The sequence below is a fragment of the Camellia sinensis genome, chromosome 10 (assembly GCF_055761805.1).
Source record: "Camellia sinensis isolate YWXY chromosome 10, ASM5576180v1, whole genome shotgun sequence".
Classification (NCBI taxonomy): domain Eukaryota; kingdom Viridiplantae; phylum Streptophyta; class Magnoliopsida; order Ericales; family Theaceae; genus Camellia; species Camellia sinensis.
This window is the reverse complement of record NC_138970.1, coordinates 119,278,654-119,350,742: the sequence shown is the minus strand read 5'-3', so window position 1 is coordinate 119,350,742 and position 72,089 is coordinate 119,278,654. Positions and strand designations below refer to the sequence as shown.

At 37.5% G+C, this 72,089-nt stretch overlaps 1 protein-coding gene across 3 annotated transcripts; it reads left to right on the top strand.

The window, feature by feature from the left end:
• The first annotated feature begins 27,380 nt into the window (after positions 1-27,380).
• On the top strand, positions 27,381-57,321 carry LOC114318743 (aminopeptidase M1-like). Of its 3 annotated transcripts, XM_082892154.1 has the most exons (20): positions 27,381-27,659; positions 27,786-27,907; positions 28,178-28,210; positions 32,948-33,050; positions 33,680-33,866; positions 33,949-34,042; positions 38,372-38,525; positions 38,647-38,751; positions 38,843-38,959; positions 39,064-39,177; positions 45,649-45,831; positions 45,982-46,327; positions 46,410-46,531; positions 46,619-46,716; positions 54,502-54,679; positions 54,751-54,865; positions 54,955-55,022; positions 55,128-55,202; positions 56,683-56,760; positions 56,965-57,321. In XM_082892154.1, exons 1-20 carry the CDS (start codon positions 27,432-27,434, stop codon positions 57,148-57,150), a joined length of 2,706 nt encoding a protein of 901 aa, XP_082748280.1. In that variant the 5' UTR covers positions 27,381-27,431; the 3' UTR covers positions 57,151-57,321. The 3 variants fall into 3 exon arrangements, with proteins under 3 accessions (XP_082748280.1, XP_082748279.1, XP_082748278.1); XM_082892152.1 differs by lacking the exons at positions 27,381-27,659; positions 27,786-27,907; positions 28,178-28,210 and adding an exon at positions 31,000-31,129; XM_082892153.1 differs by lacking the exons at positions 27,381-27,659; positions 27,786-27,907; positions 45,649-45,831 and having other exon boundaries at positions 28,076-28,210.
• The last annotated feature ends 14,768 nt before the right edge of the window (positions 57,322-72,089 follow it).

Below are 72,089 nucleotides of genomic sequence, written 5' to 3'. Positions count from 1 at the left end.
GCTCGCCAAGAAGGAAGTCACGGAGCGGACCTTGCTCGCCTCCCTCGGAGTTCCTTGACCGAGCTGATGTTGCTCGCCAAGAAGCAAGTTGCGGAGCGGACCTTGCTCGCCGACCTTGGAAGTTCCTTGCCGAGCTGATGTTGCTCGCCAAGAAGCAAGTCGTGGAGCGGACCTTGCTCGCCCACCTTGGAAGTTCCTTGCCGAGCTGATGTTGCTCGCCAAGAAGCAAGTCGCGGAGCGGACCTTGCTCACCGAGCTTGGAAGTTCCTTGCCGAGCTGATGTTGCTCGCCAAGAAGGAAGTCGCGGAGCGGACCTTCCTCGCCTTCCTCGGAGTTCCTTGACCGAGCTGATGTTGCTCGCCAAGAAGCAAGTCGCGGAGCGGACCTTGCTCGCCGACCTTGGAAGTTCCTTGCCGAGCTGATGTTGCTCGCCAAGAAAGAAGTCGCGGAGCGGACCTTGCTCGCCTTCTTCGGAGTTCCTTGACCAAGCTGATGTTGCTCGCCAAGAAGCAAGTCGCGGAGCGGACCTTGCTCGCCGACCTTGGAAGTTCCTTGCCGAGCTGAGGTTGCTCGCCAAGAAGGAAGTCGCGGAGCGGACCTTGCTCGCCTTCCTCGGAGTTCCTTGACCGAGCTGATGTTGCTCGCCAAGAAGCAAGTCGCGGAGCGGACCTTGCTCGCCGACCTTGGAAGTTCCTTGCCGAGCTGATGTTGCTCGCCAAGAAGGAAGTCGCGGAGCGGACCTTGCTCGCCTTCCTGGAAGTTCCTTGGCCGAGCTGATGTTGCTCGCCAAGAAACAAGTCGCGGAGCGGACCTTGCTCGCCGACCTTGGAAGTTCCTTGCCAAGCTGATGTTGCTCGCCAAGAAGGAAGTCGCGGAGCGGACCTCGCTCGCCTTCCTCGGAGTTCCTTGACCGAGCTGATGTTGCTCGCCAAGAAGCAAGTCGCGGAGCGGACCTTGCTCGCCGACCTTGGAAGTTCCTTGCCGAGATGATGTTGCTCGCCAAGAAGGAAGTTGCGGAGCGGACCTTGTTCGCCTTCCTCGGAGTTCCTTGACCGAGCTGATGTTGCTCGCCAAGAAGCAAGTCGCGGAGCGGACCTTGCTCGCCGACCTTGGAAGTTCCTTGCCGAGCTGATGTTGCTCGCCAAGAAGGAAGTCGCGGAGCGGACCTTGCTCGCCTTCCTCGGAGTTCCTTGACCGAGCTGATGTTGCTCGCCAAGAAGCAAGTCGCGGAGCGGACCTTGCTCGCCGACCTTGGAAGTTCCTTGCCGAGCTGATGTTGCTCGCCAAGAAGGAAGTCGCGGAGCGAACCTTGCTCGCCTTCCTGGAAGTTCCTTGGCCGAGCTGATGTTGCTCGCCAAGAAACAAGTCGCGGAGCGAACCTTGCTCGCCGACCTTGGAATTTCCTTGCCGAGTTGATGTTGCTCGCCAAGAAGGAAGTCGCGGAGCGGACCTTGCTCGCCTTCCTCGGAGTTCCTTGACCGAGCTGATGTTGCTCGCCAAGAAGCAAGTCGCGGAGCGGACCTTGTTCGCCGACCTTGGAAGTTCCTTGCCGAGCTGATGTTGCTCGCCAAGAAGGAAGTCACGGAGCGGACCTTGCTCGCCTTCCTCGGAGCTCCTTGACCGAGCTGATGTTGCTCGCCAAGAAGCAAGTCGCGGGGCGGACCTTGCTCGCCGACCTTGGAAGTTCCTTGCCGAGCTGATGTTGCTTGCCAAGAAGGAAGTCGCGGGGCGGACCTTGCTCGCCTTCCTCGGGGTTCCTTGACCGAGCTGATGTTTTTTGCCAAGAAACAAGTCGCGGAGCGGACCTTGCTCGCCGACCTTGGAAGTTCCTTGCCGAGCTGATGTTGCTCGCCAAGAAGGAAGTCGCGGAGCGGACCTTGCTCGCCTTCCTCGGAGTTCCTTGACCGAGCTGATGTTACTCGCCAAGAAGCAAGTCGCGGAGCGGACCTTGTTCGCCGACTTTGGAAATTCCTTGCCGAGCTGATGTTGCTTGCCAAGAAGGAAGTCGCGGAGCGGACCTTGCTCGCCTTCCTTGGAGTTCCTTGGCCGTGCTAATGTTGCTCGCCAAGAAGGAAGGCGCGGAGCGGACCTTGCTCCCCTTCCTTGGAGTTCCTTGCCGAGCTGATGTTGCTCGCCAAGAAGGAAGGCGCGGAGCGGACCTTGCTCCCCTTCCTTGGAGTTCCTTGGCCGAGCTGATGTTGCTCGCCAAGAAAGAAGGCGCGGAGCGGACCTTGCTCCCCTTCCTTGGAGTTCCTTGCCGAGTTGATGTTGCTCGCCAAAAAGGAAGGCGCGGAGCGGACCTTGCTCGCCGACTTTGGAAGTTCCTTGCCGAGCTGATGTTGCTCGCCAAGAAGGAAGTCGCGGAGCGGACCTTGCTCGCCTTCCTTGGAGTTCCTTGGCCGAGCTGATATTGCTCGCCAAGAAGGAAGGCGCGGAGCAGACTTTGCTCCCCTTCCTTGGAGTTCCTTGCCGAGCTGATGTTGCTCGCCAAGAAGGAAGGCGCGGAGCGGACCTTGCTCCCCTTCCTTGGAGTTCCTTGCCGAGCTGATGTTGCTCGCCAAGAAGGAAGGCACGGAGCGGACCTTGCTCGCTTTCCTTGGAGTTCTTTGCCGAGCTGATGTTGCTCGCCAAGAAGAAAGTCGCGGAGTGGACCTTGCTCGCCTTCCTTGGAGTTCCTTGGCCGAGCTGATGTTACTCGGCAAGAAGGAAGTCGCGGAGCGGACCTGGCTCGCCTTCCTTGGAGTTCCTTGCCGAGCTGATGTTGCTCGCCTTCTTTGGAGTTCCTTGGCCGAGCTGATCTTGCTCGCCAAGAAGGAAGTCGTGGAGTGGACCTTGCTCGCCTTCTTAGTGCGGTCACCTTCTTTCATACTGAGGACCGAGGAAGTATTACCCCGGTCAGGATAGGTAATCCCAGTCACGCTTCAGCGGACAGAATTAAGGGGCAATTGAGTGGGAGATTAATGATATGGAATTAGGCCGGACAGATTTGGGCCAGACAGAGTTGTGCCGGACAGATTTGGGCCAAACAAGTGTTGGGCCAAGTTGTGTGGCTCGGCCTTGAAGGAAGCTGCTCGGTTAAGGCAGCACGTGGATTGACCGAGCTGCAAGGATCCGTGGTTACGAAGCCGGTCAGGTGAAAAGTCCAGCGCTAGGAAAGGCAAGGTTGGACCAAGGTACCTGTTTGCTCGGCAGGTAGGTCGACCGCAGACAAGCGTGAGTTGTCCCGAGCTCGGCTTTGCCGAGATGCCACCAAGTCTGGTCCTCATCTAAGCTTAGCTGTTGGAGTACTTGGGCAGGAAGCGCAACATGGCAGACGATGGCCGAGATGGTACTGCCTGGTTGCCGAGCTCCCAGGAGAATGGGCAGGCAGTTAGGTTAGGTGGTGCTCAGCAAGGTTTATGCTAACAGATGGGATAGCAGAACCACGTGTCGAGAGATCACTGGGAGTAGATTTGGGGCGCAGAAGGTATATAAGCAAGTCTGCGCCCCCATGCTTGAGACAGGACATTTTTGGTGAGATAAACATTAAACACAAGACTCTCCCTTCTCTCTATCTATCCCCTGTGTGTGTGTTCTAACTTGATCGTCGGAGGGATTTTCCGGCCACACGCCACCGGGTAGCTCACCGCCGTTGTGCTCGCAGGTCGATCGGACAGACAGGAGCTTGGAAGAAAGGAGTGCGGGCTTGCCTGAATATTTGCTCCCCGCACAATTAGTTGTCCCGAGCTCGGCTTTGCCGAGATGCCGCCAAGTCCGGTCCTCATCTAAGCTTAGCTGTTGGAGTACTTGGGCAGGAAGCGCAGCATGGCAGACGATGGCCGAGATGGTACTGCCCGGCTGCCGAGCTCCCAGGAGAATGGGTAGGCAGTTGGGTTAGGTGGTGCTCAGCAAGGTTTATGCTAACAGATGGGATAGCAGAACCACGTGTCGAGAGATCACTTGGAGTAGATTTGGGGCGCAGAAGGTATATAAGCAAGTCTGCGCCGCCATGCTTGAGACAGGACATTTTTGGTGAGATAAACACTAAACACAAGACTCTCCCTTCTCTCTATCTATCCCCTGTGTGTGTATTCTAACTTGATCGTCGGAGGGGTTTTCCGGCCACACGCTGCCGGGTAGCTCACCGCCGTTGTGCTCGCAGGTCGATCGGACAGACAGGAGCTTGGAAGAAAGGAGTGCAGGCTTGCCTGAATATTTTCTCCCCGCACAGCAGATTTTATAATAGATATTACTACGAGTAACAGACATAAAGTCAAATAGCATGCAAAATACACAATGAACACATAATTTTATTTTAACCTCTTAATTAAAATCCTTAATTACTAATTAAGAGCATATTACAGATTGGGGTCATTAGACCTATCCAATACATCTACATACTTCGGCAGTTTAAGCACATTAATTCTTTCCTGTATTGAGTCACGCAATCCTCCCTCAAGCCTTCTTGTAGTTTGTATCAACCATGTGTGGTGCAAAACGAGCCAACTCTATAAATTGGAACTCGTATTCGGCTACGGTGTTGTTCCCCTATTTAAGTTGCTCAAACTCTGACACCTTTCAATCTCTAATACATTGTGGAAAGTACTTTTCATAAAAAAATCTCCAGAAATCGAGCCCAGCTAATATCTCTATTTTCCTCACGTACTAGCATCCACCAATGTCTTGCCTCGTCTTGTAAGGTGAATACAACCAACAAACCTTTTTGGGCCTCTGTACAAGGAAACACCTCAAATAGCTTTTCTATGCCAAGAACCCAGGCTTCAACTTTAAGGAGGTCTACTCCCCCATTGAACAAAGGTGGTTTCATCTTTTTAAACTCTTTAGTCAAAGCAATGGTGCAGTCACCTGCCTGATACCCTGGTACTGGAGGTGGTACAAGCATTGGAGGTGGGGGTGGCGATTGCTGTTGTTGCCATTGTTGTTGTTGTCTTAAACTCTCAGCCATATCATGTATCATCCATTCCATTCTATCAAGTCTTGAGGAGGTTGACTTATCTAGCTCATCCCCTCTTGTTCTCACTATTCTCTATATGAAACTTGTATTTTTGTATTATGATAAACACAATATATATGCACAAATGTACACACATATACAATTACAAAAGTTATCTCACTCTAAATTCAAATGCATATGAATGAAATCCTTAAGTCTTCTCTAGACACCCTATTACTCAATGGATAAGTGAGTGAGATATAACTTGTGCTCTAATACCACTCTGTCACGACCCAATAGGATTCAAAACATAATTTGCATTTCAGAAATGATCCATTTCTTTGGCCGACAATTCGTTTAACAATGAATCCATCATATCACAGTAGCAATAGCCATTCAAATCAATTTACATAGTACATCCAATAGAGTAACAATGTATCAATAACAATGGGACCTCTAGAGTCAATCAATGGGACCACGATAGGTCAATTGATATAACATATTTCAATGTGGACTATTAAGGTCTAATATCAGAGATCTCTATGTTTCAATTAATCCAATGGGTCATGGTATTGTTTCCCCCAGGCAAGGGCCTATTAATTCAATGGGCCATGGTATTGTTTCCCTTAGGCAAGGGCCTCACTAAAGGATGCCATGAATACAATTCAAAAGGAACATCATTCATTAATAGAAAATAGTATTTCAAAACAACAATCATATAACAATTCCCAAAATATATTTTGAACATATCTTTATAAAGTTACTACTCACAGTGGGTGGTATCGATGTTAGGCCTTGGACGTCCACATACACAATACACATAACAAACACATATTGAAGTACAATCTCAATCAAGTGTTATATCTTAGTTCAATTCTCTTTGGTGTGCTTCTAGCTTATTCTATGATTAAGAAGGTCCAAATGATACTTAAGAATGCCTAAAAGGACATAAGGATGCAATTATGCACATGGAAGTATATTTCAAAAATTCTAAAAACAGGACAGTTCACTCGAGCCAACTATTGGTCACTTGAGCGGTTTGCAAGACTCCGCAAAACTACTAAATGCTCGGATTCTAGGTTCGAGACAACTTATTGGTCGCTTGAGCCATGTGAAATGCAAAACTGAGTTCGTTCAAGTGCACACTTGGTCGCTCGAGCCAAGTGCAATTATCTGCAAAAATGCTGGAAGCTTGTAAAGTGCGCTCGAGCGACAATTCCATCGCTCGAGCAAAGTGTACGAATTTTTGAATTTCCAAAATTGTGTTTGAAGTTCCAATCACCAATTTAAAGCCCCAAACCTTGCAGGGTTGGTTAAAAAACATGAAAACTCTTTGTATAACATGAAAACATCCCCAATTTGAAACCAATTGCTCAAACTCATGGTTAATTCTCAAACTCAAACTTAGAACTTCATGCTATAAACCATGCATGTCATGAATTGACTTCTTTTCCCTTCAAAACATAACAAAATGGTATGAAAAGTATGGAACCATGGAAAATTCTCCAAGTTCATGTGTCTAAGTCTCATGCATGTATGAATTTCATGGAGTTCAAACTTAAAAGGATGCATTATGCATGCATGTACTCGATTATGCTCTTGATTACCAAATTCATGGTGATTCTAGCTTTCTCTACTCAATTACATACAAGGGCAATGCTAGAGACCACTAAAAATGGTGCTCTAAAGCAACCACTAATGATGTGGCACCCACTTTTTCAAAAAAATAAAAAATAAAAAATAGACACAACAACATTGTGGCAGTGGATGGGACCCACTGCCACATCATTAGTGGTGACACTAATTAATGCTCTCACTCATTTTCCTTACATACAATTGATTCCATAAACTTCATGATTTCTACTCCATCATAGATTGTCTACATGGATTAAGGTTGAAAAACTTGCCTAAGGCTTGAATTCAAGTGTATCCTCGCTCAAATCCTCATATCTCCTTCAATTCTTCTACAATTCCTCTTCTTCCTCTCTCTACAAGTTGATTCACTCTCTCACTCTTCAAAATCTCAGCCCAATGATGATGAATATGAGTTCAATCAAGCTTATATGACATATATATATGTGTGATTAGCTTAGGCTAATTAAGCTTGCTTGGAGCTAATTAATCCAATTTAATTTCGATTAATTCTAATTATTTTGATCCAAATCAAATTTTAATTAAAGTTGTCATATAATTCTAAATATTCCATTTAACTTATTAGGCTAGTCAATTTCAGTTTCTGAAGCTATTAAGACTCTCATTTTCTGATTCTATGTCGACAATTAAACAGATATTTCATGAATTAATTGTTATGCACAACAATAAACATATAATTAGACATTTATACTCACACAAATAATATTTGAAAATAATATACACGTTGGGGTCGTCACAGACCTCACACAGAAGTTACTCCAGCCATTGTTCTTGTTCTTACTGTCTTGTTTTGTTTATCGAGTTGTATGTTGCATTTTGCATTTTGGTTGTTGGTCGGTTCATTACCCGATTAAGAATTTTGTTTCAATCAAGCGCTATTGGCCATTTCAATTCTATGTCCATTTCATGCTAATATGGTGTTCATGATGCAAAAATAACAACACTTCTTTTATATAAAAACTGTGAGGTTTTATTCCGATCATGGTTTTTGCAAAAGAGGAGTACAAGTTTTAAAGCAAATAAAACTTCCTAAAGCTATACAATGTGCTAATGCTACCAAACAAAAATGAACTAAGAAAAAAAAATCAAAAATTAGCGTTGGTCGCCTCATGCTCTAGAGGCCCTCTTCGTCCTTTTCCTCGGAGGAGAGGACTCTGAGGCACTATCTCCATCAGTGCCACTGTCTGAATCAGTCTCTGAGCTAGAACTGGAGTCGGCATCGTCTTTACTACAGTTGAAATGCTAGTGTATCAGTGGAAATTTGATAGCATGAAGTGCAGACAAAAGAAATTATTGGGATACCGTGGAGATCGAACAGCGTCTCCCTCCTCTGTACTATGCCTATCAATGAGGTTATCAACTCGAGAGCGCCTCCTATATACTCTATCGATACCTGCAAATGCATTTGGATGATCAGTGTTCGCAATAAACATATCTAAAATAAAATATAGGGTGCAAATCGTAAAGTATGGACCATACCTTAGTCAGGCCACGAACCCCGACAAGCTCATGATCAGTCGCTGCAGGCTCAATCGGGACCTGGTAAGCTGCCCCGGTATGCCGCCAACATGTAAACGTGGTAGGAAGCTCTGGTCAACCGGTGTGGGAAGCCCTTCTAGCATGGGCCCTGGTCGCTCTAGTCGCCCTGGTCACCTTATGCGCCTCTCTAGCTGCAAGAGCCCTCGCCCCCTCACCTCCGCGAGCACCTATCAGTGGTGGCATGAGAAAAGTCTGAATGAAGGTCGTGTAGTCGCCCTCTGCCCTGAAGTAGTCAGCATCCAAGCCCACCATAAATTGCGTGATTGCATCAACAGATAGGCTGTCTGCTGATCTCATGGACTCAAGCAGTGCCATCGGAACGATCGAGTCTAGTAAGCCCACGGTCTGGCAGACGAACCGCTCACTCAAGAACCAGGCCCGGCAGACTAGGCCCTCAAGAAGAATATGGAAGGAAGAGATGGCCCAGGCCTCGGCGTACTGGTCTCGAACCCTAGCTGGCATCATGGCCCAAAGCTATCACGTGATCTACAAATAGAGAGTGCATAGATTGTCAATTGCTATCAGTTGCAAAAATGTGAATCAGAACAGTTGTAAAGCAAAAATGACTGTGTTTTGGGTTACCTCGTGGGTAGCCACAGTGTTAAAATAGTGCCGGAAGAATGCGAAGGCCTTGCGAGTCTTGCGCTGGCACCTCTCGTCATATCGCCTCAAGTACAGGACTGCTAGAAAGAGCTCTTCCATGGGCTCTGGGGCAAGAGTTGGAAAATAAGCATACACCCACAGCTGCGGAGAAAATGCAGTGATGTGTGAAAGCACAAATAGATACAGAAAGTCCAAAGCAGAAAGCATAATGCATGAACAGATATAGAAAGTGCAAAGCAAAAAGCACAAGTGTTGAACAGATGTGAAGCAGAAAATACAGAACAGGACATGTAAAGTACAAAGAGGAAACCAAAATGCATACATCCTAGGCTCGCCAGTAGCCTCTGATCAGCTCTCCCCTCAGGCGGGAAGTCGAGCTCATGTAGCCATACAGGGTGGTGAGGCCAGCTCCGTCCCAGTCACAAAAGTGCACCCGGGGAAGGGTCACTAGTGTCATGACCCGAACCCGACCCTATGGGTTAAGGACATAACCGGCCAGTAATCTTGAGATTACCTACGGCCTTAAACCAAAACAGACATAACTCATCAGAGTAAAAGGGCCAAACGGAAGCAAAATTTAAAACTTTGTCCATAGAGCCGTGCTTACATGGCACATCAAATAAACCAAACATATGTACATTAATAACTCACAACAAGATATGTACCACACAAGGTTCTGTACATACAGGATCATAATAGTCTAAGTCAACCCATCAAAACTATGTACACCAGTTCAAAGACTTCGCCCACATGACAAAATAAAACAGAATGACAAAAAGGCGAAGACGGGTCTCGTGCATGAGACGTAAGGGCTGACTCTTCAAAACCTTTGTTGTTCCACACAGACATCACTGAGGCTGGGTCTGAATTTCTCTTGGCTCACTTACAAACACATGAATGAGCGTGAGCGATAGCCCAGTGAACAATATCAAATAAAGGAGTTATGCAAATGGTACGTAGAACAACATGCTTCAAACGGCCTTGGGCCCAATTCATATTTCTATTTAACATATATACATACACAATTTAAGTCAAGTGACTGTGGTTCCAAACATACTGGCCTTTGGCCCATTTACCTTTCATTTGTCAAACTGGCCTTTGGCCCATTCAGATTTTCATGTCAAACTGGCCTTTGGCCCATTCAACTTTCATTCATGTCAAACTGGCTTCTGGCCCATCCATTCACGTCAAACTGGCCTCTGGCCCATTCTTTGATGTCAAACTGGCCTCTGACCCATTCATTCAAACATTTGTCCGTAATTCAAATTAGCAAACTTATAAGGCTCATAAGGAAATAAGCAAATGGGACAAATGACAATTTCAAAATATCGATATTATTCACATTGATCGGTTGGTTGGTTTGTCCTGGAGCTCGATCCTACACATTTCATGAACACAAAAGGGTCACAAACAATTCAATCCGTTCTAAATTCACATTTTTCTCTTAAGGCTTTATTCTTATCTCTTTAACTCGTTTATAATGCTCAATGTATGCCTAAGAGTGCTTGCAAGCGAAAGAGAACGAAAAACGGAACACATAATGCATTTTCAAAATTTCAGAAAACAGGGTCCCCGCTCGAGCGGACCCTTGAGGCCTGCAAAAGTACTGGCTATGTCAAATTTACGCTTGATCGCAAACTCTGGCGTTCGAGCGGAAGGCCTCTCTACATGGCTCCCCGTTCGAGCGTGAACTTCCCCGCTCGAGCGGACACTATGTCAGCAGAAAATACTGGGAACACGAATTTCACGCTCGAGCGACGGTTTCCCCGCTCGAGTGGACATCAATTTTCTGGGTTTTTCCAATTAAGTTCTTGAGCTCAAATCCGGCATTCAAACCAATCCAACTTACATTTTATGGCTCAAACTTCAAATATATTTATGCTATCATGATACAAACACCCATTTACACCAATATGGAGCTTAATTTCATAAATCAAACACATGCATGTCCCAATTGACACCAAACTCATTTTCAACATGCAAAATCATGCATTCAAAGCTCCTATTCTTATAATTTGTACATACATGTGATGTATTACCCTTATTCACAACCTGAATGATGCAAACGGTGTTCACCCTCATGAAACTCAACAAAAACATACTTGCATGTATGATTTAACACTCATTTTTCCATATTCAACTTAATACATGCTTGATTATGCAAAATCATGGTGATCCTATACATGCATGTGCATTTTAACTTCAAATTCATCAATTAAAGCATAACTCTTGTTCTTGATCACCAATTAATCTTTAATTCACAAATTACAAGTTCAAACTCATGAATTTACTCACCTAGGAGCTTTAATCCTCCAAATTAAGGTTAATTCTTGAGCTAGCCTTCAATTTATTCAAGCTTCTTGAGCAAATCTTCAATTGTTTCTCTCTCTCTCTCTCTAGCCGGCCCTCTCTCTATTTTAGAGCTCAAGATCAGCCAAAATGTAATAAAGGAGGAGAATTGAGGGTGTAGTGCCCTTATACAACAAATCCCACTAATTCAATTTAATAATAATAAATAATTGGACACTAATTCAATAATTTAATCAATTTAATCTGGTCCGAATCCATTTTTCAATTAAAATTCACCGTAGACTCTAAAAATTATGCCAATCACTATGGCGTAATCAAATTCAGTTTCTGTGGCCGATAAGGCCTTCAATTTAATTTCCAAAGCAGGCAATCAAACAGATATTCCTACGGTGAACAGATAGAAATTCAAAACCACATATTTTCACATAATGGCACACAAAAAACATATCAAACACACAATCATATTCATGTTAAGGACCAATTAACATATTACGGAACAGGGATATCACAACTAGGGTACTCAACAGATATAAGCCTCCGGTGTTCCACCTATTCGAAAACAAGGTGGTACTGAGGACAAACATTGAAAAACCTCTGGTGTACTGCTCTATCTCCTCAAGTGTTTCTGGCTTACTCCCTCTGAGCCGCTCAGCGAACCAGCTGTACCTGACCATGCCTGTTCGATATAAGGGTGGACGTGCTCCTAGCAGCTCAACCCAAACGGCCTCTCACTCTTCCATGTCTGTGCCGAATGGGATCGGATCACCCCCTACTTCTAAGCCGGTGATCATGGCAAAGTCGTAGGGAGTCATCGTCATCGTCATCGTCATCGTCATCTCTCCGGTAATGGAGAAGTGAAAAGAGTTGGTGGTGTCCCACTAACTCTCCATAAGTGCTTCCAGAAGAGGACGGCTAGCGGTGACCCGCGTCAGGTTGGAGCAGAAAAGGCCAAAGCCAGCCTCATCCACAATGTCACGAACCCCAGCAGGGAGTTCGTCATACCAATCTCGCGCAATAGTGGCTCCGTACCCTCTGAAGGCACGAGACTTGCCATGTGGCAAAGTACAATCAGAAAAGGTAGTGTAAGAAATGTAGTGAAAAGTAATGAAAGTACAGTCAGATAAAAGACAGTACAAGAAATGCAAGTAAAGAAAGGCAAGAATGCATGAAAACAGAGTTCATACCTCAACGGCTATGGATGAAAGGTGAGAAGCTGGCTCCCTTAGCAAGAGGTCCTCTGGTACACTGAGAACGAAGTTGCTAAAGTGCCTAATGCCACCAGTTGATAAGATATGTGTCCGGGGATGGTACCACGCTGGATCAAAATGGCATGCCCTCAACGGCAGTGGCTCTAGCTCGAGCTTAAGCGCAAACTCTACCTCAAGGTCGGCCTTAATACCTTTAGCCGCTTCGCCAGCCTCAGTAGTGACTAGCTCCTTTGCATCGGCAACAGGTGGAAATACAGGTGGAACCACCGGAGGAGCCCCGTCATGTGGTGAATCATTCGCTATCTGGGAAATGGGTAAAAGGTAGGTGAAAAAATGAAGAAACATGGAGGAAATAGGGTTAACTTGGAAATAGTCAATCCTAGGAGAGAGAAAATAAAAGAAAAAGTCAAAGCCCGGGAAAGTTCACGAAACTTGAGAGAAACTCGAGGGGAACAAGCCTAGAAGGGTGAAAATGAAGAAAAAAAAGGTCAAAATCAAATTCCAATTAGTTCAAAGTGAAGAGAATCAAGAAGGTTTAGCGAATAAAGTTTGCGTGAGGCGTTGGAAAATGCGTAGAAAGCGCAAATCTAGAGAGAAGGAGCACCTAGAGAAAGAGAGAGCATTTTTGGACATGAGGGTGTGAGGAAATGAGCCCTAGTGGCTTGTACTTAAAGACCCGAGAATGAAAAGACAAATTTGCCCCGAACTGCCATCGATGGCCGGCAAGGCTGTTTAGTGGCTGGTAGCTTCCTCTTGTGGTCGGCAGGTGACCGGCGGTCTACCTCCGAGTCCTGATGCTATTTTGTGTCTTTGTTTCCCAAGAGTTGTAAGGAAAGTTCAACGTTGGGTCCTTATTGTCTCTACGGAAGCTCAAAATTGTGTTTTCAGCGCACGATGTTCATCACTTGTCAACATGAATGAGGTGTACCCTTTTAAAACATATTGCACTTCCTCTGAGAGGTAAATCAGAAGGTGCCATTGAATGTCGCTTTTGTTCGTTTTGCCTTCGTTCTCCTTTTGTTCTCTATTGTCGCATAGAATATGCATTTCACATATTTGTTGCATAGAATATGCATCTCACGTGTATTGTTGTATAAAATATGCATTTCATATATACATATTGCATGCGAGTCTCGTATCATTCCAATTTCGCATATAAGATGCTTTTGTTCTCGCATAGAACATGCCTTCACTTAACTTTATATCTCGGTTGTTCATCTTGCATAGAATATGCATTGTCACTGCATCGCATGTTGTTTATGTTAACTTTGCTTTCTTTCTCCCTTTGCCAACATAGGGAAACGATATTGTATGTATGGTTCATTTAGAGGGGTTTTGGATAAGGTCATTTGTGTCTCGGTAGGGGAACCTACACATTCATTTTGTGCATCTATCGCACTCATTCACTTTGTGATCTATCGCACTTGTTTGCTTTGTGCATTTATCGCACACCCCTCTGTTGTTTCATCTCGGGACGTGCAAAGTATGAGCTCGAGCGGTTTTTTTTTTATCTCATGATGTTCGAAGCATGGCCCTGGGCGGGTTTCATCTCGGGATGTGCGAAGCATGATCCCAAGTGGTTTTCTTTTATCTCAAGACGCATAAAGCGCGGCCATGGGCGAGTTTCATCTCGGGACGCGTGAAGCCCGAGTCTGAGTGGGTTTCTTTTATTTTAAGACGTATGAAGCGTGGCCCTAGGCGGGTTTCATCTCGGGACGCGCAAAGCATGAGCCCAAGTGGTTTTCTTTTATCTTAGGACGTGCGAAGCGCGACCCTAGGTGGGTTTCATCTCAAGACATGTGAAGCACGAGCCCATGCAATTTTCTCTTATCTTAGGACGTGTGAAGCACGACCCTGAACGGGTTTTATCTCTGGACGTGCGAAACATGAGCCTGAGCGATTTTCTTTTATCTCAGGACGCATGATGCGTGGCCCTAGTGTAACAACCCTCCTACTGTTTACCGATTAATGACTGACTGATTACCGATAAACATTGATTACCGTTAAACTGAACTGATTATGACTGATAATTGGACTGGTTAAAGTACTGAATTGACTGACAAAAAACTGGAACCGAATTGACTGAATGTGTATGTTAAATTGTACTCTATCTGTTTGATGGATTATTTGATCTGTTCGTGTTCTATGTTTAAACTGCTAATTGAAGGCCTTGTCGGCGGCCGAATCCGGAATTGATTGATGTTGTATGATCATCATAATTTATGTGATTTTATGGTGTAGTTATCTGAAAACCGTTAGGCATGATTAAATTAGATTAAAATGAGTTAAATTGCAATAGTTGCCGTAATTACACAATTGCCACTCTAGTGGCCCACTACTTGGACCTTCTTGAGACTTGATTTCACTTAGGAGCAACATTTGATCAGCCTTTTCCTTGAGTTCCACCAAGTAGAGAGAGGCATGAGAGCTTTAAGAGAGAATTGAGTTCATGTTTGTGAATTGGCTTGAGAGACTTGAAAGAAATTGAAGTGTATTTGCATATTTGAGCTCCCTCACTTCTAATTCTACACCTAAGGTAGATCCTTCATCTTCTTAATTGTGTCTTTGAGTTGTTCTTGCATGATTCATGTTTCATTGTAGAACTAAGTCATGAATTGGTTCCCTTCGTTGAATTAGAGTTCATATCATGCATGCATGTGTTCTTAGTTGAATTTGGAGTTGAGTTCATGGCAAAATTGTACATGCATGTCCATCATTAGGCTTAAGTCCATGTTTTCAACTTGTTTTTGGAACAATTGGCTCAATAGAGCATCAAATTGAAGCTTTGAAATGGTTTGAAATCATGCATATCATGTTTGAGGATTGTTCTTGAAAAATGGTTTGAAATTGGGTTGAATTAAACACCCTTGGGCTTTGATTTCTCAAACTAAGTTTCGAATCATGTTATTCCATGTGTTTACAAGTGTTTTTCCAGAAATTAGCCCAAGAGGATCGATTTTGTTGCTTTTGAACTTGGTTTTTGGCTTGGAGGTGCAATCTGGAATTTCCAGATTTTGCACTTCCGCTCGAGCGGGGGAAGTGCCGCTCGAGCGTGGAATCCGAGCATCCAGTATCTCTGCACTGTTTTACAGTCCACTCGAGCGGAGGATTGGGCGCTCGAGCGGAATCATGTGTCTCAAGCTCGAGCGGGCGTCGAGCGTCCGTCGAGCGGAGATTCCACCCATCTAGCACTTTTGACTGTTTTTGCAGAACGCTCGAGCGGGTAATTCTACGCTCGAGCAGGTACCTTTGTCTGCATGTCCGCTCGAGCGGAGTGACCTACGCTCGAGCGTGACCCCTGTTTTCTGAAAAATTCGAAAATGCTTTTAAAAGTACATCTTTGCATCCTCATCCCATTCTAGGCATTCTTAGACCTAGTTTAAGACATTTTAATGAGGGCATAGATGTAGAACACACCGAGGCAAATTAGGGATTAAATTATGATATTTCCCAACTGTGTAGCTTAGTGTGTTCAATCTGTTAACTGTGTAGGGTTGGCGACTGGGGAGACACGCTCTAGCATACTGTAGCCCAAACTCTGTGAGTAACGATTGTGTAAAGATATGTTCACAAATGATTATCTTCTGAACAACTGAACTATACTGTTTTCTGAACTGATTTACTGTTAACTGAATGAATGTATGTCCTATATTCTGAACTGTATTGTGGCATCCTTAGCACCCACTGTTTACTGTTACTGTGACAGAATTCTCTGTCGGTTCCCTTGTTGGAACCACTACTGTTTACTGACTGATGGCCATCATTACTGTTCGGTCTTTAAGACCTACTGTTTACTGCTATGCTAATGGATGTACCACATATGACTGAATAACTGTTCTGACTGAAGACTGAAGTATTGTTTAATGAACTGTTTTCATTACTGTAAGGACATTCATTCTTAACCCCTTTACGCATTGTATTATTCACTGGGCTTTAGCTCACTGCTCATATATATACGTAGGTGTGCAGGCACCAGACCGTAGCTAGAAGCGTCGGGGCAAACTCCAGTTTTGTCAAGCCAGCCTATGTGCCTCACTGCGAGGTTCCGAACCTATTGTGTCAAGGCTTAGGGGTGTTTTACAATTCCCCCTTCTGTACTGTCTTACTGTTCTGTATAGACTGAACGTTTACTGTACTGTTATGCAGGGATTGAGTCCCTGGTCTGAATGATTGTAAACATTGTGCATACTGTTCTGTACTGTTTATGTATAAATGTATGAAAAGTCTTTTTGCATGAAGACTGTCACAGCTCATTGGGCATTGTTTTATTTACTGTATTGGCTTCCGCCAGGCCCTGAACTCTGTTTTACTGTGCTACTGTTAAGCAGGCCTTCGGTAATCTCGGATTCCTGGCCGGTTACGGTGCTAAACCCATAGGGCCGGGTTTGGGTCGTGACACCTAGGCAGGTTTCATCTCGGGATGTGCAAAGCACGAGCCCGAGTGGATTTTTCTTGTATCTAGGGAAGTGCGAAGTGCGAGCCTGAGCAATTTTTCTTGTTTCTTGGGACGGGTGAAACGCGTCCTCGAGCGATTTCTCTTGTCTCTCGGGACGTGTGAAATATGATCCCGAACGATTTTTGTTCTCAGTTTCTCAAGATGTATGAAACGCAACCCTGAGCGGTGTTTTCTTTCCTCGTCTCTTGCTTTAGCGTGGTCAGAATATGTTTTATCTTCCTTTTTACATGGAACCTGTGTTAGTTTTAGCTTGAAGCTGTTCTTATCTCGTTATATTGCTCATCGCATCTTGTTATTGCTTATCACATCATCTCGGATGATCATGAGTTTTCAAAATAGCCGGCTTCGCGAAGCGTGTTAGTCCAGCTTTCAAAGTTGCATTGTGCATATCATTTGCATATTGCCCCTAGACTACGCTGGTTTGATTCCTTGCAAAGGGATACGTAGGCAGCCCGCGGGCACAACCATTTGTTTCTATCTTGATTGTTTGTCCAAGTCTTACGGTCCATTCAAAATGGGTTGTCTCTGAGCTTTGACATTCACTCACGTCATTTCATGACTCTAAGTTCTGTCAAAGAGGGGCAACTGTAGACACCCCATTTTGACAGCCCTTACGACTTGGACGTCCTCGCATGCACACCCGATGATGAATGTATTTGCTCGCCAAGTGCTCGAAGTTCTCAGCGGAAAGTCACAGCTTTGAGCCTTTCAAACCCTACACCCTTATTGCCTCATTTTTTGGACCAAGCCTTAGTCCTTCAAGCCTACAGCTTTTGGTGGCCTGCTGGCCACCTTTTGAGGTTGTCGGCCATCACTTTTGGGTTGCTGCCCACTGATGTGGCTTGCTGGCCACCAGTTTCTTTTGCAGATATTTTATGCCAGCTATGCCAACTATTTGTACAGATGCATGCATCTGCACCCACGTGTAAGGTTGGATATCCTTGTAGATAATTCATGTTTTCTATATATAGAAGCCCCCTCTCTTATGTTTTAAGGTTAGAAAATTTTAAGATAAAAAATGTTCCCCTCTTTCTATAATTCTCTCTCTACCAAATCTCTATACTTTTGCCTACAATTCCTTAACCTTTGCCTATACGCCCTTAACCAAATCTTTTCATCTTTGAGCTGAGGTGTCTTTAAGCTTGGTATGAGTTCTAGAGGGTGTGTTTGTCTTGGTTTATTGCTTGAATTGTTTCTTCTCTTCAAGAGGTATAAAGCTTTGTCCCTTTACTTATTTTTTCTACTATTGTACTTGTCGTTTTTCAAGTGTTTTTGGGCTGTAAAACTTCTGTATTTTGGGGTTGAAACTTGGGTCCTAAGGCCATTAAAGGTTGATGGGTGGTTCACCTTTCTTTGTACCTTGTTTTGGAGGCCTTAGCCTTTGTGTTTCCAACTCTTTTACTATATTTTTCCAAGCTTTTAAACATTGATTTTCAGAGCTTTTTCAGTGGCCAAAATCATGTTTTGAAGTCCATATTTGGAGGGGTTAGCCTCCCCTCCTTGTGTCTTGCTTACTAGCATAGTTTATGTCATGTTTTAGCATATTAATCTAGCTATTGTTAGCTTAATTCCAGCAAGCTTTAGGACTTGTTTTAGACTATTTTAGCACTGTTTTGGGTTGTTGATTGCATTTGAGCTTTGTTTCGTATGCTTATAGTGTAATAGTCCTTATGAATTTAGTGTTCTAGGCCTTAGACACCATCTTGTTTGAGTTGATAGCATTTATTTATGCGTTTCTCACTCATTTTCAGCACTTAATCATCTCTACAACCTCTCTCCTTTCTTGGCTTTTGTTTTTCTTTGAAAGTGGTTCAAATAACTTGTTTGTTTAAAGCATGAGATTGAGGTGTCATGCTTAATGGTTTAATCCCGTAGGGGGTTCATTACCAACGGTATGATATCTCTTTCATGCCTAAGACAACTTTTAGTTTGAGCCCTCTTTCCATTAGAGGACTTAAACTCACCCTTTGGACTTAATTAATTAAAGGATGGATGGTAATTTTAAAATGGAGTAGTTAAAATTGGGACTAAAAATGGTGAAAGATAATAATTTGGTTGCGTTCAATCGGACGTTAATTGAACATATGGAAGCTTGAACCATTTCATACTCACTAGTGATGAAATGGTTCAAGTCTCCAAGGTCATCACTTCCCTTGATCATTCATGAAAGAGAGGTGATATGAGCCCTGTTTTGTTGCATTTATTGAACTTGCACACTTGGTTTCATGAGCCATCATGCAATGAAATTGCATCCATTGATGGTTTGTGAACTGAATTCACTACTCCTTTGATTTTTTCATGAAAAGGAGAGGTGAGTTGTGCAAACAAACCCTTGAAATACCCTGTATATGCTCTGTTTGTCCTCTGTTGCAGCAAAGGAGAACTGGGCAGCAGTGGCCGGTAGGCCACTTTCTATAGCCGGCAGGTGGCTGGCAGACCACCTTTGATGGCCGGCCAGCCATCACTGGTGGCCGGCAACACTCATCACTGGCCGGCCGACCACTGATGCAAATTCAGTAGTGTGTTCCTTTGGCGGAGCAGAGTTATTCTGGAAATGGGCAACAGTGTGTGTGTTCTATTGCGCAACAGAGGCTCTCCGGAAGCAAAACAGTGGTCTTTTCAGGTGAAAACCGAGCATGCACATGAACATCCCTCGCATCCCAAGGCAGAGTAGTTAGCGTAATTTTTAGATTGTTTAGATTACTTAATTCTTTTAATTGCACTTGTGTTGTAATTATTTAATTAGTTAAGGTAGTTAACTAGTTGTGTTGTAATAATTAACTAGCTAGTTAGTTAATTCATTTATTGTAATAATTAGTTAAGTAGCTTAGCTAGTTTATTCATTTTGGTTTGTAATAATTAGCTAAATTAGCTTAGCCTAATTAGTTAGTTAATTAGCTTAGTTTATTCATTCAGACTCTCCTTCGTGAGACTGCAACGTAATAATGTGTATGTCTTCCAACCCCACGTGTTTCTCCCTTTTATTTAACTGCTTACGATGGTTAGTTTAAGTGCATCATGTTTTGGTTAGTATACTTCTTGTTTGCATCCATTCGTATTGCATGCACCGAGGCTCGATTCATCATTCTAACTGCATTGTTAGTTCAATATTTCTTTGAATACGTGCTTAGACCACATGCTATTTAAATGTTTCACATGCCATGTTTAGTAGCCGAGCATATTAATTCCATATTGCATGTATTGCATTAGTCATAGTTAGGATCATGCATTTTTTTTTCTAACTCTTTTGTTCATTTTGGCTTAGAGTACTAGGTGAGCCTTTACTCGCTTTAGCATATTGTATGTGTGTGTGATTATTGGCATTGTTGTCAAGTCTGGCATGCTTTCCATGAGACTAATTACTTAATTGATAAACTGTTTGAATGTCTATAAATGAAGGCTTGTTGCTTGAATTAAAATAATTTGAGTAATATTTATATGCGATCACTTTTTTTAAGTGGTACATATTCGAAACAATTTTCAAAACAAACATGAATCGAAATGTTCCAATTATTGCAAATTAGTCTATATTTGTGTGCGTGCGTATCACATAATAATGCTAGCCTAATAAACCGGAACAAAAGTATATAATGTTGATAAAAATCATATCATGATTAGTAGAGGCCGATCTTTGATCGAGCGAGCAGAGGTGCTCAAATGTATTCATGACCTTCCCCTCTCGTACCTAAGTTCCCGAGCCAAGACAATCTTGGTGATGACGGACATGTGACCTTTAACACAAGTCACGTGTTTCCTAAATTTTTCTAAAATAAAATATTTAGGTGGCGACTCTGTATCTAGCAAAGCAGTCCATTTTTGACAATTTGATTCAAAATCGATTTTTCAAAAGATTTGTTGGATTTTGACTCTTTGGTGTTTATCAATTTCACATTGCACTTGTGAGACTAGATTCAGAACCGTGAGAATCCGAACTGTAGGGCTTATTTCGACTCCCGAGAGGGAGCGTGAAAAAGTCGAGCTACAATGTGTCTCACATAATTTTTAAACTAAAATAGATAAATAAATAAAATCTCTTCAAATCCATCTTCTAAGATCATTTCCTAAAATCAATTTTCCAATTTTAAAAAATAATAAATATTCATGTGTCTCACATAATTTTTGAATTAAACAAATAAATAAATAAAATCTCTTCAAACCAATCTCCCAAGTTCATTACCTAAAATTCATCTTTTCCTAAAATCAAATATAGAAATACAATTTGTTGACCTTCCAATTTAAAGAAATGAATTAAAAAATTATTTTTCATCTTCTAAAAAGTTTACCTAAAATCCTTCATTCCCTAAAATAAAATAAAGAGAGACCAATTCAAATCTGTACACATAATTTTTGAATAAAAAAATAAAATTTCTTCAAAATCTTCTAAAATCTTTACCTAAAATAACATAAAATAAAAAAGTTCAATTCAAATTGATCATGGCCTAAAATCAATTTTTCAATTTAAAAAATAATAAATATTCATATGCCTCACATAATTTCCAAATTAAACAAACAAATAAATAAAATATGTTCAAACTAATTTTTAAGCACTTTGATCTTTCAAACTAATTTTTCTAAATTTTTTATTTAAAAAATCAAAAAACGCTAAAAAAATTTACCCATAAATCTCATATGGGAAAATATTGATTCATTTAGTCCAAAGAGTTTTCTTATGAACCAATTAGTCGTTGTAGTTTTAAAAAGTTGTATTTATTTGATTTGGTGCTATTTGAGTTTAGGTGACTGTCCTTTTGTGAATCATTTTTCTAATTTTTCTATTCAATTTTGGGATAGGAATGAAAAAGTGAGGCGTGGAAGATTCTTTCTGCTAGTGTGGTTTTTTGGTGTTACATTAGAGTGTTACACTTTAAAAAAATACACTAAGGAGTTTTTATATGCTACATTGATTGGAGTGTTACTTTTGAAAAATATACACTAAAGAGTTTTTTTTAGAATATTACGTCGTTATGTTTAAAAAAAAAGTACATTAAGGAGTTCTTTTAGTGTGTTACATTGGAGTGTTATGTCTGAAAAATGACAATAAAGAATTTTTATGTGTTACATTGATTAGAGTGTTACGTTTAGAAAAAAAGTACAGTAAGGGGTTTTTTTGAAATTTACGTTGTTACGTTTGAGAAAAATACACTAAAGAGTTTTTTAGTGTGTTATATTGGAGTGTTACCTTTGAGAAAAGTACACTAGAGAGTTTTTTTTTTAAGTGTTATGTTTAGTAATTTCAACATTATGAGAAACTCACATTTGTCACTCAACACATAACTTACGCATTTATGCTTGACTCTTTATGTAATTCACATTAGAATAGGACTTTCAGATTCATAAGAAAAATAAAGGACCAAACAACTTATAAAAATCACTATTTAAAATTTACTGGTGTTTCACCCAAAAATTAATTAGTTAGCCAGTTAAGAAATAAATTTTAAAATTTAAAATTATGAAAACCATCTCATAATTTTTGGGTTTTAAAAGGAGAGAATCATACAAACATAGTATAGGAAAACCTAAAATTATGCATTTCTATTTTTTTTTTAATTTTTTTTTTCTTTTTCACAACCTAGCGGGACCTATAAATTTCTCTAACCTGCCTTTATATTTGGATAAAAAATTAGAATAGAGTTATGTAATGATCAGTAGAGTGGTAAGCATGGCGGCAACAACAATGATGATAAGGTCGGCAAGAGTATTGTTGGTGAAGTCACATGCCTTGCTAAAGTTTAAAGTTTTGTTCGATCTCAACTTTTTTTATTGACTACTTTTGACTTGATACATAGAAGACACATGCATGTATATAAATCTGAAGTTATATATAGATATACATGTATGTATACAAATCCAGTGTACCGCCAACCATTCTTTTTTGTTTTAGTTTTAGATTATAAGAAAATGTTTGAGGGTCACAATTTTTGTAGTCACAATGGCTCAAAATTGTCAAAATGACGTCGTTTTGGGTGTAAAACATGCCAAAACGACATCGTTTTGACAATTTTAAGCCATTGTGATCACAAAAATTGTAACCCTCTAGATTATTAGATACATGTCATGTTCAATAATTTGGTTATCATGAATTGATTTTAGGAGAAAGTTCAATTCAGTGTAAGGTTATAAAAATTCAAGTCAATTAGTAAACTTTATAAACATTAATAATTAAAGTCTTGATTTTTTTAATTTTTTTTACAAATCTATAATTATTTTGTGAAAGCTCTACATAATTGTGATTTAAAATATGGCCCTTAATTTACGCAAACCTAATCTTAGATAGCTTTTCATACATAACTATATAAAAATTTTACCCAAATTTATTTATTTTTAATAAATATACGTAGCCAAGTACATATTTCTTGTTTTTATTATAAGAAATTACTTATGAATTTCAATTTACCAATTTAATAAATAAATAGGTTAAGTGATTCATAAGTTTGGCATAGTTAAAAAAATAAAAATAAATAATGATTAGGTTTTGGATGAGCTTCTAAGCCACTTTAATATCTAATTCAACACTAACTCCACAAGTCCAACTCTAATCCATTTTTACATAAAAGTTATGATATGAGAAAAATTATAAATTTTATGCATGAGTAGGCAAATTTTTACACTAATAAAATAGACAATGAATAAATAGTTTATTCACAAATGTGATTTATTATATCGGATGAACCCCAACGATAGGATAAATTAAAATTATAAACTAATGCAATGCATTTATATTTTATGGTAATTAAATGTATTTTTTGTAATTTAATCTTTAATTATTACTCATTAAACTATGACATGTATTTCTTATCAATAATTTATTAGTCAATATGCACATAAGTTGGTCCGGACATTCGGATATTCAAAAAAAAATTAATTGTTAAAATTTAATAAAATGGCTCAAAATTTAATTGTCTAAATTATTTTTCAATATATTTTAGACAAATTTTATGTTATTATTTAATTTAATTTATTTTTTATTTTTTTTATATAATTTTTATATTTGTGCATAACACGGGTATTATGATAGTTTAATAATAATTCAAAAATAAAAGTGGAGTAAACCCTTTAAAGTAAAATGGCTAATAGATGTTGCATGTGTTTGGTAGTTTGGGGAGTATTTTCTGGCTAAAATAGTTAATAAATTAAACCAAGTTATTATGTTACTCTTTTTAATTTTTTTTATATATCTTTTATAAAAAAAAAAATTAGAATAATTATTTCTTAAACAAAAGCATACAGCAGGCACCTCCTCTTTGTAGTTTTATTAGTGTAGGTTAGCTGGAGAATCACAATCTTGCTTGTAAATTAAGGCCATGTTTGGGATAATCTTTTTTGGTTATTTTAGTCATAAAAATACAAAATAAATTAAAAAGTTAATAAGATAAAATATCACATTCAGATTATAATTATTTTATTTTTTTTCTCATAAAAATCAAAAAAATCAAAAAATTCATCCCAAATAAAACTTCTTAACCCTAAATTAAAATAGTCAAAATATTAAAAAAATTAAAAAATCAACTCCCGAAGGAAGAGTCATTCTTTAACGTAGGTTAGTTAGTGAATCACATTCTTACTGGTAGATTAAAGGTTTGTAGAGTGATTTTTCAAAAAGTGATTTTAAAGTGAGTTTTTTTTTTTTTTTTTTTTCTTTTAATGAAAGAAATTTAATTTTACGAGGGCATCATAATTATTTCTCCTTTTAATTCTCAAGTCAAACCTTATCACTCTACAATTATTCTATGAAAAATTATTCTAAATTTTTTTGACTTTTTTCATTTATACACGTGGCAAACAAAAACTAAAATGTTAAAAATTTTAAATATTTTATCAAAAAATTTATTAAATACCCGCATAAATGTGAATCTTGCACATAAATATGAATCTCATATTTATGCGAGTATTTAATAAATTTTTTAATAAAAATTTGGATAAATTATCAATAGAACCCGATAGTTGGACTTAATTTACATCAAGTTCGATTGAAAATAAATCTTAATAAAATTGTTACTAAAAATATTTTTTTGGGACCATTTTTTATATATGCCATTAAAATTAACAATTAATGACTTTTTTGTCACGATTTTTATAAATTGTTACTAAAACTTATAATTAGTGATTTTTTTTTTGTGATAAATTTTTTAAACTATTAGTGAAAGTTGAAAATTAGTGACTTTTTTTTAGGATGATTTTTTTAAACTATCACTAAAACTTATAATTAATGATATTTTTGTGACTAAAATTTTAAAGTGACATTAAAAATTAACAATTAATAACTTTTTTAATAAAGTTTGATAAAATAATATTATTAATTATTAAGTGTCCTAAATGTTTAGTATCATGAGCATTACTCTAATGACAAGGAAGTTATATTATGCTTTACAAAAGGACGGTGGAGATAGATAATAAAAAAAAGAAAAGAACGAATCTCACACTAAGAATTGATGTGATATAACAATTCTTTTGTTTGACATATAAAAAGAGGAGTCATTTTGGAAGATTATGTATCATATATATAAGTTATAATTAGGGTGTGTATAATACCGCTGAAACTGTCGAAACCGTTAAAAGGGTATCGAATCGCACCGCTAAGGTAAATTTATTATTATTTACTAATCGAACCGTCGATTTTTGGTAAGAAAAATGACAAATTCTAATGACACTTTTATCAATCTGTCGGTTTTTATTTTTCTTTCAAACCGCACAGACCCGCACCGCTATTAAATCATGTTTTATAAGATTTTAAAAATTCTTTTTTACTTAAGTTTGCTTGTTGTTCTATACCTTAGAATATAGTATTACATTACTGCTCGAGGGGAATTCAAGATGTCAGTAATCTAAAATAAAGTTGGATTCCAATTCACTTTTCAATCTCTTTTTTTTTTTTTTTTTCTGGCCATGTTGCAAACTTACATCAGCTCACTTTTCAATCTAAATACTTTTCAACAGTAAAAATTTTCAATATATTGTAAACCCTGAATGATATTAATTTTATGTATTGTATTTGATCATTGTAGCTTCCACAGATGCTTGTAATGAACTGATTGCATAGTCGTTGATATTATCATTTTGTTGCTACACTTGCTGCATCAGAAGAAAGCTTCGCAAGATGCTTAACATCACGGTATCTCTCGTCTATTTTTTACTCTTTGATTTAAGTTTTGTAATTTGAATTATATTTTTTATAAACCGCCAATCCGCCCAAACCGCCAAGGCAAATCCACCATTATTTGCCAACCGAACCGTCGGTTTTTGATAAGAAAAATGGCAAATTCTAGTGACACTTTTATCAATCTGCCACCCGCTATATGGTTTCTATTTTTCTCTCAAACCGCACCGACCCGCACACCCCTAGTTATAATATACTATTTATTCGGTTAATTATCATAAATATTATAATTAAATTTTTTAATCATAAAAAAAAATAATACGTCATAATTAAACACTACATAAGATATAACAAAGAATATTTTAAATCAGAATCAAAATAACAATTATGATAAGTCATAACTAATGACTCATAATTAATAGTATAATAAATTATAACTATAGACCAACGTTATAATTGAGTCTTCGTTTGCCAATAATTTTTTTAGTTAGTTTTTTGACTTTTTTAACTTAAAATGTTTTTGTTCATTTGGTAGTCTTGATTGGCTTCTTTGACTTTTTAACTTTGGAATAGTGAATTTTTTTTTTTTTATCATGTTGTGATTTTTTGATTTTTTTTGTGATTAGTTAGCCAACTCAAAAACCAAACAACCCCTGAGACATCTCAAAATAGAGGGTGTATTATAAAATTTCCTTACATAGAGAATTGATTCTTTTTTTTCCTTTTCTTTTTTTTTATTTTATTTTATTTTATGAAGATTGTAGGATGTTATAGATATAAATTTGAAAATATAGTAAAAAAAATTAAAGAAATAAAAAAAAAATCAACAGATAAATTAAGGGATAAAATTGATACAAAATGTCATCTAAAATAATAAATAAAAAAAAACTTCTCACCAACCTATTTACAAAGGATGGACGTCTCACTAATAACAAAAATACTTACTAAACCTAATGTCTCTTATACCTATATTGGACATTTTAACAATTTTTTCCTTTAATAATTACCTCTTTGAAAATCACTTTCGACCACCACCAACTACTTTTATCTAACACAACTAACTACTTTTGTCTAACTTCAATTACCACCTCTGTCTACTATATTTAGGGTTATTTGAAATGTTCTAAATATTAGTGTACTTTTTGACTTTTTTAAAAATATTAGGTTAAATTTGAAGTAAAGTGATAAAAAGGTAATATGATTTAAATAAAATGATATAACTTAAATAGAATAGTGACTTTTCCACTTTTTAATTTTTTTTAAGAATTAACAAACAAAGTCTTAATCGTGGACAACCACGTTTGGCTACTACTACTAGCCAATGACGTTTCTCATTTATTTTCAAAACAAAATTTTAAAATGCATATTTACTATATATATATATATATATAATTAAAAATAAATATAAACATGTTTAATATTTTATTCTTATTTATTTTCAAAACAAAATTTTAAAATGCATATTTACTATATATATATATTTAATTAAAAATAAATATAAACATGTTTAATATTTTATTATGTAAAAAAATAAGAAGAAAAAATGAAGACAAAAAACAAACAGGGGGCAAACACTATATATATTTGAAGGTTTGGGTACGAGAGAGCGACATAGAGAGAGGAGAGAGCGTGAGAATGGAGAAGAAGTACGAACAGTTTAAAGGGCAGCCGAGGCTGCCGAAATTCGCTGTCCCGAAACGTTACGATATCAACCTCAAACCAGACCTCGTCACCTGTAAGTTTGCCGGTGCCGTCAAAATCACTGTCGACGTTGTCACCGGCACTAAGTTCATCGTCCTCAACGCCGTCGATCTCGTTGTTGACCGCAACTCGCTGCACTTCACAGATACCAGCGGCTGCAAGGTATCGCTTCATCTATTTATTATTCTTATTATTTTTTATTTTTTATAATTGTTGTTGTTGTTGTTGTTGTTATAGATGTGAATCAATTGGGTATTATTATTTGAATTTGTTGTTGGTTTGTAATAGGTATCGGAGGTTTTGGGGGTTGAACTTTTCGAAGAGGATGAGATCATGGTGGTGGAGTTTCCTCAGAATCTCCAGCTTGGACTTGGGGTTTTGTGCATTGCCTTTGAAGGAACCTTAATGCTGTGTTTGGTTGGAGTTTTTGAGGTGGAATTTGGAAAAGGAATGAGAAATGTAATCCTATTTATGTTTGGTTATAATAAAAAATATATGGGAAAAGAAAGGGGGTGAGAAATAAATAAAGAAATAGGATACCTTTTAAGACATCAATTCTATTTTATAACCAACACAACCAAACATAGTTGGGATTTGGAATTCTATTAATTCTTTCTCCTTTTCCTTTCATTTCCATTTCCCTTTCCATTTCCCTTCCCAAAACCCCCAACCAAACACAGTGTAAATGACAAAATGAAAGGCTTCTACAGAAGGTTTCTCTCTCTCTCTCTCTCTATTTATATACTATAGAGTTCATAAAAAAAATATTATAGATAAATGTTATATAAATATATAAGGTGTATTTCATTATATTTTTTTTTTAGACAAACACTACCTCAAATAAAAAAAATCAAATTTTAATATATAAAAAATTGTGCAACTCGCCGGTGTATTGCACACGTAGGCCGCAAACCCACCCTTATTAACCCATAATTTCCTTAGAAAGAGAAATCAATAGTTCAAATTCATTTTATTTATGAAATTCACACTTTATTAATTTAATCTTCATCACACTAACATATTCGGAAAATCAGAATAAGTTATAAGTTTATAATTGTGAGTTCTTAAAATTTTTCCTCATACATATACTAGTAATTACACACGTGTGATGAAATCTACAACCCCAGGCAGTTGATAGATTTTTTGTTTGGTATGGCATTAACTGCTCTTGTGTTTGGTATTTTCAGAAATAAAAGAAAGGAAAATGATTGAGAGCCCTAAAAAAGTTGCCCCTAATACCCCTAATTTCCAATTTTGGAAACTGTTTTTTTTTTTCTTTCTTTTTTCTTTTTTTTTTTTCTTTCTTTTTACCCGAAATGGAATTTCGAGCCATTCGGGGCTCTCCATTTCGGGCCCTCAATCACCGCCCTAAAAGAAAATGTTACAAAGCTACACTTAACTAATTTGTAGGCTTCATATAATTGTAACTAGCGGTGGCTGCGCACACGATGCGGATGCGAAAAACTATATGTATATTTTATGATTAAAGAAGATGAATAGAAACGTACCATATTTGTGATTTTTAAATATCTGAATTTATTTTATTTTTTTACATGACAGTTTTCAAAATCATTAATTGTTAGGGATAATTTGAAATTGGTAGTTACACAAACCATGGGTGTCTTTAGAATCGGTAGTTATAGAAGGGTAATTTAGGAATAAAAAAAGATGTGAAGAAATTGTTCATACCAAGTAACCTCGAGACTTTATATATGAAAAATTTTATTTTCACATACTTACTTATTTCAGTGCATATTATTTTTTAATACACACACTTTTTTATTTGATTTTTAGTTATTCTTCTCGTTTCACCCACTTGATATTCTAATTATATCCTAACTCATATTGTTATACACACATCGCCTAAACCCTCATTCCACACACATTTACCCTTCTTAACCAATATATGAGTTAATAGGCACCAAATGGCCCCAAAGCTCCAGCCAAATTAGTTAAATTGTGAATATTGTTCTCTCTCCTCTTATATGACTATTATTATTTATTTATTTATTTTAAAAAATTTATTTATTAAAATTGTGTGCTTTGTATTTATATATTTATATATTTTGATTTTTTTTTTTTTTGGTTCTTATAACTGGTTTATTTTATTTATTTAAATTTTTTTCTTTTGTGCAATTAATTAGGAACTCTGTGATGTCTAAATAATACATGAAGTGGATAAGAGTGGAAAAAAAAAATGAAAAAAAAATAGAAGAGAAAATAGAGAGATAACGGAGTAGACTGGAAGATTATATATATGACCAGCTCACCATCACACCAAAACCACCACTGAACAGCTTCGTAATCCACCTCCAAACAGAGCTTTTCCAACCTAATAGTAGGGAATTTATGTCTTTGACATAAAAATCTAATTCGCGTGGCCGCTTTTGCTTCACATCGTTGAAATAATATTTCATTAAAATTCCAACCTAATGGTGTCTTTGGGTGTGCTTTGAGTATCAGGATCATCACCATACTCTTACTCCTTACTTTCCTACTTGCTAGGCCATTGAGTTCATTTTTGGGCTCAATTTCGATAATTCAAATTGTTGATATTTTAAAATTTGTTGAGTATATTATACTTATAAAAAATTAAGTTGATCGGATATCATAAACTATGTGTTCGAATTATCGAACTAAAAACCATTTTAAAAAAAATAATAATAAACAGTTTTCTGAACACATGTTTTTTGATATCCAATCAATTTAATTTTTTACAAGTATAATATACCCAATAAATCTTAAAATGTGAACTGTTTGGATTATCGAAATTAGGCCCAAAAATGGGCCCAATGGCCTAGCAAGTAGGGAAATAAGAAGAGAAAGTAAGGAGAGGATCTGATTTGGTGCTTTGATGTCTATTATAGTAATTTTGCTTTAAGGTATAACTGTCATTAAAATAATATTTCATTAAAGATAATTACGAATGTAAAAATAGAATTTCCTTTTATGTATACTAGATGTTGTGCACCTATGGTGTGCGTGTGCGATGATAAATCAACAATTTAGACAGGAAAAAGGAAACCAAGGCCAAGTTTGACATACACAAAATAATCTATCTTTTTATCTTTTTTCTATCATATCACTTCTCTACTTTTCTGCACATCTTTTTATAAAAAGACAAAAAATACACTTATTTAGGTCATCCCAAACAATTCCTAAAATGTTATCAAAATTTGAAAATTTTAAAATAAAAAATTGAAGTAGTTATAAAGGTAGTTGCACAGGTATAATTTGGGAACAAAAAGCCTAAAAGTTATCCAAATTTGAAATTTGAAATCAAAATATGATGTAATTGTATTAACAATGATTAAGACTCCATTTTTTTGGACCCTACAATTTCTTTGGATCTCAATTATAGATGATATGCATACATGAGTGAATTCTACCCATACAATAGTGGTTGAGATTCAAAAGAAATTGTGAGATTTAAAAAAGAAGTCCCAAATATTTTTCGTAGTTATATATAGGTTGTTGCACAGGGATAATTTGGGATTAGAGAAAATTGTGATGGTTCACACTAAGAAAGGTGTGCTTTACATATACAATAGATAGTTGAATGGATTTTATATTATATGTGTCAAACGGAGGCGTGAATGTGAGATGTCAGCAGAATGATCGGCCGGACAGAGGTTAGGGCTGCATCCTTCCCACCTTATATAATATAATAAAATAGATGGTGTATATATATATATATACAGGTAGGGTGTTTTGGGTTTTTGTCTTTTTATTTTTTTGTGAGTAAGTTATGTGAAAAGTGATGTGATTCAAAATTGATAAAAAATTAGAAGCTAACTTTTTACTAATTTCCCAAAAGATATCTCTTCACTTGAATTCTCTGAGATTTTCTGATATACAAAATTGTTTGTCTAGTTTTAACTTTTATCATATTCAAAATATCTGTTAGAAAAATGCTTGGGAGCACTAAAAGGAGATTACTAAAGGGAGCACTAATGATGTGGCAGTGGGTCCCGTCCACTTTCTATGCCTTGTTTTTATTTTTTTATTATTTTTCTTTGTCATTTCCAATATATTAGTGCTATTAGTGATGTATTTTTTAGTAGTCTAAATCATTGTTGTATCTGTTATTTGTTACTTGCTGAATTTATTGAATAATTTTATTAAAGCAGTTCTGTACTTGGTAATCTCTCTCTATTATTTAATCATGAAATTTTATCCAAGTTAGTAGACAGTTATTTGTCCCCACCACGTAAAAGATGTTTGCTGATATACACTGTTGTCATTTGTAATTGTCGTGACTCTTACCAAACGAGACTAGAAAGAACATGGGAATTAGGCCTATCTGTTTTCAGGGGAAAAATAAAAGAGATTATTAATGAAGGGACTGTTAGTGAGGAGACTGTTAATAAAGGGATTAAGAAAAATTATATTTTTTTATAACCAATGAATTAATAATAGTTTATATTTAAGAGTGGGATTAACCATGTAAAATTTCACAAATACCCTTTACATTATTATCAAATTTAGGCTTATACCAACTGAAGAATAAATAAATTTTTACTCAATATTATTATTATCTTTTTATTTATATTTTTTAAATATTAAAGAATCTAACTATCAAAATGTATTACTCAATGTTATTTTTTTACTCAATGTTATTTTTTATATATTAAAGAATCTAACTATTAATAAATTTTTACTCAATGTTATTCTTTTTTTTTATTGTTATTTTTTTTTGTAAATATTAAATAATCCAACAATCAATAAAATTTTACTCAATTATTTGTGGTAGGGGTGAGTATGGTCCGAATTGGATCGGATTGGGCTAAAACTAGGAACAATCTGTTATTTACAGTTCCTGAAAAATTGAAACCAATCCAATCCGTTTAAATCGTGGAACCAATCCGGACTAATCTATTTAAATACGGATTGGATCGGTTTAAGATCACGGATTTACATAATTAAATAACAAAAAATATATATATAACACTTTAATTTCATAAAAATATAAATATAGCACCGTATTAGTTTCACAATAACATGTCTTTTCATAATAGCGACATACTGTTCTAAAATTTAAACAACCATAAGAAAACTGGTTCCACCATAAGTATTTTGACCATTACAAATTAACACTAAAAGCTAGCAAACATACAAAAGTAATAAAAGAAGATATTATGCGAGTTTAGGTTTAGATTTAAGTTTTATATGAAATAAGAGAAGATACTATGTAGGAGAATGTATAATAAAAATATAGACTATTTGTATACGGTCCGGAACAGTTCCAATCCGAAACCGTGGGGTTCAATCCAGAACCAATTCGTGAACTACGGATTTTTAATTTTTCAATCCGGAACCGAACCACGGATTCAAAAAACCAATCCAAACCTACTGAATTGGACTGGATTGGATCGAATTACGGATTTCACGGATTTCTTGCTCGGCCCTAATTTGTGGATTTTATTTTAATCATGATTATTTGTCTTCAGTACTTATGTGCATTGTGGGGAGAAGAAGAACATGGCAGTGACGCAGTTTGAACCAGCTGATGCTAGGCGGTGCTTTCCATGTTGGGATGAACCTGCTTGTAAGGTGCCAATTTCTTCAACAACCCCTCTCTACTTTTCTCGTATTGTGTATGAGCATTTCCTTATGGATAAATATGAAAAAAGATGTCTTTTCTTCATTTGTACAAAAAATATGTAATTACGCGGACGAAAGATCATTGTATGATAACGGAGCTCACTTTATCTTGCACTACAGTTCTACGTATCTCTGTGGCCAGGATATTCAATCATGTATGACCAAAGTTTATTTTGTGAAGCATATTCGCTAATCAGAATCCCAACTATTATTCTGCTGCTATAAAATTAATAAAAATAAGATGACATAAAAAAAAATGTTTTCAAGAAGAGGGAAGATGACTTGATCTTTTAAAGGATGTGAGATATTATTCCATTTCAAAAAGTTGAAGAACTAGAACTATGAACCTCACTACTTTTCACGGAAAACGTTTTAGGAAGAAAATGTGTAGAAAAACAAAGTTTTAGCACAATTACAAGTTGAAATATGCTTCTTTTCATCTTCTTGTTGCATAATGAGGTGTTTATACTTTTCTATGTATTTATCAAAAAAATGTGATGTGTTTGTATTTGTATATAAATGAAGTGAATAATGAATATTTATTAGTTGGCCTTAATAGTTGACCAAATTTTGCTTAGGCTACATTCAAGATCACATTGGAAGTGCCATCTGAGCTCATAGCCCTTTCCAATATGCCAGTTGTTGATGAAAATGTTGATGGAAAGATTAAGACAATTCACTATCAGGAATCGCCTATCATGTCTACATACTTGGTGGCAGTTGTCATTGGTTTGTTCGATTATGTGGAAGATCATACATCTGATGGTATCATACACCATCTTCCATTCTTGCTTTAAATGAGTATATTACACAATGTAAACCTTAGTCTAATTTTCTTGGTATGCAGGGATCAAAGTTAGGGTTTATTGCCAAATTGGTAAGGCAAATCAAGGGAAATTCGCTTTAGATGTTGCTGTCAAGACACTTGGCCTTTACAAAAGGTATGTTGCATTATTTGTTTATTGCACCAAGAATTAATTATTCCTTTTGTATGAACTTCATCTAACAAATTGTCACATACTTATTGGTTTTTCAATAATATTTTCCATAGTGTTTCTGTAATATTAAGTTATTGTTACGATATGTGTTATTCCTTACGTAGGTTTCTTTTTGTATTTTAAGCACTTTAATATAAATATGACGGAGCAAGGGTACCCTAAGTTGGTCTCTTCTCATCTTGCTTCACATTGTTTTCTCTCTCTCTCGCAACATCTTCGACGTTATTGTTCTTATTTTTAATTCTAACTTGGTATCAAATCATAAATAAATAAATAAAGCCTTGTTCTAGTCTTTTTTTCTTTCTTTATTTTTTAAATATGTATGAAAAAGAAAATCCCAACATGATTGACTGGGGTGGTAGAGTACTCAGAAACTAGGCATAGGGAGAATGATAGGCAATGGTAGCGCACATGGTGGTTTGTATTTTCTAGATATTGCATTTCATCTCCACCACCTTTATCGTCCAATCAGGCTCTTCAACCAGCTATTAGTTCAACACTACAATTGTTACATCACTAACATTGTCTTTTGGGTCACCCATAAGAAACTTTTTCCTAGGTTAGTAAAATATCGTCGTAGGAGTCATTTTGTCTGTTATGCTTGCGAATTTGCCAAGCGTAAATGTTCTTTTTATCCTCCAGTTAATAGAATGAACGTTCTTACTAAAAGTGAGGGGTTTTTTTTTGGTTTCAAAACGTTTCATCTCATGGTGAGTACTCAATTTGACACTAAAATTAAGATTTTTCATAGTGATAATGGCACTGAATATTTTAATGGGGTTTTCTAATCTTTCTTTTAATGACCTTGGAATTCTATTTTAGACAAGTTGTCTCGGCACTCCTACATCGAATGGAGTTATTGAATGTCTATGAATGTTCCAAGTCTTTTGGGGCGACACAATTTTCACTGCAACTTATCGTATGAATTGCATGCCCTCTAGTGTTTTACAATATAATTCTTGGGATTCTTCTTAAAACTCCTTATGCTTCTACTCTTTTTCCTGAAATCTTTAGTTGTGTTTGTTTTGTGCATTTTTCTAAACAACCTTATGGGGAGTTAGATTCTAGGGTTGTTTCATACGTCTTCATTGCGTATTCTGCTACCCAGAAAAGTTACAAATGTTATGACCTGTGCACCTGCAAAGTTTTTGTTAGAATGGATGTTACCTTTGGGTACCATGAATCATTCTTCTTGTTGTCCCAACATCTCTTCAGAAGGAGAGAGGTATATTATTAGGAACAAGAAGAGATGTTGAATCAAGAGCGTGGTCTTTTGTTCATGTTCCCACTCTTTTTTAGGAAGATGCCACTCATAGTTAGGGGGAGAAAGATAAGATCATTGAGATTGAGAATGGGACGGAGAGTGATATCGGTGGAAGGTTGAATAAGGATGACCTGAAGACTATCTCAACATGAGAAAGATTAGGCTACTTGTGTGCCACCTTGTCAATTATTATCACCGGCTCCATAACTTCAGTTTTCGAATCCTCCATTCATCCATCTGGTAATGGTTCTTCTATTGTTATTTTGATAATTCTGATAATTTCTATTGCTCTTAGAAAAGGCCTTAGGAAATTTACCCGACATACCATAACTCAGTTTGTTTCATGTGATTCCTTATCTCCTTTATATCGTTTTTGTTTCATCCTTGTCATCTATAACTGCTCCACAGAGTTGAAAGGAGGTTGTCAAAGACCCAAAGTGAAAAGAGACTATGGTAGAGGAGATGACAACACTGAAAAAGAATGACACCTTGGAGCTAGTATCTCTTCCAGACGGGATGAAATGGGTGCAATGTAAATGGTTATTCACTGTAAAGCATAACGCAGATGGAACAATTGACAATGAAAGGTATAAGGTAGAACTTAATGTTAAGGGGTTTGTTGATACGTATGGTACCTTTGCCCCCTATAACGAAGATTAACTATATTTGTGCGCTTATCTCCTATATTGCTAATCTGGGATGAACTCTTCAACAGTTAGATGTTAAGAATGCTTTTTACATGGAGATTTGGAAAAAGAGGTATATATGGATGTTCCACTGGGTTTTTCATGTTAGGTAACCAAAAGAAGGGTGTGTGGTTTGAATAAGGCATTTTACGGATTGAAGCAATCACCTAAAGCCTGGTTTGATAGATTTCTTAGGGCTATGTTGAGATTTGGATGTAGAAAAGTCATGCAGATCATACTGTGTCCAGCAAGCGCGGTGGTGACAAGATTATCATTTTTATTGTATATGTTGGTATAGTGGTGATAGGAGATAGTAAAGAGGAAGTGTGTCATCTCAAAGCATAACTAGCCAAGGAATTTGAGATTCAAGATTTAGGGTCATTGAAATAGTTTCTTGGGATTGAGGTTGCTAGATCAGATAGGGGCATTTTCCTTTCCAAAAGAAATATATTCTTGACCTCTTAGAAGAAGAGACAGTGATAATTGGCTGTAGACTTGCGAACTCTTCTATTGCGGCTAACAATAGCGTTAGTAGTGCAGGGAGCCTGTAGATAAGGAAAGAAAACAGAGACGCATAGGGAGATTGATATATTTGTCTCATACCAGGTTAGATATTTTGCATATGCTGTGTGGAAGTTACTAGTTAGTTTATGTATGATCCTTCTACCGTGCATCTTGATGCAGTTTACTAGATTTTGAGGTATCTCAAGTCAGTTCCAAGGAAAGGGATATTATTTTCCAATCATGGTCATTTGAGATTTGGAGCATCATTTGATGGAGACTGGACAGGTTAGTTGATAACAAACAGTCTACTTCTGGTTATTGTACCTTTCTAAGAGGGAATTTGGTTACTTGGAGGAGTAAAAAGCAGGTTGTGGTTGCTTAATCTAGTGTTGAATTTGAATATAAAGCCAGATAGCTCATGGTATTTGTGAGCTTATATGGCTTCAAATATTGTTGAAGAATTTAGGGTTACTTGATGCCAGTCTTATAAAGCTGTATTGTGACAACCAAGCTACCATCAATATTGCTCATAATTTAGTTGAACATGATAGAACAAAACATATTGGGATTAATAGACACTTCATTAAGAAAAAGTTGAGAAGAGTCTAATCTGTGTACCCTTTGTAAGGTTTTTTATCCCATTGTGTGCAGGTTGGTGTATAGATAAGTGTCACACCTGTTGATCCAGAGATCTGGAGTCATAAACAGGAACAATAAGCTAAGGTGACAGGTGGCAAATCCTTTGGAAAGTTTCATTTTCTAATTAAATATTGAAATTGATGTGACTCATTTTGAAAACCTTTGTTTCCAATTTAAGATTAAATATAATTCTTCATTTTCAATTTTAAGGTGTCTGACCCCTAGATATACACCCACACCCAATAGTCATACTCGAGTCCGTGTAACGTAGTAGTGGAGTATAGAGAGAGAGATATAAAGAGAGTGTGTTGTAAAGAGTGATGGGTCTAGGCTGAAAAATCATGCATAAGTTCAAAAGGACGATGAAAATGGTGATAGGAAGTAGGCCACATCACTCGAGGTGGTCTGAAATTTGTTGCACCGCTCAAGCACTAAAACCAGCGCTGCCACTAATTTCTTAGCTTCTGCACGCAGTTGCAGAAGGTGATGCTGCAAGGAGCAAATGGCCGCTCGAGTGCTAAAACCAGCGCTTGTGAATGCAAGTTCATAGGAAAATTTCTGCTGCAAAAATTCTTGCAAGTTGTTCAAGATTGCTCGAGTGACAAAATTATCACTTGAGCGAACACTTAGGTCTTCTAATGTATAAACTAAGTGAGACCCAATTCAAAATGACAACAACTGCCACTAAATAAATGACCCAATTCACAACGTAATAATTTAAATAAACGAGGTTCAATTGTATCCTTACAACCTCGGGAGCACAAAATACAAACAAACAACCGACTCCGTGAGTCGTGCTAACGCATGAATTATTACAAATAGTCCAAACCTGGAGATATATAGAATAAAATAAGGTTTCAGAAACCTGAGATGTTACAATAAGTGTGCAAGTTAGGTATGAGAGACATCTATGTACCAACTTGAAGGGAAGTATTATGCTATTTGTTATTTCCTATGTAGGGTTAGTTTTGTATTTTTATTATAAATATGGAGTGAGGGAGAGAACGCAAAGTTGATTTCTTCTCTTGTTGCTTCATATTGTTTTCTGTCTTTTTCAACATATTCTACGTTATTGTTCTTATCTCTAATTATAATTGTTATCAACTATTATTTTCTCTAAGGTGCTTCTGTAACATCTCCATATATACATTTTTTGATTTACTAGTTGAAGTTTTGCAGTTACTTTGCTGTGCCATATTCACTTCCCAAATTGGATATGGTTGCGATCCCTGATTTTGCTGCTGGAGCCATGGAGAATTATGGTCTAGTTACATATCGTGAAACAGCTTTGCTCTATGATGATAAGCATTCTGCAGCTGCTAACAAGCAGAGGGTAATGTGCATATGTTGAAAGTATATCTGGATTCCTGAATATTTCAAATATTGCATGGATTTATCTTGCTCATCTTTTCATCAATCAAGCTGACGAATTCTTTATGATGTCATTGGCTTAGGTTGCAATTGTTGTGACCCATGAACTTGCGCACCAGTGGTTTGGCAATCTTGTAACAATGGAGTGGTGGACTCATCTTTGGCTGAATGAAGGATTTGCAACATGGGTATTTCACTTTGATTGATTTGTGTTTTTATTGTTCTTATTACAGTACATAGTTTGTTACTCATGTGTAAGAAAGGGCTTCTTTTGTCCAGGTGAGCTATTTAGCAACTGATAGCTTGTTTCCAGAATGGAAAATTTGGACACAATTTCTTGATGAAAGTACTGAGGGCCTTCGGTTGGATGGGCTTGCAGAATCACATCCCATTGAGGCATGGTGTCTACTTAAAGGATTCAGTATTGTTACTTCTGATTTTTTTATTATTCAGAATTATGTATACCCAAAGCTTGATTTGGAGCATATTTTTCTTTCCAGGTGGAGATAAATCATGCATGTGAGATTGATGAAATATTTGATGCTATTAGTTATAAGAAAGGTGCATCTGTTATCCGCATGCTGCAAAGTTATCTTGGTCCTGAATGTTTTCAGGTTGGTTTTTTGGTTTCTTAGTATGCCATTTTGCCTTAATTCTTAACATTTTCGCATTTAGTTTGGTACTCTTCTGTATTGCTTTGGTAGGATCCTGCTCCTCCTCATTATATAAAGGTAGATAACTTATTGGAAGAGCTCCCTTTTCTCCCTTCTTTCCTAGCCTCTTTCTCTCGTGTTATATCTCTTCTCTCATTTTCTCTCCTCTTATTCTTATCCCCTGCCGTCTCTCTCTCTCTCTCTCTCTCTCTCTCTCAGTTCTTCTGTCTTTTTTGTCCCCCTTTCATCTCTCCTTTTCTCGTCCTTCCTGTTTTATCTCTACCTCAACATATATCACATAAGGCCAAAAACAGATAGTAGAAAAAAATAAATAAAAAAAATCAGCAAACTGTATTTGCCCACCACCTGTTCAAAGGAAGTTTTGTGAGTGTCGGGATACATTAGCACCTTGTTATTGGTTATTTTTTTCAGCAATTATATAAATTCACTTTTTGGACGTGCAACTCTTGGCTATGCCTTTGTATCCTAAGGTTTAGGAATTTGAAGGATTTGGTGCTAAGACCTTCAGCGAACATGGTTAATTAACCCCAAGTCTGTGTGACATAGGTGATCATTATAGTTGCACATATCTTTCGAATTTGATTGACAGAGGTCTATTAAGGACAGAAGCGTATGTAAGATAATAACTGATGCCTGCTTTTGTTGATTTCTTGAAGAAAATGAGAAGAATACTGTTATTCATTGCTGATTTTATTGTGCTTTTCAGTGTTGCTTGAGTCCCTTAATAAACTTGTTCCTTGCATTATGAGTCTAATCCTTTTTCTTTACTTGTTGATTTTATCTGAACAGTAACATACTTTTTTTTGGGGGGTGATTTCTGAAGCTTTGAATAATCAGCTTAGGGTATGATGAGATATCACCCCTTATTTATACATGAAGATTAGGGTTTACAAACAAAGTCAATTACAAGATGATCCCTGAGGGTATCACAATGATTACAGACCCAAGCCTTTCGGCTAATAAAATACTAAGACTTTCGGTGATTATAATATGCCAACACTCCCCCTCAAGCTGGTGCGAAGATATCTCTCATGCCCAGCTTGCCTAATATGTCATGAAACGGTTTATTCCCAATTCCCTTGGTGAGAATGTCAGCAAGTTGTTCACCAGACTGAACAAAAGGAGTACAAATGGTACCACTAGTGAGTTTTTCCTTAATGAAGTGGCGATCAATCTCAACATGTTTTGTCCTGTCATGTTGAACGGGATTGTGAGCAATGTTGATGGCGGCCTTATTATCACAATATAACCGCATGGAGTCCGTCTGAGCAATACCTAGATCACTCAACAATAATTTGATCCATAAAAGTTCACACACACCTTGTGCCATAGCTCTAAACTCAGCTTCTGCACTTGACCTGGCAACCACATTTTGTTTCTTACTCCTCCAAGTAACTAGGTTGCCGCCGACAAATGTGCAATACCCTGACGTTGATCTCCGATCAGTTACTGACCCGGCCCAGTCAGCATCTGTATAGGCTTCTACACGAAGATGGTCATACTTTGAAAAATACAGACCCTTACCAGGAGCAGACTTCAGATACCTCAAGATTCTCATGACAGCCTCAAAGTGAATCTGATGAGGAGCATGCATAAACTGACTAACTACACTGACAGCAACAGCAATATCAGGACGGGAGTGAGATAGGTAAATGAGCTTACCCACTAATCGTTGATAGCTCCCCCTATCCACAACTTCTCCTCCTGCATCATCTCCCAATTTTTGATTGGGTTCCAGTGGGGTGGCACATGCCTTGCAGCCAAGCATCCCAGTTTCCTTCAACAGGTCAAGCACATATTTTCTCTGTGAGATAAATATCCCATCCTTAGAGCGAGCAACTTCAATTCCCAGAAAATACTTCAAGCTTCCCAAGTCTTTGATTTCAAATTCTTTGGCTAAGTATTTCTTCAACAGAGGTATTTCCTCACTATCATTGCCTGTAAGAACTATGTCATCTACATAAACAATAAGCGCTGTAGTCTGACCGCATGAGGAATGTTTCACAAACAATGTGTGATCTGCCTGACTTTGTTTGAAACCATATTTAAACATAGCCTGAGTGAATCTTTCAAACCAAGCCCTTGGAGATTGTTTGAGACCATATAATGACTTCCGAAGTTTGCATACTTTCCCTTCTGTTTGATGATCCTCAAAACCCGGAGGAATGTCCATATATACTTCTTCTTCGAGGTCACCATGGAGAAAAGCATTCTTGACATCAAACTGATAAAGCGGCCAATCTAGATTAGCTGCGAGAGAGAGAAGTACTCTGACTGAATTCATTTTAGCCACGGGTGCGAAGGTCTCCTGATAATCAATGCCATATGTCTGAGTAAACCCTTTTGCCACAAGTCTTGCCTTGTAACGCTCAATAGACCCATCTGCTTTGTGTTTTACAGTATATACCCATTTACAGCCCACAGGTCGTTTGCCCGTAGGTAACTCAGTCAATTCCCAAGTGCCATTCTTTCTAAGTGCTTTCATTTCCTCAATCATGGCGAGTTTCCACTCAGAGATAGCAAGAGCATCCTGAAAATGGTTAGGAATGCTAACAGAGGAAATATTGGACACAAACGCTCTATATGAGGATGACAAATGAGAGTATGATACAAACTGTGAGATAGGATGTTGAGTACAAGATCTCACACCCTTCCTTTTGGCAATAGGAACATCAAGATCAATGGACTCACGAGATTCAAAGTTACCTAGACTCTCATCAGAAGCAGGAGATGGCAGTGGAGTAGCAGAAACAGTCCCTTGTATCCAGTTAACTTGTTTTCTGTCGATGTCCCGGACATAAACATGCCCATCCTTATTCTTGGTGACAGTGGGTTCTATAGTTCCAGTAGAAGAGGGGGGTGCAAGAATAACTGGTTCTACTATAGGAGGCACAGGACTCACTTCTACCAGAGGAGACACAGGACTCACTTCACACCAAGGCTCCCCCGGAAATGAGGACGGGGACACCGGAGAGGACAAGAAATAGGACTGGGATTCAAAGAAAGTGACATCCATGGACACAAACCACTTACGGGAGGAAGGGTGGTAACATTTATACCCCTTTTGAGTAGGAGAATAACCAAGGAAAACACACTTGAGGGAGCGAGGGTCCAACTTACCACGAGAGGGAGAGTGATTATGGACAAAACAGACACAACCAAATATTTTGGGAGGAATAGAAAACAAGGACTGAGAACCGAGGAGGACGTGAAGCGGAGCCTGTTTGTCCAAGACCTGGGTAGGGAGACGATTAATAAGATGGGCAGCGGTGAGAACAGCGTCGCCCCAATAGGATTGAGGCACGTTCATAAAAAAACACATGCACCGAGCCATGTCAAGAAGATGCCGATTCTTGCGTTCGGCCACCCCATTCTGTTGAGGGGTATTGGTGCAAGAGGTCTGATGGATAATGCCATGAGTAGAGAAATAGTTTCCTAACCCAGAATCTATGTATTCCCCGCCATTATCAGAACGAAAGATTTTGATAGTGGCCCCAAACTGAGTACAAATCATCTTATGAAAAGTGCGAAACACAGAGAAAACTTCACTCTTATCTTTCATGAGATACACCCAAGTAGCACGAGAAAAATCATCAATAAATGTAACAAACCAGCGATGACCTTTCACAGACAGAACACGAGAGGGACCCCAAACATCAGAATGTATTAATGAAAAAGGAACTAAGCTTTTATTCAAACTGGGAGCAAAAGAAGCTCTATGTTGTTTTCCAAGTTGACAAGACTCACAAAGAAAGTCAGACACATGATGATTTGCGAAACTAGAAGGAAATAAATGCTTAAGTAAATGAAATGAGGGATGCCCAAGACGCCGATGCCACAACCATACATCAGCGGGGGTAGTAGAAGACGCGGTGGAAGAATAAGCAAGTTTGTCCGGTTGATCTAGGAAGTAGAGACCATTTTCTGCACTACCACTGCCAATCGTCCTCCCCGTGACAAGGTCCTGAAAAAGACAATGATCAGGAAAAAACGTCACACAACAATTCAAATCCTGGGTAAGACGACTTAAGGATAACAGATTAACAGAAAACTTGGGAACATGGAGAACAGAAGATAGATGCATGGTGGGAGTGACTTGGACTAAACCTTTTCCAGAAATGGAAGAAACAGTTCCATCGGCAATCCTAACTTTGTCCTGACCTGAAGAGGGCTTATAGGCAGAAAAAAGATCAGGGGAGCCAGACATATGATCTGAGGCACCAGAATCAATAATCCAAGGCAAAGATGTATGACACAGGAAAGCACAAGGAACAGATGCTAAGTTACCTGAGCGGGCAAAGGACGAGGAAGCGGTACTGAGAGCAGTAGAAGATCGGCGGTCCAACAATTGGCGCAAAGCATCCTCCAACTCAGTATCAGAAGCTTGGGTAACAGAAGTGGAATTAGAATCAAGGGTATCCACGGCACTAGACTGATGAGCCCGGGAATAGGAACCACGTCCTCGAGAGTGGCCTGACCGACCTCCTCGAGAACCTGACCGATCACCTCGACCCCCAGATGGAGTCCCATGAAGCTTCCAACATGTCTCACGAGTATGCCGCGGCTTCTTGCAATAATCACAGAATACAGACTCCTTAGCAGCAGACGGAGGAGGCAGGCTGAGGCCATCTCGAGGAGTAGACAGTAATGCGGAACGGTCAGTAGAGACAGGGGACATCATAGCTGACCGACGACTTTCCTCATTTTGTACATAGGCAAATGCCTCCTGTAGTGAAGGAAGGGTGTCCATACTCAGAACTCGACCCCTAACTGGATCATACTCCATATTTAGGCCGGCCAAAAATTTAAAGACCCGTTCCCGAGCAATGAACTTCTTGTACCCGACAGAATCAGTAGGGCAAACGGGCTTATAGTCTTCCAGGTGGTCAAGGCGTTTCCAGCCGTTGGTGAGGAAAGTGAAGTACTGAAGAACAGTCTGCTCCCCCTGAAGTGTGCTTTCAATAGAGCGACGCAACTCAAAGGCCTGTGAAAAATTTCCTTTGCGGGAATAGGTAACAGCCACAGCCTCCCAAATGTCCTGGGCAGTCTCCATAGATAAGTAGCCCTCACCAAGTTCTGGAACCATCGAATGGATAAGCCAACTCATAATCAAAGAGTTAGTAATCTCCCATTGGTCATAACCTGAGTCAGTGGTACTAGGTGCCTGTATCCTGCCATCAACATACCCCATCTTTCCTCTGCTTTTCAAAAACAAAGTCAAACTTTGAGACCATGCTAGGTAGTTCTGACCATTAAATAGAGAGGTGGTGATTTTCAGACTAGGGTTGGGATTCTCAGTCATGGTAGTAGGTAGAATGAGACTCTCACTCTTTGGTGTTTGAGACGAAGAGGACACACTAGTGGAATCTGTCATGGATACAATACAATACTACCAAACCCACAACAAACTAGTAGAAATCACAAACCCGGAAGGTGGTAGTGAGATAACAGGCACAATGACCACTATAAAGTCATAACAAAAAAATTAAGAAATGATGATTTTTTTTTTTTTTTTTTTTATCTATATATATATATTTTTTATTTCATTTTATTTTATTTTATTTATTTATTTATTTATTTTTTCTTTTTCTTTTTTTTTTTTTTTTTTTTTTTTTTTTTTTTTTTGTAAATTGATTTATTTATACATGTCTTTATATATATATATAACTATATATCCTGATATATATAAACAGAGCCGGATATATATATATAGTTATAGATATATATATATATATATATATATTTATAGACCACAGTGATCAGAGGACGAACAGAGAACAGAGAAGACGAGCAGAGAAGACGAACAGAGAAGACGAGCGACGAAATGGCTGGAGGAGGTCGCCAAGCTGCTGTGCTGTCGGTCGAGTGACGATCGACAGAGGAGGTCGACGAGGAAGACGGCTGAGGAAGACGAGCTGAGGACGAACAGAGAGAGAGAGTTGACGGCCGACGATGGTGACGATGAGCTGGCGACGGGGACGATGAGCTAGCGATGGTCGATGATGGGCGACGATGGCGACAGAGAGAGAGAGAGCTGAGGAGATGAGGAGATTGACTGAGGAAGACGGTTGAGGAGATCGACGGAGGAAGAGCGACTGAGGAAGACGGCTAAGGCAGATCACCCAGGTAAGCTTCGAACCCTAGAGTATTGTTGGTGAATAGGTCTGCCAACGAGGGTGAGCCGAAACCCTATAGGTTTAGCTCTGATACCATGAAGCTTTGAATAATCAGCTTAGGGTATGATGAGATATCACCCCTTATTTATACATGAAGATTAGGGTTTACAAACAAAGTCAATTACAAGATGATCCCTGAGGGTATCACAATGATTACAGACCCAAGCCTTTCGGCTAATAAAATACTAAGACTTTCGGTGATTATAATATGCCAACAATTTCCTCATACATTCAGAGGGCACTTGCTTCATACATAAAAAAATATGCTTGCTCAAATGCAAAGACAGAAGACTTGTGGACTGTCCTTGAAGAGGAATCTGGTGAACCCGTGAACAATCTAATGAATTCATGGACAAAGCAAAAGGGTTACCCCGTTGTCTCTGTCAAACTCAAAGATCAATACTTGGAGTTTGAGCAGGTTCCTTGTTACTGCATTGACTTCTGTTTGAAATTAGAACCTTTAACGTACATCTCTTGATTGGACTGCAAAGCTTATTTGTTACATCATGTGTGAACTTCATAGGAAATTTGAGGTAATTCTAATGACATGTATATAATTTAATGGCAGTCGCAATTCTTGCTGAGTGGTTCCCATGAGGATGGGCAATGGATTGTTCCAATAACGTTATGTTGTGGCTCATATGATACTTGCAAGAATTTTCTGTTGCAAGCAAAATCTGAAACTCTGGATGTAAAGGAATTCGTTGGTTCCAAAGATAACCTTGTGGATATTTTAATAAAATTCTTTTGTTGCTGCTTTAAAAAAGAAGAAGATAACCTTGTGGAGACAAGAGCTTGGATAAAACTTAATGTGGACCAGGCAGGTTTCTATAGGGTGAAATATGATGAAGGGCTTGCAAGCAGACTTAGACATGCAATTGAGACCAAATGCTTGTCTGCAACAGATAGATTTGGTAATTTTATTGCTTTTACTTGTACTTTTATCATTTTAACGTTCAAGAAGAGTAGTTAATGTTAAGGTATTCTTTTCAACAGGAATTTTGGATGATTTGTATGCCTTATGTGTGGCATGCCAGCAGCCTTTGGCCTCCTTGCTTACATTGATGGGTGCTTACAGGGAGGAACTTGAATACACTGTTCTGTCTAACTTGATTAGCGTAATGCTCACCATATTATGCATTTTTATTTTCATTCAACCCTTCAACCTAGCCTTTGGTCCTAATTTCAAAATTTTGTTTTCACAGATAAGTTTCAAAATTGAAAGAATTGCAGCTGATGCTGCTCCTGAATTGCTGGAGTACATTAAACAATTTTTCATTAGCCTGTTCCAGTATTCTACACAGTAAGTTTCTTATGTTATGAATTTCTGGGTGAGCTTCATCTTAGAATTTAGGGCAATCTTAGAACACACTAGGCAATATAAAGCCATGCAGAAATTAATTGTTATCGAGATGTTAGTTGCATTACACCCCCCCCCCCCCCCGAAAAAATATATATATACATATTTATACACACAAGGGGCAAGATCATCTTGATGCAAGGCTGCTTTAGAAAATTTGAGTTAATGCTGCCTACAATAGGTATTGTAGTGGGTTTTGGTTGTAGAAAGCTTCTAAGAGGGAGAAGAAGGTTTCTAGGGTTAAGAGATGAATATGCATTCTTTGGTTTGATTTTAAAAGTGGCAGCATCCTGGATTTTCGGACTCGTGGCTGTTAAGGGTTTGAACGGTAAGTAATTTAGGGTTTAATATTCAAGGCTAATTGGTAGGAGAATGAATTGTTAGAATAATATCTTTGTTATTATGATTTATTATTCTGTTTACTTGTCATTAGTTGTAATTTCCTTTTGTGCCATGAAGCTTCTATGGTACGTTTCATATTATTAACATATAAGAGAGTGATGGTCTCATTGTTCCCTAAGTTTTGATTTCTTCCAAAATAAACATGGTATCGGAGCAATATGGCTTTTACCTCACCATCCATCCCTCCGACAGTCACCCACCATCATCCGATAGCCACCCAAGTCCAGCCGACTGCTTCACAGGTCCTTTCGGCCCTCCTTCAGTCGTCCTAGGGCAAGCCAACAGCCCTTCTGGCTCTTTCGGCTCTCCTAGAGTCTGCCTTGGGCAAGCCGACAGCCCCTTTGGTCTTTTTCACCTCTCCTACTTCATTACCCAGTGCCGAAAAAGCAATTCTATGGTTTGACAGTCCTTGTCTAGTATTTGTCTCTCACCCATTGCAATCATTGTTGGTCTGGGACTCCTAAAATATTTGTTTTGATTGACCCGTGAGTTTTATCAGTTCTTTTTTTTTTTTTTTTTTTTGGGGGGGGGGGGGGTCAATATATGGCACTATTACTCAGTATTGCATGATTTTACCTCTCCCTCCATGATTTGTGATTGTTTCTAGGTGGGTTGATCCCAGTTATTTTTCCTTTCTTCTAGTAGTAGTGATTATTGCAGGGTTTTGTTTAGATAGTAGCATTCTACAATGGCTGAAATTACTAGTGAATCCACCACTAGTTCCCAACCATTTATAGGGGGAGTCCCATTATGGCTACTATATCCGAAAACCTTAACCCTAGCCTTAAAATTATCACCTCTCTATTTAATAGTCAGAACTATCTTGCTTGGTCATTAAGTCTTGACGCTTATTTTAAAAAGTCTAAGGGAAGATGGGTTATGTTGATGGGAGAATCAAAACACCTAGCATTATTGATCTTGGTTATGATCAATTGGAAATTACTAGTTCCTTGATTATGGGGTGGCTTATCCGCTCAATGGTACCGAATATTGGGGGGAGGGGGAGGGGGAGGGGGAGGGGGGGAGGGGTGTCTTATCCACTCAATGGTATCGAATATTGGGGGGGGGGGGGGTTACTTATCTATGGATACAACAAAGGACATTTGGGATGCTGTGGCTGCTACCTATTCCCGAAAAGGGAATTTTTCTCAGACTTTTGAGATACACCGCTCAATGGAGCGCTCGGTATAAGCTGAGATGACCATCCTTCAGTATTTTACCTTCCCTAGTAATGGGTGGAAACATTTGGATCATCTTCAGGACTACAAACCAGTTTGCCCAACCGATTATATGGGGTGCCACAAGTTCATTGAGCAGAAGAGGGTCTTCAAATTCCTAGAGGGTCTCAATGTGTAGTTTGATCTTGTTCGGAGTCATGTTCTTGGTATGGATGTTCTCCCTTTCCTTTAGGAAGAATTTGCTTATGTTCAGAATGAGAAAAGTCACCGCTGAGCTATGCTTCCTCTTGCCTCCATCAAGCGCTCAGCCTTAGTCTCTGCTCCTTCTAGAGATGGAGATCGTCTGTACTGTGGTACTTGCAATTCTTTTGAGAAGGATAATTTGTTTTATGACTACTGTCGCCGGCCTAGACATACTGGTGAGACATGTTGGAAGCTTCATGGTACTCCATCTGGGGATCATGGTGACCATGCTAGTAGTCGAGGGGGTTGCTCTAGACAGTCTAGAGGCGTGGGTCTAATCCATGCGCTCATCATTCTAGTGCGGTTAATACACATGATTCTGCTCTAATTGTGCTCTACTAATGTTGTCTCTGGTATGTCTTCTTCTGAGTTTGAGGATGCTCTACGTCACTTGCTAGACCACTGGACTTTCACAACTCCTACTAGTGCATCTTCCTCTTCGTTTGCCCATTCAGGTAACTTAGCCTCTTCCACAAATGCTTTCCTATCTCATAAAGCTTTGCCTTGGATTATTGATTCTGGTGCCTCGGATCATAAGATTGGATCTTATGACATTTTTTTGGAATATAAGCCCTTTTCAAGTCAGGACAAAGTTAGGATTGCTAATAGTATCATTTCTTCTATTTCTGGGAAAGGTTTAATCGATGCTATGTCTTCTTTACCTTTGTCATCAATTTTACATGTTCCCAGTTTCTCTGTTAATCTTCTATCATTGAGTCATTTTACTCAGGATTTGAATTGTAGTGTGACCTTTTTTTCCTGACCACTGTCTTTTTCAGGACCTTACAACAAGGAGGACGATTGGCAGTGGTAGAGCAGAGAATGGTCTCTACATCTTGGATCAGGCAGATCACATGGCTTATCATACCATCCAGTCTCCAACCACCAAGACGGCATTTGGCTTTGGCATCGGTGTCTGAGACATCCATCTTTTTATTACTTAAGCATTTGTTTCCTTCGTCTTTTAAGAACAATAATGTTTCTGAGTTTAATTGTGAGTCATGTCAACTTGGCAAACAATATCGAGCTTCTTTTGCTCCAAATATTAATAAAAGTTTCATTCCTTTTTCATTGATTCATTCTAATGTTTGGGGTCCTTCTTGTGTTGTTTCATTAAAAGGCCATAAATGATTTGTCACCTTCATTGATGATTTTTCTCACACTACTTGGGTGTATTTACTTAAAGAAAAGAGTGAGGTTTTCTTTGTGTTCCAAACCTTTCATCAAGATGATGTGCACTCAATTTGGGGCTGTTGTAAAAATTCTACATTTTGATAAGGGGGTGAGTATATTGATTTAGGGTTAGGACAATATTTCAGCACTTTTGGCATCATTCATCATACTTCTTGCACCAACACCCCTCAGCAAAATGGGATTGTGGAACGCAAGATCGTCATATTCTTGATATAACTTGTTGCATAACTTTTTCTATGCATATGCCTCAGTCTTACTAGGGTGACGTTGTCCTCACTGTTGTCTATTTTATCAATCGCCTTCCTACTCAAGTGTTACACAAGCAAACTCTTCTTCAGGTATTCTTCAGCTCTCGGCCCATGTCTTCTATTCCCCTCAAAGTTTTTGGGTGTGTCTGCTTTGTTCACAATCATTCCCTTACTCGTGGTAAACTGGATCCTTGTTCTCTTAAACGTGTCTTTCTTGGGTACTCACATACTCAAAATGGGTATAAGTGTTATCATCCTGTTTCATGTGAGTGATTTGTATCCATGGATGTCACATTCTTTTGAGTTCCAGTCCTACTTCTTGTCCCCTTCGGTTTCCCAGTCATCCCTTCAGGGAAGCCTAAGAGTATTACCTATTTTTGAACCTTTACCAATTGTTGAGGATATAGCGTGAAAACCACAATGTGAACCAGCTATTAGGAATACAAAAGTTGATACACTCAAGGATCAAGGAAAAGTTTATGTCAAGGACAAAGAAAGACAGAAGGTTACTTGGATCCAAGAGATCACTTCTCCTGATCTTCCACTACTGTCTCCTTCAACTAACGAGAGTCTAGGTAACTCTGATAACCCTGATAACCCTGAATACACAGATCTTGATATTCCTATTGCCCACCAGAAAGGTGTGAGGTCTTGTACTCAACATCTCATCTCTAATTTTGTATCATATTCTAATTTGTCTCTTTCATATAGAGCCTTTGTGTCAAAAAAATTCTTTATTAGTATACCTAATCATTTTCAGAATACTCTTTCCACCCTTGAGTGGAAACATGCCGTGATTGAAGAGATGAAAACACTTCATAAGAATAATAGTTGGGAATTGACAGAGTTACCTAAGGGCAAACGAACTGTGGGATGCAAGTGGGTGTATACTATGAAGCATAAGGCAGATGGTTCGATTGAGCACTATAAGGCTCGATTTGTGGCAAAGGGTTTTACTCAGACTTATGGAGTAGATTATCAAGAAACATTTGCACCAGTTGCTAAGATGAATTCAGTAAGAGTACTCCTCTCTCTGACAGCTAATCTGGATTGGCCACTTTACCAATTTGATGTGAAGAGTGCTTTCTTACATGGTGATCTAGAAGAAGAGGTGTATATGGACATTCTTCCTGGCTTTGAAGATTTTGAAACAAAGGGTAAGGTGTGCAGGCTTTAAAAATCATTATATAGTCTCAAACAGTCCCCAAGGGCTTGGTTGGAGAGATTTACCCATGCAGTGCTTAGATATGGTTTCAAACAAAGTCAAGCTGATCACACTCTATTTGTTAAACATTCCTCACATGGTAAGACTACAGCTCTCATTATATATGCGGATGACGTAGTATTTACAGGAGATGATGTTGAAGATATTTCTCAGTTGAAGGAGTATTTGGCAAATGAGTTTGAAATCAAAGATTTGAGAAACTTGAAACATTTCCTAGGTATTGAGGTTGCCCGGTCTAAGGATGGAATCTCCATCTGCCAAAGGAATTATGTGCTTGATCTATTAAAAGAAATTGGAATGCTTGGAAGTAAAGCTTGTGACACATCGCTAGAGCCAAACCAGAAACTTGGTGATGATTATTGTGGAATTCTTGTTGACAGGGGGAGTTATCAGAGACTAGTGGGTAAACTCATTTACCTATCCTATTCACATTCTGACAATGCTGTTGCGGTTAGTGCGGTTAGTGCAGTTAGCCAGTTTATGCATGCTCCTCATGAGGCACACCTGGCTACAGTTATGTAGATTCTTAGATACTTAAAATCTTTGCCTAGAAATGGCCTCTATTTCTCCAAACATGATCATCTTAGTGTGGAAGTTTATACAGATGTTGATTGGGCAGGATCAGTAATTGATAGAAGGTCCACATCGGCGTATTATACCTTTATTGGAGGAAATTAGAATGTGATAGCTAGATCTAGTGTAGAGGCGGAGTTTAGAGCCGTGGCATAAGGTGTGTGTGAAGTTTTTTGGATCAAGTTACTATTGAGTGATCTGGGAATTAAGCAGATAGACTCTATGAGGCTATACTGTGACAATAAGGCTGCTATCAACATAGCTCACAATACAGTTCAACATGATCAAACAAAACATGTTGAAATTGATTGTCACTTTATCAAGGAGAAACTCACTACTGGCACTATATGTACTCCTTTTATGAAGTCTGGAGAATAGTTGGCAAATATTCTCACAAAGGGAGTTACAAGTAAACCGTTCCATGATATTCTTAGCAAGCTGGGCATGAGAGATATTTTTGTACCAGCTTGAGAGGGAGTATTAGAATAATATCTTTGTTATTTTGATTTATTATTCTGTCATTAGTTGTAATCTCCTTTTGTGCCTTGAGGCTTCTATTGTACGTTTCATATTATTAATATATAAGGGAGTGATTGTCTCATCGTTCCCTAAGTATTGATTTCTTTTAAAATAAACATGAATTAGGGTTGATTTGGGCGTGTAATGTATTGGATATGATTGTGGAGTTGCAAAATACACTTTTTGAGGGTTGGGAATAGTAACTCAAGCATCGTGGTTGGGTTAATCGTGAAAAGAGGTGATTAACCCTCACAAGGGTTAGGTAAGTTTACACAAGCACAATCAAATTCTCATAATATCAACTCCATCTTGAAAATGAAATTACATGAAGAAGTAGAAGAAAAGAGGTGCTTGACCCTTCATTAGGCAAATTTACACAAACACAATTTCAATACCAATGAAGAAGAGAAGGAAAATGCTAGACGCTTGTAAGGGTTAGACCTAAGAAGCATGGGCATTTCTATGGAGGAGGTTGTTGTGTTGGACACGACACTTTGTGGACACTCCTAAGAGCGTGCCCGACACTTCTTGAACATATCTTAATTAAGCAACATTTTAAATTCATAATATCGGATGCTTTATAGTTAATTCTCAGACACTTCAACTAAACTTCTGAACCCTCAGACTCATCTTAGGTGATGAATCTGGTTTCTCTTAAATTTCACTTTTTGAATCTCTCCAATGGAGAGATTGGGAGAGAAAAGAAATGGAGTGATAAGAAACTTTTTATTTTACCAATTTTTCTATCCAGGTACTAAAGAAATAAAAACATAAATGGTTATTTTAATAATATTACTTGTAATAGTTTATTTTCTTATCTTGTATGTAGTCTATCCAAACATGATAGGAGAAAAATAAAAAAAAAAAGAATTTTCGTTTCTCTAGCTTAACCAAACAAAAGGGAAGGAAAACACATTCTTTTTTTCTTTTAAACTCTAATTATAATGTTATAGATGCAATTTTTAATGCTATTTTAGCACACAGTATACTACACTGTTAGAGTGTGTTCTTTATGATGTGTTGTACTATTTTAGCACTACTACTCCTCAACACTAAACTACTGTGGAGTTGCTCTTACACCTCTTCAATTCTATGTAGGGCTTCTATTTCTCTAGGACTAATGTTCAATTGTATTAAAGTATGAACTTGCCATGTTCATGATATACTAAATATCAGTTAGATTGGAGGCTAGTGGCTCTTCCATACATACATTGTTCCAATTCAAGTTATCGTTTTACATATTTATTTGAGTTTATGAATTAGATCCATGTGATATTTGGCATGCAGGATGTAGATGAGATATTATTCATTATTAGGTCTTGTTTTGGACCCTATAATTTTTTATTATTCACTGTTTATTGATATTTATATCTCTTATAGTTTGTAGGATCGGAATCATTGAGAGAAAAACATTTTGAAGTCATGCAGAAGTACAATTTCATGCTCAACAAGATCACCATATATAACTATGAAGTCGTTAGAAGGCTAACTTCAAGTGTCTGTTCTTTAATAACTATGATAAATATATATATTGATTAGTAAAATCTATGAAATATTTTAATCACATTAGAACAATTTTGGAAGTAATAAATCTAAAAAATTTACTAATAATTAGAGGGCTACTAGAAAATAATAGAAAGTTACTATTGTGGTGTTCTTTTTTCCAAATAGAAATTGGGTTGTAGATGACATGATATGTCACTGAATAGAAGAGTTTAATGATGCTGATTACTTGATTCATATCTGTAAATAAAGATTTCAAAAAAAAAGAATGGAAGCAAAATTTATTATTCCAATATTGCATTGGGAATGTCCTCGGGTCCTTTGAAACTTTTGAACAATTAAATCTACACTCTGCTATGAAATTTATAAGATTGTTATTATAAGCCAAGTTTTATGCCAGATTCATATAGGCATTTCTGTTGTCAGGCATTGTTATTGATGGCATTTATTTGATGCATGCATTTAGTGACTGATCTATGATTCTAACCAGCTTTGCTACTGTAGTTTATATGATTATCTCAATTATCTGATTTGTACTATAGACCCTAAGAGCATGCACTGTTCAATTTTCCAATGCAAAATTAGTTTTCACCTTTTTATTTCTTTTATTTTTAATTTTCTGATGATATAAGTGTCTTTTCAGAAAACTTGGTTGGGATCCTAAACAAGGTGAGAGCCACTTAGATGCCATGTTGAGAGGGGAGCTTTTGACTGCCCTGGCCCAGTTTGGACATGATATTACACAAAATGAAGCAAGGAGGCGTTTTGATGCATTCTTAAATGATAAAAATACACCACTTCTCCCACCTGACATGAGAAAGGTACATAAAAACAGTTTACTTTGAATTCATCTATTTTTGGAGTTCTGTCATGTGTACCTTTCATTTTGCAGGCAGCATATGTGGCGGTGATGCAAAATGTCAGCACATCAAATAGGTCGGGTTATGAATTACTTTTGAAGGTCTACAGAGAAACTGACCAGAGCCAGGAGAAAACACGAATTCTAGGTAAAAACAATTTGTTTGTCTGAATGACAATTGAAATATATATATCTTTAGTACAAGTTTCACAATTAGACTCCCTTGAATGTTTTTAGGTTCTTTAGCTTCTTGTTCAGATCCAGATATTGTGCTTGAAGTTCTCAACTTTTTGTTGTCTCCTGAGGTATCTTAGTTTTTGTTTTCCACATTAATTATGATGAAGGATATATAAGCCATGATTTCTTGAAGCTTGATGGTGCTGAGTTTGTTTGCTGGTTTGTTTATTTAGGTTCGCAGCCAAGATGCTGTTTATGGAATTCATGTTAATATAGAAGGGCGTGAAACTGCTTGGAGGTGGCTGAAGGTAATTTTGATCTTATATTTATTTGATAAAACACTATCAGAAAAATTGTTGGCTTAAAGTTATAACCTTCATGGTATTCACATATTGTAGAAGGACAACATTCCAATGAGTCAACATGAAACTTGGAAAAAGTGCTTTAAACAGAAATTATAAAAAAATAAAAAAAATAAATAAATAAAAAAAGGTGAGTGAATGTAAGGAGAATGTGTGGAAAGGTTGAGTAGGTGGTCATGGCAAAACATTGGAGACCCAGGGGAGTGAGTGATTAGGAGAGAGATCCAGCCACGAAAAAGATAATCAGTGCAGATTTAAGACTCAAAAGTATAGAGCTTAGGGAAGATCTCAATCTCAAAATTGATATATTCCTTACCATGATGCAAGGAAAGTGACACCTTATATATATATATATATGGAAAATGTTTGAGGGCCACAATTTTTGTGGCCACAATGGCTCAAAACTGCCAAAACGACGTCGTTTTAGGTGCAAAACATGCCAAAACGACGTCGTTTTAACAGTTTTGAGCCATTGTGGCCACAAAAATTGTGGCCCTCTAGCATTGTTGTAGATATATATACTGTAAAAGTGTCTGCTTCTTAGTATATAGATTTATACTATAAATGATACAAAAGTTTTTCCTCCATCTGGCTCTGTATTTAGTAGTCTCATTCGTTAAACCTAAACCCTGTTAGAATATTTGACTTATTGAAAGATAGCTCAAGTGCTATTTCATGCGATTAGAAATCATTGGTAGGGTAAACACAATGAACCCTTTGAATTTTATGCCCAAGGTTGAAAATGAAGCGATTTGGTAAGAGGGCTTAGTGAGGCTAGAGGGAAGTAAACTTCTCCATGAAGAGCTGCAGGTGGTATCAAATTTGGAATAGGTGTAACAATTTACTTGGAATAACTTCAGCTAAGGTGAATTCTGTTGGAAGTTCTTTAGGCCATTGCCTCTATCAAGTTTCAAACTTGGAATAGGTTGAATATTTATGTAGAATAGCTTGGAGCAACCATGGAAATCTTCAAATTTAAATAATGAAGACAGCTACGACTAAATTTTTTATGTTAAATGATGTCATTATGACCATTATAGGCCAACAACTTGGTTGATTTCTCCATTTGAGGTTAAAGTCCCTTTTGTTGTTTTCTTGAAGAGAAATTTTAGAAGGTTGGAAATAAAAAATAAGGAAGCTTTTCTGTAGAAAACCTGTAATGTGACTTGAATCATTTTCTTGTTTCGTCTTGTAGTTTGTACTCGTTCTTGCTACACCTTTTATTTTTATATTCTAATCAAGAACATGTATTGTGTTTTGAGGGTTTACAGTGTACTTATTTCCTTATTGGAAAATGACAGTATCATCAATTAGTAGTGACATTTTTAGTTTTAGACGAGTTGTTACTGGAGGTATGCTACAGAGAAGTTTAAAATGTATATTTGTCATCTTATGGTTTATCCTTCTTTTAATGACTGGGATACAGGACAATTGGGATCACATCTCAAAAACTTGGGGTTCTGGATTTTTAATCACCCGCTTTATCAGTGCCATTGTGTCACCGGTTTGCCTCTCTCTCTCTCTCTCTCTCTCTCTCTCTCTCTCTATCTATCTATGTATCTATCTCTCCAAACACTTAGTTCCTTGAACTCCCTTTTTTTATTTGTTTATTTGAGTACACATCTTATCCCTTTAATCAATTCGCATATATATTAAAGTATGAGTGATATTTGATTCCTCACCCAATCCCTTTTTCCCATTGTCTTAGTTTTCTTCGTCCGAGAAAGCATCTGAAGTGGAGGAGTTTTTTGCCAGCCGTGCCAAGCCTTCAATTTCAAGGACCCTGAAGCAGAGTGTTGAGCGGGTTCACATTAATGCGAAGTGGGTTCAGGGCATTCAGAATGAGAAACATCTAGCAGAGGTTGTACAAGAGTTAGCACACAGGAAATACTAGGAGACGGTTTTGTTTAGCCTGCCTCAACTCACTTGGATATTAAAGGATGTGTTGTTCAGAGCAGTACTTTAACAACACAAAAATCAACTGCTCGAGAATAAGAACATATTGAAAATGGATCATTATCAGCCAACAACACTTTAATTTAATACTTAAACGTAATTTGATTTTGTATCCTTTTGAATATAGCTTGCACGGTGTTTGTTAATTTTCCAATTCCTTGAGGTTGTCTTCTTGCATGTTTAAGGTCAGTCGGTTTTGACATTCATTCAGTGCCTAGTCTTTGTTTTCCTGAATGAGTCAAATGGTGATATGGTTAATGGTTACAATTCTGTTCAACCCAAAGGGTTTGGTTGAGAGTAAAGATCTTGGGTATCATATCCAAGGTCCTAACTCTTCCTAGGGCCAACTATTTAGGCTGCACAGAAGGTTGGTAGAACAAGCCTTTTAGGTTTGGGTGAACTGTACTTAGTATCAACATTGTGGGTTCGAATTCCTACTAACCTCAGAGGTGACTCCTACATGGTTAGGTTTTTTATTTTTTTACGATTCCGTTCTTGTCTATCTAGGGATGAAACTACAATTCAACATGGTAAGGACATAGCCAGACACAGTAGATTGGAATTTATTAGGGCTACTACCAAAAGTTAATGAGGAAATTAACTTTTCCAAAAGAAATTTACCGATTTGTTATTTTTCCCAAATTAATTGTCCAGTCAAAGCATCCCTCGACTTGGTAAGACCATCTCTTTGTTCTTGTCATTTAGGCAAGCTTTAATATGACATGTTAGAGTATTTTCAATTGTTCATGCTATTTTAGCATTGTTAAAATTATTGAAAACAAATTTAAGTCTTTCCAAAAGATGAGACTATTGTGTATCCATTTTGTGTCTTTTTCACAGACCATACTCATCTCTGTGTCTATCTTCTCTCATACGATTCTCTCTTCTCTATGATTCTTCCTTCTCTCTTCCTCTATCAAGGAGAGTTGGGTTTGGGCTTTCCCCTCTTCCTCTATTATCTATTCATCGTCTTCGTCTCTTTATCTCCATTTTCTCTAAACCTCACAATGATTTTTTATGGCAATCTCCGACTCGTTTAAATCTCTCTTCTTTTTCTTTTTGTAAGTCTCTCTTCTTTTTCTGTTGTTTTTGTTGATTTTTTTGTAACAATATTGAACAAGATCAAAGGGGACCGGGAATCTATCCTTCTTTTTGTTGATATTTGCTAAATAGATTCATGATTAATTCTTTATTGATCAAAGTGAAGAACTTTTGGTTCAATAGTTTGAAGAATTTTAAAGTACTCTATTGGTTAAAATCAATTTTTTTGCTGAATAATTTTTCGAAGTGAGCAATTTGAAGAATTTTTTTTTTTTTTGGTGTGGACCTTCGCATGTGAGACATCCCACTATCAATTCTTCACTTTTGTTGATTTGCAGAATAATTTTTTACACTTGAATCTAATAACAAAATCTCCAAGTGTAATAAAACAAAAACCTTTTGATTTTCATCTCTGTTGTTTATTGTTTGTAATGTATAAATGGTGACTTATCCTTAATTTTCTTTATAAATTTATATATTTAATTTGTCTGTTGCTGGTGATTGAGGTGAAATCAGTAAATTATTGTTGTTTAGTTTGCCCATATTTTTTTTTTTTTTTTTTTTTGGGGGGGGGGGTATCTTTTGTTCAAATTGTTTCTTGTCTTTCATTTTCTGTTTGGTGGATTTTATTAGGAAAGGGATGGAGGGAAGGGTTGCAGTTGGGGATGGTGATGGAGATGTTTTTGGCTTTTTAGAGCAACTCCAATGGTCAATTGGTAAAAATGATAGCTAATGTTATAATTTAGCAATGACCAATGCAAAAAACTTACAAAATAGCAGTGTTGCTCTAATGGTGAAATTACTATTTTTTAGTTTAACCGGACGACCGATTGGACAACCAGACGGATGACTAGCCAAATGATCGGCAAGTTTCAAAATTCTACAGCTTAGCACGTTTTGCAACTTTCGCCAAGTGGTCGACCACTCAGCTGACCACTGGCCTTTCAAAATTGTCATGCTGATAGTTTTAATTATTGGTAAAATTAGTGTCAAATTTGATAGAAGATATAGCAAAGGTATAAATTAACAGGTCTAATAGCTCATTGTTAGAAATGAAAAAAATGAATTCCATATTATTTTATAGCAATAGCAACTCCAATGCCTCACCGTTGGAGTTGCTTTTAACATGTCACTGGAGAAGGCATTCTTGCCCAAATCGTTGTACTTTGGCAATGGCAGCACTATTCCAACCCATTGAAGAACTCTTACATTGTCTAAATGTTAAATTTAGGAGAGATTCTAATATACACATATTTGAAGGGATGTACCTATGTACCTTTTAGTTATGTCATATTTTTTTCTTTTTTTGTTAATAATATTAAGAATTTTAAATGTTTTATTAAGATTTCTATCAAATGTCACGTATATAAGTGTGTGAGACTTATATGAGACTCGCATGGTGTGAATCTCAAACCCATGTAAGACATTTGATAGAAATGTTAATAAAATATTTAAAATTCCTAATATTTTTCTTCTTTTTTAGTTAAGATCTATTTTATTTTTTAATTATAATATTATTTTAATTATAACTCATAAAATCTTTAATCCTGTCCGATGTTTCCTAAATTTAAACAATGTTATTCCACCGGTGCTAATTCCATTTTGGCACACTACACTCTACGTATTTTAACCGAATTGGATCTACTAATAGTCTAGAGATTGTGATGAACAAAAATAACCCCTTCTCTCTCATACACTCTTTGTTTCCTTCCCTTCTCTCTTCTTCTCTCTCCCTCTTTCTCAATAACTCTTACGCTGTGTTTGGTTGGAGGATTTGAGAAGAGATTTAGAAAGGGAAATGAAAAAGGTGTGTGAAACTAGGTGAAATATAAGTATGTTTTATTCACATTTCACCTACCTTTTCCATTTTCCTTTCCAAATCCCTCTTCAAATCCCTCAACCAAACACAACATTAATCGATTTCTCTCAATGATGCAGTCCGTTATCTAATTGAGATTCGCTGATTTCGATGATGCATCAAAGCCCTTGAAGGAACGACAAATAGAGTTGGCGGTGGAATGGCAACGATGCTCTGAAGCCCTTGATCTTCCATTGATGACGATGATTTCAAGCTCTTGATCCTCTTGGGTCTTGGCCCCAATTTGTTCGAGATCATATCATGTCACTTGATTTCAATTAATTTTTTGTAACATTAGATTTGGCGAACTTCCAGAGCCCATGTTCTCTTTTTATTTTATTTTATTTTTGGGCAAATTACCAACACCTTTCGAGATTCGACTAATATACGAATTTTTCTAAAGTTCAAGAAATTACAAATTACTCCTGAAATTTATATTTATATAACAAATGAAGAGACAATTTATCATGCAAATATAAACTTTAAGGAACAATTTGTTATGTAAATATAAATTTTAGAGGACGAGATGTAATTTTTCAAACCTCAGAGAAATCCGTATTTTAGTTAAATCTTGGGAGGTGTTGGTAATTTGCCTTTATTTTTATATTAGAACAAATTAACTTGTGGTTTGTGGTTGCATTTGAATTTTTTTTTTTTTTCCTTCCAAATTTTCTAGGTTTGTGGTTCTTTATTGGTATGTATTTGTTTATGCATTTTGTTGTTTTTTGGGTTTGTGATTTTTCTTGAAAAATCATTGGAAGGTAGATATTGGGTTGGATGATGTGACAAATTTAACAATTGTCAATTTAGAACAAAAAAAATGATAATGTCATAATTTGGCACAACTTATAACAGAACATTTAGAAAAAATTGAAAGTTTTGACAATAGCAAACTCTAATGCAGATCAATGCTCCTAGGCGGTGTGGTTGGTTTACTCAATTTTAGGATGTAAGAAGTAGATGATAATAGGGTAAATTATATTGACACCCTTTGAGGTTTTTGTTTAACATAGATCTTTCATTTATGTTTAAAATATTACATTTGCCTCTTTGAAGTTTATAATCTCATTACAAATTATCTCCGAAATTGTTGAAGTAATGTCTTAAATTTTTTTAAATGACTATTTGTCCTTTTTTTAATCATTTTTTCTTCCTATCATCATGATTATATTCTATAACTTTTCATTATCAAATTTCACCTGAATATATTCTTATTGAGTGATGATATATAAACATAAATTTTATTTAAATTTTCAAACACGATGATATAGTTTAATAGTGACCCTTCACTTCAAAACAAAACACCTATAAATATGATTTATATTTACAATAATATCACTATCACAATATTTTTTATGATATTTTTTGTATAAATATTTATAGTATATAAATAGAATTTTCTATTTTTATTTCCACCATCATTTTTCTTTCTCATCTATTCACCTACATTTATTAGAGTATTACCAAAAAACGTCATTCACATTTATTACAATATTACTGAATTTTTGTACTTTTATATTTTTTTGTATTTGGTGAATTTAAAAAAAAAATACAAAAGGTTATACTTCTTAAATATATGTAGATTAGATGTATTTACAAAATAAAAATTTTAAAAAAAATTGCTTAAAATATTTAAAAAAAATTAGTAAAAATAAAAAAATACGAAAAATAAAAAAAAATAATTTTTTGTGCAAGTTAAACTAAAGAAGATGATTGTTATTTCTCTTAAAATGACATAACAAAATATTAGTATTATTTTATTATTTTATATGTAAAAAGGCTAAGAGGCAAATATGTCATTTTAATCTGACAAGAGGATAAGTGTAAATTTTCAAACGTTTAGAGGGGGGGGAGGGATTTGTATTAAACAAAAATCTCACGAGGTGCCAATGTAATTTAACCAATTGTAGACACTCTATTTTGATCGACCCTAAGACTTGAGCGCTTTCTTTTGATTACCCGATGATGAAAATAAGAATGTATTTCATACAAAATTTTCAGTAAAAAATATGAAATTTATGCTTCATTTCTAACTCTAAGCCTATTTTGGTCAAGTATTTAAATCTCATTCAAAACTCTCTTTCGAAACCTTTTTGTTTCGAATATTTTCATAATGTTCCAAAACTCATTTTTGAACTTCAAAATAAGAATTTTTCTCAGGAAATTAAGCAAAGAAAAGTGTAGAAATAGGAGGAAATGATGATAATTCTGTCGAAAAATCCTATTTCGTGCAAACTAGTCAAGCCACGACCAAATTTTTTGGCCGGCTAGCCACAGAATTGGCTGGCTAGCCAAGAAGTTAGCCGACCGGCTAATTTTCCCAAGAGTAGGGCAGTTTCAACATAATTCTTATTGAATGTGTGTGGGTCATGCCATTACAACTATTATTGATACATTCAGTGCGCAAAATACACATCCACCTCCCTCTATTATCCTCCATTGTCAAAATGGAGTTTGTCTTCTTCCAAGAGGTTGCATCCATTTCAATTACCCGTGTCACCCCATCATCCTTGTCTCCTACCTCCTTGACTTGGCCTTCCATCATTGTCTATATGGATGATCAGAATATGTCAGAAGAGGAAGAGAAAATGGGAATGAATTGAGAGAGGAATGAATTAAGAAAAAAGAGAAAGATAGAGAGAAAAAGAGAGTTGTCTAAGTTTTAAAACAAAACTTCCATCTACACTGATATTCCATCTTCCATACATCAAAACTATCCTAGAAATTCCGAGAGAGTCAAATTCTTGAGCTTTGATTCAAAATAAAGTGAGTGTTGTTGAAAGAAAGAAAAATATAGAGTTAGAACAACTCCCCCCACACGCACTGTTAAACAACCCAAAAATACCATTCAAACAAAAATTTCAAATTTTCAAATTGAGAATTCAAAACACACTTCCTAAACTTGAGGGTGATCAAAAGGAAGTTTAGAAATCAAATCATTTCCCGAGAAGGTGAATTTTGTACACTTTCATTTTCTTGCATTTTCTTTCTCATATTGCTTTTCTTGCTTCAATTTCATTTTATAAACCTGTTATAAGCTAATTGGAAGTGGTTAGTTGAGCCACTTGCATATTTTCCATTTGTTTTTTTAGTGTTTGAAGCAAAACAGAGTTTTTGGCCTGGCCTGATTGACCGGCCAAACAATTAATTGGTCAGCCGACTAAGCTTTTGGCCAGCCAGCTCATCTTTTGGCCAGCCAGCTACTTTCTCCCAGATAGAATCTAGCAACCTCCCGTTGTTGAGCTGAACAATCTTCGATGATCTCCAAGGCCCCCCTTGCAGTTTCTGTTTTTTTTTTTTATATTGTTTTGATTTTAATTAGAGAGAGTTGTGAGGATGTTGTGTTGTAATATTTTTATTCTTTTCCTCCCTTTTTCGGATTTGTAATATTCAAAGTGATGTAATAATTTTTCCACTCCCGTTTCTTTCTATCACATTCTTTTATTTGTTTTCCTTATCTGTACATATGTACATATGTAGTGTATATGTTTGACATCATATCCATGCTTTGCATTCATGTTTCATGCCTTAAGATCTGGCTAAATTTGCATCTATGGATTTAATCGATTATTATGTGATGTTGTGCGCTACCTCATGTCTTGAGATGATTCACATGTGATATAGTAAAAGCCGAATCTTTAATTGCATTTTATGAGTGAATTGCATTAGAATCTTGTATATAGGATCATGCATGTTTTTACTAACTTTATGTTATAATTGTTTGCAGGACGTTGGTAAATATGTAAGTTTTTGTGCTTTAGCATCCCACTTGTGTGTGTTTTTCTGCTATGTTTAGTATACTACCATGCGGCTATTTCCTTAGTTGATATATCTCTATGCATGCCGGTGGGTGAAGGTTGTGTTGTTTAATTTGAAATAAAATTGATTTTCATGTGCGTAAAACTCAATTTTCTATGTTTTGTACGCTATTCAAAACATTTTCAAAATAATGAAATCAAGCTGTTCCAACTTTAACAACACAATCTATATTTGTTTTGCTTCAAATAGTAAATTTTAGGATTTACTAAATAAATTAGAATATGAACACATAAAGTCAATAAAATTCATATCATGGCTTAGTAGAAGCCGATTTTTTGATCGGGTGAGCGGGAGTTCTCAATTAATAACCTTTCCCCTTTATACCTAAGGTTCCGAGCCAAGCATCCTTGGTTACGACGAACAATGGCCTTGGCACGAGTCATTAGTTTCCTAATTTTCTCAAACATTAGGTGGTGGTTCTAAGATCTGATGACGTAGCCCATTTCTGGTAAAGGTTTTTGCAATAAAATGGATTTTTTATAAAAGTCGCCAAATCTAGACTCTCATCTGTTTCATATTGCACTCGTGAGACTAGATCAAAGAAATCGAGGGTCCGAACTATTTAATACATGCGGGTATCCTTCAGGGCGATGTTTCAATTTTTGGAGACTCTGTTGGGGATATTAAGAAACCTTGACTCAAACTCTATATGACTTTTATTTTCAATTATATGTTCATTGCATTTCATGCATTGGTGCGCCTAAGTCCCGTGCTCGTCACCTGTCATCCTAGACGGCTATTCGGCTTCGGGCGGATAGACGGTCATGGGCTCTAATATGGTTGCAGCACAAGCCTTGGAATCGGGATCACCACGTATCACTTGATCTGCCGAATTGAGTAGGTATATCGATGTCCTTCTAAGGTACCCTTTTGGACCAAGATTGACCTAGTGCCTGTAGTAAGCTCAAGCAACTTCCAAAACTAGGGTAGGATGCTACCTCATGTTAGGATGTATGATGCCACTTGTGTAAATAATGAAACCCTATATCATGTCAAAGCTAGAATAGGATAACCTTACCTTTTATAGGGGTGCTTGTTTTTTATCCTGCTATGTGCAATGTATGGGATCTAGGGTCCTTAATTCTGAGCAGTGGTTCAGGCATTTTAGTTTATGGGGTTGAATTTGGTTTTTCATGTTGTATAATGATCAGCTGAGTCAAAATGCTGCCAAAAATTTGATTGGAAGTTCCGTTTTTGTTTTGCTAGGTAGTCGTAACACTACAGCTTCAGAACGATCTAATATTCCCCAAGTTTTGTGGGCTTGCACTGCAGACTATTCAAACTGCCTTTCCTTCACCAGCTAGATCATCCCCACTTAACTCACCAGAATCAATGATGGCTCAAGTTACAGAGCATATAATAGACATGTTTTTGTCCCTCTAACGAAGCATGGATGCTATTGTCAATATGGTTACCACTCACTGTGTTGCTCTCGCCAAATTACAACGCCCATCTGGGACATCCATTACCTAACCACCTCTAGTGGCTCATCTAGTTCTAAATCCATCTCCACCTACTAATGCTAAATCCTCAGAAATTAACACAGTTATTGCCAACACTACCACCATTGTCATTCCCTTTGCAAACTCTAGCCCACAAATAGTCAAGTCAACCTGAACCCCAAATAAACCTTTTCATTCACTCCACATGTCTCTAACTCGTGCCATGGAAATCCTCGTTGAAAAGGGGTACCTCAAGCTCCTTGATCCCCGACCTCTCCTTGATATTCTACCAGCCAGACATGATCCCAACAAATACTGTGCTTTTCACCAACATGGTTATAAGATTGATTGTTGTTTTCGCTTACAGCATACGATTCAAGATCTCATCGACAGCGAGACCATAGCTCCACCTCAACCCCAAAGACCCAAGGTCATCATTAACCAATTACCTTCACACCTCAACCTAATTCATACACTACGATCCACCTACAACCCCAACATATACATCACTCCAATTCATTTACCCAAGCCTGAGGTGTTCATTCCAGAAAGCACCGACTTGTGTATGATGGATGCACCTAAATCTCAGATCCCAAGAAGCGAACTCTGAAATAGCCCAATTCAAATCCAACCCACTCAAGAGAGCCTAGCTCAATCAATCCAAAGACTAATTCGGTTCAAATACACTGAGGGCACCAATGGCTAAACCCACTATTTCTAAGATGTTGAACATGATTAAGGATATTCAAAGAATTGTGGCAGATTTAACTGTTGGGATCTTGGCTTCATCATCGACCATATCACATGCTAGAACTTTTACATCAAAAAACACTCCACTCTTGGGGTGAGCTAAAATTAGAATGAGCCAACCTAAAGCCATCTCAAGCCTGGGTGATATCATGTCTTCTCCAGATATAGCCCTCCAATCCCTTGACAAAGCTGAAACAAGTAGAAAGAATGAGGTCGGTACAAGTATTAATCCTTATGCACATCTCTGGAGGGCTATTGAGACTTTGAAGATCAAATGCCTGAACAAACAGCAAGTCCTTGCAGTTGTTAAAAAGACTGTGGACGAAACTTTTGTCACTTAGGTTGGGGGCACTTTGAATCAGGGGTTAAACCATGAAAAGGGATGTCCTATTGGAAACACTCCTCTTAGCTCCCATCTTTAACCTATAAAAGTTCTTCCAACCCAGTCAACATCCGCTAACCCCTCTGTTCATACTGTCAAGGCTGGTAGCCATACCTTCAGTCGCCTCCACATACTCTCATCCAAAGCTCTTCAAATTCTCATGGAAAAAGGCTATCTCAAACCCTAGGACCCTCAACTTCTCTCCAATCGTCGTCCGCCAGTCATGAACCTAATAAGTATTATGTCTTCCATCAACAACACGGTCATGATACCGACCTTTGCATCCACCTTTGCCATAAAATTCAAGACTTGATTGATAACATGGTCATCACACCACCCAAAAAACCCAGAAACCCTATTGACACTGGGTCAATAAACTTTGGGGATAATACGACTAGCTCTGTGATTGAGGGATGGAGAACCTGTTGATTGCACACATTTCGTTCCAAACATAGTGGATGACACATACTGTTCTAGCAATTTGAGAATGCTTTTTTTTACTTTCTGAATTGGGTGTTGAGTCTGAACTTCATTCTACCAAATATGTGGAGCTAGAATCAAGACCAAGTCAGTCTTGTGAGTTAACATCTAGTGATTTCGGGGGTGATAGCCCGGACATTACTATCTTTTTGCTTTGCATTCGAGTCTGTTCCATTGAGCTAAAAGTTTTGAATGAAAATGCAGTAATTTTCGCGTACTTCTCTACGTTTGTAAATCATTGCATTGACTGAATTTTTCAAAACTCTAATGAAAACGAAGAGAAAGGAATTCCTTGGGATTTGAAAATTTTGATCTACTAAGAGAAAGAGAGGTGTGCTAAGCCCTTGATGGATGAGATCATTGTTGTTAATGTGGGTATTGAGAAGGAGCCTTGCTTGGTCCAGATTAGTTCCACACTATCCTCAGAAGAACACGAGCGATTAGTCACATTATTATAAGAGTTCAAAAAATATTTTTGTGTGGTCCTGTGAACACATGCTGGGAATTGATCCTAAGATTGTACAACATAGGATCGCTCTCGACCTTAAGACTCGACCCCCTAGCTTTCAAACCTTACTTTAGAATGTTCAATGATCAACCAAAGTATAAGGCTTGCATAGTCGGATTGGAAGTAGCCCTTGAACTAGGGGCAAAAAGGTCAGATGTGATCGAAGACGGCTTGCATAGTAGGATTGGAAGTAGCCCTCGAACTACAAGCAAAAAGATCGAATGTGATTGAAGATTCAAACCGGGTTGTTTCTCAAGCTAATGGATACGGGAAAGAAAGTCAAATCCTAGAATCTGAGAGAATGAGATTTATTGTTGAAGGACAATCAACTTCCTACCCACAACTCTAGGGGCAAATTTAGACCCAATTGGACGGGTCCCTACATCATCAAGTCTATCTGGTCAGGACGAACAATCATTCCCATACATTTAGATGGCCTAGAGTTCTTGCAAACAATCAATATGGACAAGTTAAACAAAGTACTATCCTTGAGTGGCTCGCTGGGCTGAAAACCCGAAAGGGCGACCTAAGCAAAAGTTAGAGTGGGAAAAAAATAGAAAATGAAAAATGAAAAGTGAAAAAAAATAGAAATATGAAGGCAAAAATGAAGAAATAGAAAATGAAAAATGAAAAAATAAAGAAAGAGCTCGCAAGGTCGAAAATTCAAAAGAGTGGCTTTGGTAAAAGTTAAAGCACAAAAGGAGAGTGTTAATACTCGAGTGAATCTTCACCTGGAACTACGTAAGGCCTGATTCCTATATTTGGGATACGTATGCAGCTTCATCTTGAAGTTCGGCCCCAACCATTTTCTACTCACTGAATCTGTCCATGTTTGATTGGTGTATCTTTACTTGCCTTAGCTGTCATATCCATATTTGATTGGCTCATATCCGTTCAATCCAGTTGTCCTATTTTTTCTTTATGGCAGATTCAATTGCAAGGTAGATCAAGTTCGAATTTGGGGTTGTACATCTCAAGGGTTGATTTCATGTTGGTCGAGTAGTGGCCATTTGCGAAAACAAATTTTGAGGACTTTTAAGGAAGTTAACTAATTTTCTTAAAAATTATTCTATTTTTGAAAAACTAGAACATTCTTTGGACCAAAGAGGAAAAAATTTCGGTGTTTATAGCTTGACTTACATGATTTCAAAATAGAGAGTGGAACAAGCATGTTAATCTAACTCTCATATTGATCAAATTTTTTTTTTTTTACAGAAAAGAAAAAAAAAGTCAAAGCAATGAACTAGAGGCATAGTCGAGTCAGGAATTCTGTCTTCTTCGCTCACTTTCGAGTCTCTTACATGTTTCAGCCGGCCGGCTAATAATTCAGTCAGCCGTCCAAGTTTTTAGTTGACTCCAGGTGTGCTTCTTGATTGTTTTGGCCGGTTGGCCACATATTTAGCTAGCCGACCAATTTTCCAATTGGTCGGTTAATGAATCAACTGCCCATCAATTTTTCAACTGGTTGGACAACAAATCAGCCGGCCGGTAAATCAATTATCTGGCCAGCCAATTTCGATATCATTCCAGAATGGAAAACTGCAGAATCTATGTAGGCTCAATGGTTTGTCTTTTAGAGTCTTGTTTTGAGTGTCTTTCTTTCTAGCAAGTGTAAATAGATGTGTATGGATTGTTTTTGCTTTGTTTTTCTTTCATTGAGTCATTTTTTGATTTCTGGTCAGTTGAGGGCTCGATGTCCAATTTGGAACTCATTCAAATGCAATCAATCTCAGATTCAAGTTCAAGCCAAATATTTTCAAGCTGAAGTACAAAGCCATTTATGCCATGATGTACAAATAACATAACTCATTTTATTAAACTTCAGGGTAAAGCCCCTCGATCAGCATTACAAAGGGGGAGAAAAAAATCTCAAAAAAACAAGGAAAATTTTGAATCATTTGTGCTCTTTCCTAAGCAAAAACAGAAAATAAAAAAAGAACAAAAAAGAACAAAAGGAGAAAAATTGAAAAAAATACAAAAAAAAAAACTGAGGGACTTTTCTCGAATTCCGGTAACAACTTGGCGGCAAAGATAACCGACTTCATTGGTAGACAACTTCGTCGTTTGACTCTACCGTCAATTGCCTCGCCACATCTTCATGCTCAGAAGGCCTTTGAAGACCCTACCTTGATATTGGCAAAGCTTCCGAAAGAAATTACTCCCGTCGGCTATCAAATGGGGAGCATCAAGGACCTCTGAATCGGGCTGCAAAGGTCACCTGACGTTTCAGCTCTTTGTTTTGCTTTTTCAAAGTGCTGATCTCTTCTCGAGCATCATTGTACATATGCTAGAGCAAGGAGAGTTGGGTGTTTAATCGATGTACTTCACTCGTCTTACCCTGCAGCCGATGGGACAAATTGGAGACCGCAGTCACAATCTCCACACAGGACTTCAATGTGTAGTGGTTAACATTGATGTCAAACTGCGCTGCCATTAGTTGCTCGACTGATAGCGTAGAAAAGCTGAGGATAGGAGCAGAGGCACTATGTCGAGGCTCGGAGGAGCTGGTAATCTCGATTGAGGAACCATTAAGATCGGGGAAGTCTAGACAACCCATTTTGACTAGTTCTAAGACTTGGACACTTTTATTTGATTACCCATTGATGACAATCAGAATGTGTTTTACACAGAATTCTCAGTAAGAGAGATGAAATTTGAGCTTTAATCCCAACCTTCACACATTTTGGCCAAATTATTTTTCATTCAAAATTCATCAATCTCCACTACCAAAAGAATCTTGGCTCTTCAATCTCCACTACCACATTTCCTACCCCATCATCCCCACTCGCCATCTATTTTCATAATCACACCCCACCATCCCCACTCATCATCCATTTTCCTAATCACACCCCATAATCCCCACTCACTATCCATTTTCATAATCACACCTCACAATCCCCACTCACCATCCACTTTCATAATCACACCACACCATCCCAACTTAATATCCACTTTCATAATCATACCTCACAATCCCCACTTACCATCCACTTTCCTAATCACAGACCACCATCACCACTCACCATCCACCTCCATTATACATTGTCTCCCATTAGCTCCATTATCTTCCCTAAATGCTCCACTTTGTCCTCTAATTTGTCTTTCACCATTGTCCACTTACATTGCCTATATAATAAGAGCTCTAGTCTTGAGTTTGAGAAAAAAGAATTAGAAAAGAAGTGCAGAGAGAATGCTAAATTTGAGTTGGAATTTTAGAGAAAAGAAAGCCTTGAAAATAAGAGAGTTGTCTTGCCAAAATAGTGAAGTTGCCAAGCCTCTACATATCTAATCTTCCCTTGCAAACACCACTCAAGAACCAAGTCCTAAAGCCTTGATCAAAGAGACAGTAGTCTTGCTAAGTTGAAGAAGATTAAAGAGTGATCATACACTTGTCAAAAACCATCATTCTAAGTTCAAATTCCAAGCTCTTGAATTGAGGATTGAGATCAAAATTCACAACCTTGAGAGCGATCAAGAGGAAATTTGAAAATCAAGTTCAATCTTTCTTTGGAAGGTGAATTTCGAGTATTTCATTTTCTTATATTTTTCTATCTCATAATCATTTTCTTACTTTCTATTTGTACGAGCACGAAATAATCTTCTCGTATAATCCTGTTGATCAAGTTTGCACTCCTCCAAACAACATTGCTTTGCCACCTGAAAACACAAACGTGAGCTAACCGGCGGGTGTGTGCCGGAAACCCCTCCGATGCCTAAGTCAACAACTAGACAATAGACAATAAGCTCTGTGTATTCTAGAGTAAGAATTGGGATACCTGTACATAGGTCTGGTCATGAGCTTTTATAGATTCTGCCTGGCACAATCCTAGTAGGATTCCAACTCTTCCTTAAAAGAGTCCTCCTAGGAATCATTCACCCTACTCACTACCAACCAAGTGAGATGGTTTGCACAATCCTAGTAGGACTCTACTCTCCTTAGTAGAGCCCTCCTAAGAGTCTCAAGCTCAATGAAGAGTGTCTATTATAATAACACTATGCTTTCCACCAACCAAGTAAGATGGTTACCTCCTTTGTTTAGGTTGCTGTGACCTAACCAAGCTATATTACCTCGGTCATACACTCAAGTAATGACGTAGATAACATTTGGCCGAGCTATACCAAGCCCGGCCTCCTTTCTCACTAATACCTCGGCTAACCACCAAGCCCACTTATTTAGGTAGGTCAGGCCAAAGTACCTCTGCCCTGCTTTCATAGAACATGGGACCGAGCTACTCGAAGCCCATACCTCAGCCTTTAGTTCGACCCATAACAAAGACTAAATGATCGTAGCTCGGCCAATATTTATTTATAAATTACCCTCTCACTATTTCATATTGTTTTATTGTAATCTAATTAGAAGTGGTTAGTTTAGCTCATGTTTATTTTCTTGCTTTCTATTTCATAGTGTCTTGTTGTAATCTTAGTTTAGTTCATATTTATTTTCTTGCTTATTTTCTTGCTCTTGTTTCATATTGTTTTGTTGTAATCTAACCAGAAGCAGTTATTTTTCAATTCTTTCATTTTATTGCACTTTCAATCTTATAGTCATTTTCTTGTTTTAAAATTGCATATAAGTTTTATTGTAATTTAACCAAAA

What these genes read in the sequence shown, in the direction of transcription:
- LOC114318743 (XM_082892154.1), top strand. Translation starts at nt 27,432, where the DNA reads ATGGAGAAGAAGTACGAACAGTTTAAAGGGCAGCCGAGGCTGCCGAAA. An exon ending in CAGATACCAGCGGCTGCAAG is followed by an intron (nt 27,660 to 27,785) that starts GTATCGCTTCAT and finishes GGTTTGTAATAG; the next exon opens with GTATCGGAGGTTTTGGGGGT. An exon ending in AATACTTGGAGTTTGAGCAG is followed by an intron (nt 45,832 to 45,981) that starts GTTCCTTGTTAC and finishes ATTTAATGGCAG; the next exon opens with TCGCAATTCTTGCTGAGTGG.